Source organism: Saccostrea echinata, unplaced genomic scaffold (assembly GCF_033153115.1).
Source record: "Saccostrea echinata isolate AGI-Se365-2 ecotype Australia unplaced genomic scaffold, CSIRO_AGI_Sech_v1 ptg000039l, whole genome shotgun sequence".
NCBI classification, from domain to species: Eukaryota; Metazoa; Mollusca; class Bivalvia; order Ostreida; family Ostreidae; genus Saccostrea; species Saccostrea echinata.
Genome location: NW_026889788.1, coordinates 278,733 through 339,680, shown reverse-complemented (window position 1 = coordinate 339,680; position 60,948 = coordinate 278,733). Strand labels below are relative to the sequence as shown.

At 33.7% G+C, this 60,948-nt stretch overlaps 1 protein-coding gene and 1 pseudogene across 1 annotated transcript; both read left to right on the top strand.

The window, feature by feature from the left end:
* Positions 1 to 449: 449 nt before the first annotated feature.
* Positions 450 to 35,615, top strand: LOC133200372 (small subunit processome component 20 homolog). Its single transcript, XM_061336184.1, has 62 exons — positions 450 to 513; positions 1,642 to 1,722; positions 2,194 to 2,260; positions 2,354 to 2,415; positions 2,583 to 2,653; positions 2,793 to 2,987; positions 3,136 to 3,220; positions 3,379 to 3,438; positions 3,633 to 3,710; positions 3,875 to 4,033; positions 4,249 to 4,404; positions 5,060 to 5,194; positions 5,388 to 5,465; positions 6,581 to 6,762; positions 6,927 to 7,043; positions 7,376 to 7,473; positions 7,664 to 7,772; positions 9,726 to 9,876; positions 10,052 to 10,120; positions 10,306 to 10,455; positions 10,782 to 10,938; positions 11,301 to 11,532; positions 11,801 to 12,016; positions 12,277 to 12,387; positions 12,592 to 12,682; positions 12,770 to 12,855; positions 12,992 to 13,117; positions 13,496 to 13,662; positions 13,837 to 13,915; positions 14,230 to 14,425; positions 14,592 to 14,669; positions 14,923 to 15,002; positions 15,292 to 15,509; positions 15,782 to 15,926; positions 16,154 to 16,318; positions 16,438 to 16,507; positions 16,655 to 16,708; positions 16,826 to 16,984; positions 17,241 to 17,396; positions 17,668 to 17,805; positions 18,691 to 18,962; positions 19,086 to 19,198; positions 19,360 to 19,592; positions 19,888 to 20,027; positions 20,356 to 20,512; positions 20,719 to 20,817; positions 25,535 to 25,702; positions 29,390 to 29,556; positions 29,703 to 29,967; positions 30,101 to 30,271; positions 30,413 to 30,544; positions 30,647 to 30,757; positions 30,919 to 31,068; positions 31,336 to 31,455; positions 31,664 to 31,726; positions 32,431 to 32,565; positions 32,814 to 32,946; positions 33,154 to 33,314; positions 33,405 to 33,668; positions 34,503 to 34,629; positions 34,960 to 35,105; positions 35,414 to 35,615. Exons 1-62 carry the CDS (start codon positions 481 to 483, stop codon positions 35,558 to 35,560), a joined length of 8,334 nt encoding a protein of 2,777 aa, XP_061192168.1. The 5' UTR covers positions 450 to 480; the 3' UTR covers positions 35,561 to 35,615.
* Positions 35,616 to 42,679: 7,064 nt separating this feature from the next.
* On the top strand, positions 42,680 to 57,310 carry LOC133200395 (small subunit processome component 20 homolog; annotated as a pseudogene).
* Positions 57,311 to 60,948: the final 3,638 nt, after the last annotated feature.

Genomic DNA, 60,948 nt, shown 5'->3' with positions numbered 1-60,948 from the left:
TCATAACGAATTCCCGAGTGTGAAATAACCAAGATTCATTTCAATATGTAATATATCGTAAAATCCTTCATTCTGTGTCCTTTACAATGCCAACGTGTTTAAAATATAGTTATCCATACCCTATACAATCTTTCACAACGAAAACTCTTCTTTTTTTGCTTTCCAGATGGCGCTGTGAGAATTTCTAAATCTCGTACCCGATGTTATTTATTTATTTAATTTCAAAAACAAAATAATGTATCTTATTTAAAAAAGTTAAAGCAATTTTCAATAATAATATCTGACAGTTAATTGAAAAGGTACAACAAGAAAAAAAAATTGAATAAAAAACAAATTTGTGTATTTGAAATCGGGATTGGAGGCAACAGACAAACAGAGGGCGCTGTTCAAAGAAAATGGCAGCTTCCAGAGGAGAATCAACGTGATTTTACACAGACAGTATATTGCTCATAGTAAATCATTATACGCAAAGAAATACAGATGGGGAAATCGAAAGCAGAGAATACGTTCAGGGTACTTGCTACTTTTTCTAGGAAAATGCTGTAAATTTTCAATTTTGAGTATGAAAGAAGCCAATTTTTTTTTACACAGTCTGAAAATAATTTCCAATGTGGATAAGGCCATAAAAAATAATAGTCTTGTTTCCTGCTACCTGCCTGAAAAAAATAGGGTAGGTAGGTAGGAAAATTATTTTATTTTTTTATTTTATTTTATTTTTTCCAACGGCATTTTTTTGGATATGACCTAATACAAAACCAAATTAAACATGTCATACATCAATATTATCTTTTAAAATTAAATTTCATGTCTTTTGATGCACAACTCAAGTGCTATTTTATGAAAGTCCATATTTAAAACAGAGAATTTCATGAAATACCACTTGAATATATACTTTTTCAGTTTTAGAACCTGAAATTCCCGGGTTTTTTTTTCAAAACTTAAAAAAAACTTTAGGGTCGGGTGCAAAAAAATAGGGTCGGTCGGGTAGCAGGAAACAAGACTATTATTTTTTTTGGCCTAAGTCTTATCAGTTTGGAGGTGACGGTTAACTCAGCATATCTTGCTTACAGGGGAATTAGAGGATTTCATACCACGACAACATCCTCAAATATTTCTAGTATACTTTATCTAAGCTAATTCCTGTTATTCCCATAAGTAATTTGTGTCTTGGTTATGTTACGTATGTTAGTCCTTTAAACATGTATTGAATCCTTTTCATTTCCCCCTTTTCTGCATTTTCATATCATCATGCACATCATCAATGTTACAGGTTCAATAAGAATAAGACTCTGTGAGGGATTACTTGTTTATTTAATACATCTTATACTAAAGTAAGTCGAAGCTCAGGAAAATTTCTTATGTTTGTTCTCATGCAGTCCTCAAATTTTCCTGCAAATGATTTATATATTTAAGTTTTTCATAGCAAAATTTGATTAATACAAAATCCATCTGGTATAGTGTTTCTTTTATTATACTGCCTTAAGTAAATTGTGTTATTTTACTGTTATATAATTATGTTTATTAAGCTTTGGCACCATATTTTTGCTCTATATTTGAATTGTCCTTTATGTAATATGAAGATTTACTACAGTATAGAACAATTTGATTATCATTGTTTTTTTTTTTTTTTTCTCGCCTTAGTTTCAGACATTCACTGAACGAATAGCCAGTGTAAACATTGATGTCATTCACAAGATCAGACATCATGACGACACTCCAGATGTAAGTTTTTTATGACATGTAACCATAGGTTTTGTATTTTTTTTTTTAAAATTCAACTAGGCTATTTTTTTTTATTAAAAGTTTGTTTGATTTCAGTCAATAATATTTAAGTATACAGTTGAACTTCATTTTCTCAAACACAGATATCTTGAATATCAGTTTTATATCGAATTAAATTGGCAGTCCCAAAAACTTTTTTCTTTATGCTTTTCACCTTCATTATCTCAAATCCTTGAATAAATGAGAGTTTAATCATGATCATAATCATTGGGTTTGAGATAACAGGATTTGACTGTACTTAATGATTTATTGTATCGTAGTAAAATTTACATGCAAAAGGATTGAATTTAATGATTATGAAACAATTGGAACATACCTCATTTAGTTAAATCTCCATTCTAAATAATATACATCTATATATATACTAATCAGAGTGATGTTTATTAATATTTAAGACTTATTTATTACTAGGAAACTTCCACTTATTTTTGTGAAGCATTACAAAAATGGTCAGAGTTGAACTGCACAGAGCATTTTGGTATGATTCTTAGTCACATTTTCCATTCTGTTATGTCCTACTATTATGGATCAAAATTTGTTATTTATTTATGTACATTTCTGCATGTTGCAGCAAACTTCAGGAAGGAAATAAGTGACCAAGTGCAGACATTTACACAGCTGGTTCACCACAAGGTATAACCTCTATTTAACAGTTACAATTACATGTATACATATTTGTAAGAGCATTTGAAGTTTGAATATCAGAATAGGTTTTTCCTTACTTTAAATCTTTTCATTCATTACAATACATATAGTGAATATGAATCATATTTTTTTTCTCTTTTTCTTGTAATTTATAGGAAGAAATCATCACAGCATTAAAGAAACACTTGGATATTCCTGAAAGCTTGGCACTTGGACCTCTTCTGAAGTAAATAATAAAATATATCTAATTACATGTATAAAAAAAATTGTGAAACATTGGACAGCACATAAGAAACTGTTCTTAATTTTCTAAAAAAAAAAAAAAATCAATTTAAATAGATTTCAATGTTTTTTTTTTTTTGCAGTTTACTGGTGCAGCTGGCCCGAGATCTTCAGACAGACTTCTACTGTTATTTCCATGATTTTTTTGACTTGTTGGTTGGTCTCCTCAGCAAAAATGGCCAGAACCCAGAAATTCTGGAAAGCATTTTCTCAGCCCTGTCTTACATCTTCAAGTTCCTCTGGCGTTACTTAGTTAGAGACATTAAGGATGTATACCAGTAAGATAAAATAATGCTGGGGTGTGGATAGGGGTCGATGGTGGGGGAGGGGGGGGGGATTGGCTTTTGAGAAATGTTTTTCATGAATTTTAAAAATTAGAATTAACATGGTATATTTGATTCAGTACTTGTTATTTTAACTTTCCAGGTATTTTTCTACTCTGTTAAGAAAGAATAATAGAGAATATATAGTGAACTTCGCAGCAGAGAGTTTTGCTTTTCTTATGAGAAAGGTAATAGCCAAATTTGACCTTTAAATCACTAACAGGATTCTTTGAAAAAAGAAAAGAATAGATACTGTAAATTTAAAAAAATGAAATAAGGAAATGTATTTCACAAATGCTGTCAAGACCTTGTATGTACTTTGATAACATTTTAATTTTATTCACAGGTGAAAAACCATGGAGAGTTATTCGACTTTTTGTTCCTTACTTTAGTTGAGGCACCAGAGGTAAGGTCTATGTGTAAATGTTGATCACAGAATAGTAGGAAATCTGTCTGTTCTAATTATAAAAGCCAAATTATAGCCTAAATTCATAATGTAGTCATTTGAATGTGACTTTGAAGTGTATATGTATTTACCAGTATTAAGTTTTTAGAATTAAAAAAAAAACATAAAAGTTTTATTAAAATATTCTTTAACAGACTGCAGAAGGCGTGGGTCGCCTGTTATTTGAGATGGTCAAGGGTGTTCAGAAACAGTTTCACAGCTGTGCACAAAAGGTGTGTTGATTTGTGTTTGTTACCCTTGATAAAAGTCATCTTAAACCCTATCTATTCTTATAATTTAATAAATTTATTTGTTTCCTTTAGTGTATTTTGTTATTTGATTTAATTCTGTATTTTTTTTAATATTAAATTTTTATCCTTGTACAACGTTTTTACAGACATTCCCAGTTGTACTTAGTAAACTTGGTGAATGTCAGGATGGTCAGTATGAACAGTTACCCTGGGACCTTGTGGAAAGTGCAGTCACTGAAATGTTTGTGTCAATGGCAAAACATACTGACAAGAAAAACTCTTCTGATATATGGAAAATACTAATTGTAAGTCTCCATTTAGATGTAGAAAGAGAGACAACTCTTATGTGATTTACTAGTAAATACTTTGAGTTATCTCTCTTTGATCAGCAGACGACGATGAACAGCATGCTGCTATACTGATTTTGTTTTTGTTAAGTTTGATATGTTGGTTAAGGTTTGCATTGGATTCTATTGTTTGAATTTATGGAAAGTATCATGGACATTCTTATTTTTGTCAGTCCTCAGTTGACAATGTTTATCAGAATTCAACAAAAGCTGCCAAGAAAAACAAGCCAAAAATTTCCACTCATCTGTTGCGACTTTTACGTTTAATGAACATATGGATAAACCACAGGAAGGGAAAGATTGTAGCAGAACCTGACAGTGTGGCGCAGGTATTTATTAATCCATTAAAAATAAAATTTGCTTAGAAATCATTAATTTTCATACATATAACTTAAATTTTTTATTTCTGTATAGGGAAATGATTTGTGTTGTTTTGATGTCAACATTTTTACATATATTTGCATTTTGAAGAGTTTCATGCAAAGTCAAAGTTCATGTACTGTTCATTTATAGCTATACAGAACATTACTGTTGTATTTAGATTCAGACCAAAATGTATGAAAAACTACAATTTTTTTGCTCCAGAAATACATGTACATGTATAAGTTATTTCTGGACATCACATCTTTCAAGTTTGTGTGTGTAAATGATAAGGGTACAAAATCAATTAGTCTGCAATTTGCTTAACAATTGCATTGGCATTCATACAACATGTGAAAGCAATTTAAAAAAAATAATAACTTACAGTGCCTGTGAATCTAACTGAGGGGAGAAGGGAGATAACTTGAATCATATTCTTACAATGAATTTTAATATTGATGTAACTGAGGGGAGATAATTTAAATCATTTTCTTACAGGTCCTTTCAATGCCTGTTGAGGGTTGACCTTACTGAGATTATATAAAGCATTTTCTTACAATAACTTTGTGTAATGACCTTGCTCAAGGGAGATAACTCAAATAATTTTCTTGCAATAACTTTCAGTGTCTGCTGACATTACTGAGGGGAGATTCCTTACCGGAGGATACTGGGGGACAGTTACTGGATGTGGTTGCTAGTCTTCTAATTACCTGTACTGCAGTCCTACCTGTAGAAAGCACAGTCAAATTAGTCTCCAGTGTAAGTCAGATGAGAAAATTTTGTTGGAAGAGTAATATCTGAATATAAAAATTTCCTTTTTTTTCAAGCAGTTGCCTAACAATCATTCAGTTTAGGTCTATAAATTACTGTAAACTTAGGATGTTGTGTAGGTTTTAGTTATGATATGATCCCAGTGTTTTGAACTTCATTTTTGAAATTTTTTTTTTCGCAGGTGTACAAGACAAATTACTCTGAAAACCATGTGTATTCTTTCACTAGGACTGTCCTTGATCTTCCAATATTTGAGAAGGTATTTTGAAATTTCATCATTTGCTTTATTCTATTTACACCTAATGATAATGATGTTAGCATAATACTAATTAAGCCAAGCAGATGCACAAATATCTATCCAAGCAAGAGTATGTTTACATGTATAGCTAATATGATTTATCTTCATGCAACAATTACTTTTTATTTGCGAGAACTTTATTTTTGTGTAACAGGGGTTGAAATATACGGTAGCCCGACGCCCGGGGCTAGTCGTTTTAAGGCTCGGGCTAGCTAATTTAAATGTAACGATAGTCCGTCGGACTAGCAGAATGGAAAAAAAATATTGCTATATAATATTACTTTCGCTTTTCTACGTAGACTGGTTTCTTTTGCAGTCATTACCAAAACCCACAGGTTTAAGGCCAGTAAAGTTGAAAATCAACTCAGTTCTGCAGGATTTTTTTAATTAGGAGTGCTACATGACTTATTTATTCCATAGCCTATGTTTATTCCTAAAAATGATCGTCTTTTTTCTTAATCCGAATTTCCTCCATACCTCTGTTCATACGAAATGAAGATATGCCATTACATTATTTTCATTTACTCAATCAACTAAAGTGTAAGAGTTATATTAGTTATTTTAGATACAAAAATATATTTACACTTGCATTTAAAATATTTAATACAAAAGGAAAAATTAAAAAAAAACTGATAAAGTGGACGTGTCAATCCACTTCAGACTCAATTCATTGACTGACAGTCCAACGGACCCGTGACGCAAAATGTTTTGGTAAAGACTGCTTTTGATTGAGAACTAGTTTAATTTGTTTCTGTCGCCATAGTGTTTGAAACTTTAATTTATGCTTTCAAAAATTGTCGGGCTAGTTAGTTTGAGGTTTGGGCTAGTAATTTTTTACTGATCAGTATGCCCTGGGCTAGTGGGTTTTTCAGGAAAATTTCAACCCCTGTGTAATTATGGGAGTCTGTCTCCTCGCTAAAATTTCATTCTCACATATATTAGTATTATTTAAGGAATATACAAAGCAAAGATCAAAATTTGTGAAATAACAATCTTGTGAAAATAAGACTTCATGAAAATTAAGTGATTTATATTATATATATGTATATTTATTAAAAAAAATTCTATTTGACCAGGATGTTTTGCCCTCCCTGCTGCCATATTGTCATCAAGTGATGTGTGGAAATAACCACTCCTCACAGCAGCAGACAATCCATAGTCTGACAAATGTCATTCATCATAAAGCTCCACCTCCTTCTGATGGCAGTCAGCTTGCTCAACTGCAGGCTTACATGCTAGACTTTGGGGTCACTAAGAAGTAAATATTTAATGTCAGCAAATAAAATTGTAGTTTTCCTTTCTTAGAAAAAAAATTGATGAATAACTATCCTTAAGTTTGTAATTAGTACTTAGTAAATTTTATTGGAAGGTAAATGTTTTGACAGATGGTTGGAAGTAGTAACTGTTCATGTACTGTTGTAGGACAGGACTTCCTTATCACATTATGACTGTGTTGAAGAACACCTCCTGCGACGATGCATTGAATGGTAGATGTTTACCTGAAGTCTGGTCTGCATTACAACTACTGCCCCACGTCAGGTAACTTGGTAAATTTAATTCAGTACTTAAAGAGACATTTGTAATTTTTTTTTTTGCATAAATGTTAAAAGAAAAACTTAACTGTAATTTTTGTTTTTTTCTTTAAATTTACTGAATTTAATATGTAGAATTGGATAGTTAGGATCTAAGAAAATTATTGCAAAATCCTACGATAATCCAACAATAATAATTCAACATTTGAGATCTATTGTTGTATCTCAAAGAATATACAAACACAAAGAATGTAGTAAAGTCTTTTTTAACTATCAATTTTTATACTTCATAATTCAGTCATGCATATATGTTATGCACCATTGTTTTCCATTCTGCAGACCCATACTTGTCAAGGAAGAGGCCATCAAGAATGTAACAGCATTATTCAAAAATTGTTTGAAGAACATCTTATCAGATGATACTCAGATTCCCACAGGTAATTTCAATATTTTGTGTATTTTTGATTAAATTCAAATTTATATATCATGCCAAAGAAAAAAAAAAAGAAGTAATCTCTGAACTGAGATATAAAAGAAATGAAATTAAGGACAAAAAGTAAAAAAATTATATGGAGTTGGTGGTGAAAAAATTATTAACAATGCGATTGTCTTTTTTTTTCCATAAAGATGAAGTTTTAAACATTATGTACCACTGTATCCTAGCCTTGCTTTATATACAAGACGATGGAGAAATGTTTAGCTGCATTTCATTGACAGATGTCCTTTCTCTTTTGAGGTAAAAAAAAAAGACATTTGATTACCTAAATTAGCAATTACATACCACTTAAGTAGAATTTTTAGCAAAACCCAAATTTAGTGATTTTTCATAAAAAATTGGTATTTAATTTTAGTGAGAAGTAATTTTAGCGATTTTGTGATGTCTTGAAAGTAACAGTAACCTCAAATGTGGGTGTGAATTGTTAGCGATATTTAATTTTAGCGATCTCAACTCCCCTGCTAAAAATGCCAAAATTGAATCCACACTAAAATTTCTGCTTATACTGTATAATTATTATAGAGTATTTAAATCAGCTTATTGTTATACACCCTAGTATCTAATATTTTTTTCCGAATAAGACATCTTATTTATATGTAAAGAAAGAATTAAAATCAGCCTGTGATATTGAACTAAATGAAAATGAGAAAATGAAAATTTTAATGTCAATTACAGAATCAGTAACACCCCTTCTTTGTTAAAAATTGCAGAACATTCTTTGCTTTTGATATTTAGCTCACCTGAGCTCAAAGCTCAAGTGAGCTTTTCTGATCACATTTTGTCCGGCGTCCGTCTGTCTGTCCGTCTGTCCGTCCGTCCGTCCGTCTGTCTGTCCGTCTGTCTGTCCGTCTGTCTGTAAACTTTTCACATTTTCGACTTCTTCTCAAGAACCACTGGGCCAATTTCAACCAAACTTGCCACAAAGTATCCTTGGGTAAAGGGGATTCAAGTTTGTTCAAATGAAGGGCCACGCCCTCTTTCAAGGGGAGATAATTAGGAATTACTGAAAAAATAATGGCATCATTTAAAAATCTTCTTCTCAAGAACCATAGGGCCAGGAAAGATGAAACTCATGTGGAAGCATCCTTAGGTAGTGTACATTCAAATTTGTTCAAATCATGACCCCCGGGGGTAGGGCGGGGCCGCAATGGAGGATCAAAGTTTTACATAGAAATATATAGGAAAAATCTTTAAAAATCTTCTTCTCAAGAACAGCAAAGCCATGATGAGTCATATTTATATGGAAGCATCCTCGGGTAGTGTAGATTCAATTTGTTCAAATCATGACCCCCGGGGGTAGGGCAGGGCCACAATGGAGGATCAAAGTTTTACATAGAAATATATAGGAAAAATCTTTAAAAATCTTCTTCTCAAGAACAGCAAAGCCATGATGAGTCATATTTATATGGAAGCATCCTCAGGTAGTGTAGATTCAAGTTTGTTCAAATAATGACCCCCGGGGGTAGGGCGGGGCCGCAATGGAGGATCAAAGTTTTACATAGAAATATATAGGAAAAATCTTTAAAAATCTTCTTCTCAAGAATGGCAAAGCCATGATTGGTCATATTGATATGGAAGCATCCTCAGGTAGTGTAGATTCAAGTTTGTTCAAACCATGACCCCCGGGGGTAGGGCGGGGCCACAATGGAGGATCAAAGTTTTACATAGAAATATAAAGGAAAATATCTTCTGACGAACAGAAAAGCTATGTTTAGTCATATTGATATGGAAGCTTCCTCAGGTAGTGTAGATTCAATTTTGTTCAAATGATGACCCCCAGGGGTAGGGTGGGGCCCAATGGGGGATGGAAAGTTTTACATAAGAACATATAGAAAAAATATTTCTTTTCAAGAAGAGAAAAGCTATGTTTAGTCATATTGATATGGAAGCATCCTCAGGTAGTGTAGATTCAAGTTTGTTCAAATGATGACCCCTGGGATAGGGAGGAGCCACAATGGGGGATCAAATTTTTACAAAGGAATATATGGGAATTTTTTTTTAAAATCTTCTCAAGTACAAAGCCATTTGTTATATTGACATGGAAGCATCATCAGATAGTTTAAAATTCAAGCCCCCCCCCCCCCCCCCCTGGTCTTTTCAATACTGAACTGATTGTGCTTTTGCCTAGCCAATGTGCTCAGGTGAGCGATGTGGCCCATGGGCCTCTTGTTATAATTCTATCTGTGTTTACAGACATTTTCCTGATCATGTGACAGCCCTAGAGTTAGCTGACCTTTACTTCACACAAGCCTCACTAGATGGCAGCACCAGTATCACATCTGAGGATACCTTGTTACAAGTTTACCCCATACTTGAAAAAAATCTTTCCTCTCCTTTCTCAAAGGTTTGATTCACTGAACTGATTATTTAAATGAATGATTAGAGTGGAAAAGAGCTGTTTTTAGGTACCTGCCAATGGGTTATTAATGCAGGTGATTTTTGTCAATATTAACAGTGGTAATGTTAAAGAAAAAAGTCGACTGAGTTTTAGTATATTTGTTATTTTTTGTACTTAACAGGTCAGAATGCTGTCCCTGAGAATTCTGTCACAGTTCTCATTTAGACTGCCATCACAAGAAGAAGACGAGGTAAGGAGAATGGAAGACATAGCACTTTGAGTAACAATACTTGATCAGATACAAAATGATACAGTTGAGCTATTCATAGATTAGCTTTGAAGAGAAGTACAAAAAAAAAATGATTATAAGTTATGGACAACATCATTGATTTATTTTGTAGTGATCTGTTTCTTAACAAGCAAATTTTTTGACAGGCCACAGAACAGCTAGATGTATTCAGGATTTGTCTTGAGGCAGAGTTAGTTCCCCTTAGCGTACAGGACTCCAGACGGAAGCTGATGTTTTTACAGAGGCTGCAGTTTGACATTGTCCAGAAGTCCATCCCTGTGGGGCCTTTTATTTTAGTAAGTCAAAAAATACATGTAAAGTGAAGGCTATGTTTGTTCAGTGATCAGCAAAAAATAATTTTTTCTCCAAGTTTTGATTTCTGTCCATTTTGTTTTGCTCATTTTGATTGTACACAATAAAACTGTTTTTGTGGACTGGCTGTAGAAATGACCTTTTGAATATGTGGTCTCACTCTAAAAGAAAACAAAGATTTATCAAGTTTTTGTTTCTATATAACAACTGTACATAGAAGGATCTAGATATAAATTGATTTAAAAAAAAAGTTAACTGAGTAGCTTATATAAAACTGCAATTTCAATCAATGCATTACTCCATTTTGTAGGTACCGTTGAGGTATTTGATTGGTTCTCTGCACATCGGCTTTAAGTTGCTGTGGGATCCCGTTACAAAACTAATTGCTAGTCATGCTGTAGGCCTAGACAAAACAGTATTCTGGGATTTATACAGGATGGTTCTACAAGATGCTGCTCAAAAGTGTGGTAGGAACTATCAATTTTACTTAAATCTTGTAAAGTGTAATTTGTCATTTTACATTATTTTGTTAAATAAAAGAAATATAGTTACAATCAAACTTCGTTATCTCAAAGTGTATCCAGGGATTCGAGATATCCAGGGTAAAATTCTTAAGAAATAAGCACTTGGGATTCAAAATCACTTTGACATATCCATAGTATTCGAGATATCAGCGTTCCAGATAGCGAAGATCAAATGTATTCTCTTTTTAATAAAAATTCAACAGAGTTATGGCTTGGGTATTCAGTAAAAAACAAACTTAGGTTAAAAAAAAAAAGAACAAATATTTCTGAATTCATCATACTAAATATATATTCTCTCTTTCTAGAGGAATCTTTACACCAGACCAATGCCATGTCTAGCACAGAACAGGAACCAATGGAGGAAAATGATGATAATATGAGACAACTTTTTGTGAAGAGCTGTAGATCACATGAAAGTATAGAAAAACCAGACTATGCCAACTTTAGGTTCTACCTGTGGAAGTCGATGCATCTGTTTCCAGACTTGTGTGAAAAGAAAAATAGGGATCTTGTTTCTTTGTTATTGAACTTTATGAGGTACAGTTCATCATAGAACATAAAATTAAGATCATTCATAACTTTACCCAGCAAAAAATTGAAAGGATAATTTATTGTACATCAATAATGTACAGTACTTTTAATATATTTCCTGAAGTTTAACTTTATTTCATCATTTAGAAAGATTTACTAATTTAATGATACATATTCCAGTGATACAGTTTATTATGACACATATATATGCACATGTACTAGAGTTATTGCTGTACTTCATTGTACTAAGACGTTTGAGTGAATATTTTAACAGTATGGAGTATTACAATGTGGATTTGTCAGCTGCTCCCACTCAGAACTTACAGAGGCAAGAGACTCAAGTGTCATCTGAGGAGGAGGAGGTGGAAGAGGATGAATTAGATGAAGAGGAAGAAGAAGAAGAGGAACATGTGGAAACCAGGGCTCAGAGGAAAAGTAAAGATAGACAGAAAGGAAGAAAAGGGAGAATGTCTGAGTCTAAGTCAGATATGTAAGTACTGATGAACATGAATCAGGTTTAAATATCACCCTGAATTTATATTGTAAGGAACTGTAAACTGTTCTGATGTATTAACAGTTTTTGAAGATCTCATTTAGATACATGTAGTATCTTTTTATGCTTTTTTTTTTTTTATTCTTTTTATGCTCATACTGTTAAGCTGCGGAAGATCTTTACTGGTACAGTGTATTTTTTTTCAGTATTTAAAGTTAAATTGTCTCTTATTTGTTGTATATTTTTTTGCTGCCTAGGGAAGAAGATTTAATTGATGTTGAGAAAGGTGGTGATGAGAGGAAAAGAAAAACCAAAGAGAAACGGGGCAACACAAAGGGTGCTAGGACCAAAAGAAGGGCAGCTACTAGGTATTTCAACCTTTCTGCTTTCGACATGAGTTTTATGTATATATTGATCACATCTCTTTATTTTCATGCACATGTATCATTCTTCACTCATTACTTTACACTCTAAATAAGTACTTCTTTGTTAAGATTTTTTTTTTTTTAGAAAAATTAGATTCTCTTATGTTTTTTGTGTACATTGTATTAAAAAAAGATATCATCTTTCAGTGCCCTTATTGTACACTTGGAACTGTTCAGTAAATTCTCCAGCCCAAAGTCCTTATATAGAGAAACTGAAGTCAGACATCTATATGAACAGGTACTTGCTAAAAATCTGTTTTAACTGTATTTTCTTGTCTTTTAGTGTTGGAAATAATATGCAAAAAACAATTTTACTTGTTTACAGCTTTTATTGCATAAAAATGGCAGAGTTCAGAAGGTGGCCTTTAGTTGCATCATGACCTACAAACATAAATTCCTAGTGCCATACAAGTAAGTTCATGCAGGATCTGTTTGATCACATATTAAGTAGACATACATACAGTATCTAAGGTTTCTGTATTGATTGTGTTTGAGTTACTTTGAGATACAGTAAGTAGAGATTTAATTGTTTCTTCATTTAATACAGGGAGAATTTTGAGAACCTGCTGAATGATGCCAAGTTTAAGACAGAGATCGTTTTGTTCAGTATTGATCATGAGAACAGCGTAGTAAGCCCAGAACATAGAGACCAGGTGCTGCCTATCTTAATGAGGTGTGTGAGCCCTAGAGTCAGATTCTAAAAGCAATTATTCTGTATCAGCCACTCAGTTCTGTGTAAATTTATAGCTATTTTATATAGCTTTCAGATTATTTAAATACTGTAATGTTTTTACATACTTTTTTCCATGGGGACACAATTCCACAGTATCAAAATTTCTGTTAAATTCACTGGTAGAAAATTGTGCAGATTTCTTACAGTGCCAAGCTATATACCTTTCATGTACTTTAAGTATGCTGGGACAAATTTCTCCAGAAAATTTGTGACAAAGTACATAGTGTGAAATAGTACCATGAGGAAAAAAGTACATCTACGGTAGTGTGCTCATCTGAAAGCATTCTTCAAAGACTGTAACATGTATGATATTCACAGGATACTTTATGGAAAGATGCACAGTAAGACAGGAAAAGACTCAGCAGGAAAATCCCACAGTCAGTTCAGAAGGTCCATAGTGTTCCGATTCCTCAATGGCTGCAGTGGAGAGGAAATTATCAAGTTTATGGACATGGTGTTTGAGAGCTTCAAACACTTTGTCTCTGGTGAGTTTGGTGATTGAAATAACATGTATCTAAGAGATAAAGATTTATAAAAGTTCATATTTCATTCCATGTACTCAATTCGTAAAAAATATATACAGTATTTGGCAAAAGAGCTTTTGCTTCAGGCCTTACTCTGTAATTTTTACAGGTGCTAAATAATGATTTTATATGTAGATGATGCTCTGACTATGGTGTGTAAAACAGAAAAAGAAATTGATCTATCCCAAGTGATTCCTCTGAGGAAAATGAATGGGTAAATTACTGCATGCTATAAAACAATTTTGTTATTCAATACAATCATGGAAAGTTCAAGTGTGACACATTTTATGTAGCAAAATGTCTTACATGTACTTCAAATATAGATTTGTAGAGCAAGTCAGTGGTTCTTAAAAAAAGCAAGCTTGAACCCTTCCAATAAGATAAAGGCTGGAGTTGTGATGATACATGTACATTGTAAAATTTTGTGATGATTTCATTTTATAGTTGATGAAGGTCGAACTAACAATAACAATGTATTGTAGCTTAGGGTCAATAATTACATGTATATCCTTTTCTAACCACTCTCAGGGCATTGAATACAGTGGATATGATTGTGAAGAAGTTGGGGCACCTGATTGAGGGTTACCTTCCTTCCCTACACTGTATCCTCTTGGGATTAACTGCTACCTGTGTGGCCTGTCTAGAGAGGAGGGAGGGGATATCCCCAGGGGCCCACAAACCCCTCAAAAACATCAGGCAGTTATGTATCACTCAGATAATGCAGGTAAAATTTTCTAAACATACTTTGTGTTAGCTGTTTTGTTAGATATAGTTGTTCAGAGTTATGTATGTGTGTGTTTGAAATGCAAGGTATACTCAACTTCTTTAATTAATATTTTGTATTTTCTCTAATGAGGGCTTTTAAAGTATTGTTTGATTTTTCATTGCAGTTCTATGATGTGTTTGACACCTATAAGTTTTCACCAAAAGAGATAGATGCCATGTTTCATGTTGCTGTCTGGCCACAGGTAATTGACAAAAGATATAGCTAAACTACCCCATATGTAAATAACACTTTATTCCACAGTATTATGTAGGTGGAGTTTTCATGAAAAATAAATACATGGAAAATTATGTATTCGTGAAAAAAATATTTTGGTTTTGTCCCGTGAAAGATAAATTTACAAAATTTAAATGAATTAGGGATTTTTTTTTTGCATTCTAAATATTTATTAGAGTGCATGTTTGTATGTTCTCTAACATATATGTTTTCATTTCTAGCTACCCAAACTTCAGTACGAAGGAATCTATCACCCAACACCCCTTCTTAAACTCCTACATATGTGTGCAGCAAACAGGAGGTATTGATTGTTACTTATAAAGTATTTTGCTTTTTAGTATACAGTCATAATATTGTGGCTTTTTAAGCATAGTTACATCAAACTTCAAAAGCACCTTTTGGGTTTTCAAAAAAAAAGTATTATACTTTGCCATGTTTACTTCATTGTTAAAAAGTTTTCTCTATATTTTCGCAAGTCAGTCAAAATATTTGTAAATTGCAGTTATGTATCAGTATTTACCCTAACAATTTTAATCCATTTGAATGTGTAACTAATAACAAAAATCTGGGTTTGGATTTTAATGTTTCAGATATTTGACATTGTTGGCAAAGTGTCATGATACTGACCCTGACTTGACCCCAGTAAGTGCAGTTCTCAAGCTTCTGAACGCCAAGGAAGTGAACAAAACTGTGACTGACTTCATCATTGAGATGCTTAACAACCTGTTGTTAGGGGAGGAGGAAGAGGAAATGGAAAACCTTACCATGGCAACACCGGTCAAGGTCAACAAAATGGTGCAAATAAATGGTAATCCTTTTGAATGTTAATGATAAATTGTTTTTCTAAACAGTCTTGTGATATATTACTTATTGATTCAGAAGTGGTGTTTATTAACACATATGTCGTAATAAAAATATCAAAATACATGTATTAATAAATTTTTCCTTCTAGCAGCGAGCATCAGTTTGAGTACTTAGAAAATTAACAAATACTGCAAAGAGTTGGCATTTCAGTTAGAGATATTTGTGATTTATTTATGTTTTATGAGCCATTAGTTTGATAGTTTTTCATTGTTGCAGTATCAGAAATTGGACAGTTTGGAGCAGAACTACTGAAACCGCATGTGTCAGATATCTTAACATACCTACAGAAGGCTATAAAAAGTATCAAAGGTCATGGAAAAAGGTCACAGACTGCAGGAAAAGAGTTGTCTATTTTGTCAAGGTAAAAATTGATAAAGTCTGTAAATTTTGTACAGAAACTTAATTATTAAATTTTGTGAAATGGTAATGTTACTTTATTGGATTCTTTCAACTAATAAAAAGCAATTATTAATAATTTACATATTTAAAGTGTACAATAGAATGATCAAGATACTAGTCAATTTTTTTAGTGTGACATTAAATTGTACATGAGCATGCCAAATGTGACAGCTTTTCATTTGCTTCCAGAATCAGTGAATTTGTGACTGACCAATCAGAATGCCTGGCATTGATAGAGCTGCTCTTCCCATTTCTTGGGGAGGGGCTTAGTAGACTACCTGACACTGAGGTCAACATTCTGACCAGTATCAGGAACCTGGTGGACAAAGTCAAGGACAAGAAAAAGTTCTATAGGTGATTTTTCATTTGTTATCAAACATTTAAATTTGAAATTTAAAATTTCTCCTTGTAGCAAATTGCATGTAATCAAATGCAAAATAAGATTTGAATGCTGGTCTTATTTCATATTCTAGATCATTCTGCCAGCTATTTGGTTACATTCAGAATCGCCAGTCCAGAATTCTGCTTTGCCAACTAATTCAGGTATAATTCAAGACTTAATATCAAAAACATTTCTCTCATTACTTCTACATGTACGTGTTATAAAAAAAAGTAAACAAAATATTTTTTGTATGTGTCTTTCTTAGGTGCATGAATTTTGTTTTAACAGTAGGTTTTTTGTTCATTTAGGTTATTGCAGAGAATAATGAAGAATTACAAGAGATAGCACAGCTTTTATCAGAGGTGGGTAGTCTTGCATTATTTATCACAAAATTTAGTGAGACTGTGCGTCGGTAAATTAACACTTTAAATTTAAATTGATATTGTTAAATTAAATATTTTGATAATACAATTAAACAGTTAAATGCCTGGGACCCCAAACACACAGAGGAGCCAGATTACATGAAAAGACTGAATGCTCACAAGAAAGTTAATGAGGCCATCAAAGGGATGGAGGATGAATTAAATGTGGACTTCCTGCTTCCTGTTCTCCATTCTTGTTGCTATTGCATCAAAAATGTATGCATCTTCCTTTTATTGCGACTATTCAATAGTTAACACTATAACTTACAACATACATTTAGCAATTTTTTTTTAAATATACAGTTGTGAAAAAAAACTCTTTTTGGTAGAAAATTGCAATTTTCCTATTTACATGTTTTATGTTAAGTCTGGAAAATTCCGAAGAAGATGACAGTAATTTCATGTATAGAAAAGATTCCTAAATTTTCAAACTTTTTTTGTAAATTGATTAATGATGTTCCAATCTGAGCAGATAGATGATATGTCATTGAGGGATAATGCCACCCACACTCTGGTTACCATGGTGAAGCAATTCAGTCATGTGACCTATGACCAGGATGTTTTCAGAGATCTGATTTCTAATGGACTTGTTCATGAAGTCAAAGCAGGCTTTAGGAACAAAAAAGAGGTAAAAAGATGAAGCTTGAATTTCAAACTTTAGAAGTTTTTTTAAAAAAATTTTTTGGCAATATTTAATCATAAAGACACTTACAATATACTCATTAAATGGAATACATGTGTTTCATGAATAAAAGTAGTTACATGTATATATGTAAAGTTTGAAAAAAACTGTGAAGTATTATTCACTTAAAATAATGTTAAAATTATAGAGGAAATGTTTGTATAGGTTTGTAAGTTGTAATACATGTATTTTGAAATTTCTTGAAAATTCTTTGTAGCATGTGCGACATGAGTTCATTGCTGTTCTGTCTGTACTGGTGGATACATTCCCATCACATGACATGTTTGCTGACCTTGTGATTCTCAAGGACAAAGACGTAGAGGCTGATTTCTTTGAAAATATACGGCACATCCAGGTAAACTTACAGTAAAACACAGTTACTTGTGTAACAAAGTGCCAGGAGCAGCTGAAATTGCTTTGTGTTTTAATCTGTAATTGTTATATACAGTAGTAATAATTCACTATTTCTAGTACTGGCAGAACGTTTTTTTGTTCATTGTAAAGATGAATTCACAATGTCTGTGTTTGTTAGGTACTTGTTACTGTAGATGGCTTTTGAAAGTATTACTTAGGAAAAATAAATATTTGAAAGACAGTGTATTGTTGAAATAGCACTGCAATTTGCCATCATAATAAAAAATGTTATTATACCCCTGCTCCGAAGGATAGGGGGTATACAGTTTTACCCTTGTGTGTCTGCCTGTCTGTCCATCTGTCTAGCTGTGTGTCTGTCCGTAACAAATTTTGGTCACAGTTTTCTCAGCAATTACTCATTGCAGATGCTTGAAATTTTAGCACACTCTTTGTTTAGGCATGCCATATGATGGGATTCATTTTTGTGCGAATCCCATGTCAACTTCCTGTTTATCCGTGCGTCTGTCCGTACCATACATAACAAATTTTAGTCGCAGTTTTCTCAGCAACTACTCATCGCAGATGCTTGAAAGTGTAGAACAGTCTTTGTTTAGGCATGTCATATGATGGGTTTCATATTTGTATGAATCCGATGTCAACTTCCTGTTTATCCCTGTGTCTGTCCATAAATGAACTTGTGTATTCACATCAGAGCGGGGGTATTATTAGTGAGCATTGGCTCACAGACTTCTTGTTTTATCTGTTTTAAATACACATGTACTTAACTTACAAATATAGTATGTATATGGTTGCAGAGGTTATTAATTGATAATTAAAAAGAATATTTCAGGCCTGGATCTTAAAACTTTCATTTTCTTCATTACAGACACACAGACGATCGAGAGCATTAAAAAAGATGAACAGGACATTACAGTCTCGATCTGTTCGTAAAGAGATCCTGGTCTCTTATTTACTTCCCCTAACCTCTTCCTTCCTGCTTGATGAGACTTTTGCAAAAGCCCAGGGTCTGCAAGAAAGTGCCATAGATGCCATGGGAGTTCTGTGTAAACAACTACCTTGGCATGTTTATATAAATCAGCTGAAATACTTTCTGTCCTTGTTGTCAAAGAAGTTTGAGAAGAAAAAACTCTTGGTCAGGTATAAAGAATATTTTCAGTACATTTTACATTACTGTATTATTTTTGAAAGGAATATTTTTAACTACAGAAAATTCTGTTATAAATAAAATATGTACATAATATATTGATTTGTTTATTGTAGGGTGATTGTTGGTATTCTGGATGCATTCCACTTTGACCTCAGAAATTCTCAACATTCTGTGAACAATTTACCAGATTCTGTTGCAAAGAAAAAAGCTAAAGGGGAAATAACAGGTACAAGATTTTGTAAAAAGAACCAAACCACACCTACATATAGACATTAATGATTCTAAAAATTCTGCAGAAAGAACTGTATGCACATTTATATGTACAGTGTAAGTTAGGAAACCACAATTTATCTCATACATGTACATTGAATAAAACCTCTTTTATAGAGGAGCCAAATCCTTTTGAAAATGAAGAACTAGAAGCAGAAAACACAGAGGAAACTGTAGATGCAATACCCACAGTTCCAGAGGAAACTGATGAAACCATGGAAACAAACTCTGGCTCTCAAACAAAACAGTTTGATTCCATTGTGATATGTTCAGTTGGTCAGGCCACTAGAATTCACTGTACCATAATGAAGTCAGTTATCCCTAGCTTACAGAGATGTCTTACAAAGAAGGTACATTTTATTTTTAAACATTTCATGTATGCTTTGATGATAATTTCTGCATTTTCATGTAAAGTTATGCATAAAAAATATGCCAAGATATCTGAAACATTGCATATAGGCAATAGAATCATTTCCTCAAAAAAATTATTTAATGTGGTGAATTCAATCCAGAATGAGCAAGGAGCAACTGTATTTACAGGTTTAACTTGGCGCCACATGCACTGTACACTGATCTAGACAATAAAAGAATAATAGAAATTTGTATAGTACTAGACAGTTTTTTTTTAATGTGATATTTTTGTAGGAGAAGAGTGAAGATGAACACAAGCTGGCTAGGAATAATTTGGCAGAGGACAGTGAAGTACTGAGAGTGCCTATAGCTCTAGCTATGATAAAATTGTTACAGAATCTTCCTCATAAATCACTGGAGCGGAACCTTCCAGGGTAAGTGTTTAGTCTGGTCAAATTCACAAATTACACATACAGTAAAACTTGTCTAATCCTGACACCTCTGGTTCCTAAAAAAATGCCTAATCAGACAACATTCCAGATTAGACAGTATGAGATATCTGAATTAATTGAAAGGGACTTGAAGTTTACATTGTAATAGACAAGATTTTGGAATACACAACATCCAGATTAGACAAATTTGACTGTATTCATCCCTATTAACTGTACTATCAATATGTCTTTTTAGAGTTTATGAAGAAAAATATGTATAGGAGTATTAAGATTTCTGAAAAAGTATTCAAACTTTGTGTTTTTTTTTTAGAATCCTGTTGAAAGTGTGTAATTTTATGAAGTCTAGAGCTGTGGACATCAGAAACACTGCTAGGGATACACTAGTGAAGATTACCACTTCCCTTGGACTAAGATTTTTTCCATACATTTTGTCAGAACTTAGAGGAACATTGAGGAAAGGGTATCAGGTAATAAAACCTTTTTAGTTTAACATTTTGAATAATTTGAATACATGTACTACATCATTGAATTTTTTTGTAATATTGAATTTCATAATTTTCTACAATTGATATGCCAGATGCATTAAATAGTCTCAAGCTTTTTTTTTTGAGTTGACCCAATGAAGGTATTGATTCTAAAATCATTCTTTGCTGTATTTGTTCATGTTCAACAGGTCCATGTTCTGTGCTACACTGTTCATGTGCTGCTTAAGAATTTGTTGCCTGTACTTAAACCAGGAGAACTCGATGTTTGCAGGAAGAGTCTTCAAGATGTGAGTAAAATTGAAACATGCTTGTAAAGAAAACTTTTTTTTCTCTGAAGCTTATTGTTGTGAATATTAATTTTCCAAATAAAAGACAAGTAAAACACAGATACATTAAAATATATATACTTACTATCTGTTCACAGTGATATATTATTTAATCAGCAAGTAGAGCAAAAAATGAAAGCCAGTGGGAGATGTAGGTCTCAGTTTAGAAATGATAAGGAATTATCATACAGTTATTAAAGAAAACCTTTTAAATTCTTCTAGTACTTGTGCATTACCCTTGACAAAACCTTTTCAAAAATACTTTGGTTTTTGACCTCTTAACTTTGACCTTGAAGTTTGACCTAGTTTCCAAAAATTTTAAATTTATGAATCCATGAATATGGCCGGGGCATATAGAGTTTTGTCATGTCCATCTTCCATCCTTCTGTCCTCCCATCTGTCCTTCCGTCACACTTTGTGTTTCACTCAATTCAAAGCTCAGTTTCAAAAAAAAACTATTCAAGATATTTTTATAAAACTTCATGTGCTGATAGATATAGATGAGAGCTATTCAACTGCATCAACATTTTTTGACCTTGACCCTTTCTTTGACCTTGACCTCACTTTTCTTTATTAGTGTTTAGCTCACTTTTAAAGAAACCATTCAAGTTGTGTAATCAAACTTCATATGCCAATACATATTGAAGTAAGCTATTCAACTGTATCAACAATTTTTGACCTTGAACTTTCCTTTGACTTTGACCACACTTTTCTTTAATAAGTGTTTAGCTCAGTTTTAAAGAAACCATTCAAGTTTGTGTAATCAAACTTCAAATGCCGAAACATATTGATGTAAACTATTCAACTGCATCAACATTTTTTGACCTTGTTCTTGTCTTTTTGACTTTGACCTCACTTTTCTTAAATTAGTATTTAGCTTAGTTTAAAATAAACCATGTAAGATATTTTTTTATCAAACTTTATATGCTTATTCATACTGATGTAAGCTATTCAACTGCATGAACCTTGACTTTTCCTTTGACCTTGATGTCACTTTTCTTAAATTAGTGTTTAGGTCACTTTTAAAGAAACCATTCCTGATATTTTTATCAAACTTCATATGCCAATACATACTGATGTAAGCTATTCAACTGCATCAACATTTTTTGAACTCGACCTTTCCTTTGACCTTTACCTTACTTTTTTCTAAATTAATGTTTAAATCAGTTTTTAAATAAAACATTCAAGATATTTTTATCAAACTTAATATGCTGATATGTATTAGTGAGAGCTATTCAACTGCATCAAAAACTTTTTACCTTGCACTTTCTTGTGACCTTGACCTCACTTTTCTTTAATTGCATTTTGCTTAGTTTTAAGTAGCTTGGAATCCTGCTATCAAAAGTATTGAGAATTTTTTTATTAAGTATATTTTTAGAAGCTACACACAGAGCTCAATTAAAAATAAAAATAAAATGGGGCTTAATGTGCTTCTTTTGGTGCTTAAGAGCATTTAATATGACCTTTTTGCACTGTAATTATGTCTAACACAAATCAATTTTTCAAAGTTTTCCCCCAATTTTTAGCTCACCTCGATGAAGTCGAGATGAGCTTATGCTATACCCCCGGCGTCGGTGTCGGTGTTGGCGTCAGTGTCGGCGTCGGTGTTTGCGTCGGCGTCCCGATTAAAGTTTTAGGAGCAAGTCCATTCCCAAGTAACTATAAGCCCTACCTGGACAAAACTTGCATGGATGATGCATCTAGGGATGGACACTACCACACTTGCTTCGGATGCTGGATCTGACGTAGATTTTCCACATGAGTGACCAGGTTAAAGTTTTTGGAGCAGGTCCATTCCCAAGTAACTATAAGCCCTACCTAGACCAAACTTGCATGGATGATGCATCTAGGGATGGACACTACCACACTTGCTTCGGATGCTGGATCTGACGTAGATTTTCCACATGAGTGACCAGGTTAAAGTTTTTGGAGCAGGTCCATTCCCAAGTAACTATAAGCCCTACCTGGACCAAAATTGCATGGATGATGCATCTAGGGATGGACACTACCACACCTGCTTCGGATGCTGGGTCTGACCTAGATTTTTCAGATGAGTGACCAGGTTAAAGTTTTTGGAGCAGGTCCATTCCCAAGTAACTATAAGCCCTACCTAGACCAAACTTGCATGAATGATGCATCTAGGGATGGACACTACCACACTTGCTTCGGATGCTGGATCTGACGTAGATTTTCCACATGAGTGACCAGGTTAAAGTTTTTGGAGCAGGTCTATTCCCAAGTAACTATAAGCCCTACCTGGACAAAACTTGCATGGATGATGCATCTAGGGATGGACACTACCACACCTGCTTCGGATGCTGGATCTGACCTAGATTTTTCAGATGAGTGACCAGGTTAAAGTTTTTGGAGCAGGTCCATTCCCAAGTAACTATAAGCCCTACCTAGACCAAACTTGCATGAATGATGCATCTAGGGATGGACACTACCACACTTGCTTCGGATGCTGGATCTGACGTAGATTTTCCACATGAGTGACCAGGTTAAAGTTTTTGGAGCAGGTCCATTCCCAAGTAACTATAAGCCCTACCTGGACAAAACTTGCATGGATGATGCATCCAGGGATGGACACTACCACACTTGCTTCTGATGCTGGATCTGACCTAGATTTTCCAGATGACCAGGTTAAAGTTTTTGGAGCAGGTCCATTCCCAAGTAACTTTAAGCCCTACCTAGACCAAACTTGCATGGATGATGCATCTAGGGATGGACACCACCACACTTGCTGCGGATGCTGGATCTGACATAGATTTTCCACATGAGTGACCAGGTTAAAGTTTTTGGAGCAGATCCATTCCCAAGTAACTATAAGCCCTACCTAGACCAAACTTGCATGGATGATGCATCTAGGGATGGACACTACCACACTTGATTGGGATGCTGGATCTGACCTAGATTTTCCACATGAGTGACCAGGTTAAAGATTTTGGAGCAGGTCCATTCCCAATTAACTATAAGCCCTACCTAGACCAAACTTTCATGGATGATGCATCTAGGGATATACAGTAACTCATCTGCTTCGGATGCTGGATCTAACCTAGATTTTCCAAATGAGTGATTTTTAGCCACATTTTAATTAAATTAGCATGGATAATGTATCTAGGGAGGGATACTTCCAGACTTGCTTTGGATTCTGAATCTGACCTACATTTTCCAGATGAGTGACCAAGATAATTTTTTGGAGTAGCTATATAACATTATGGCCTGTTATGATAAACTTTGTATAGATGGTGCATCTAAGGATGAAAACTTCCATACTTGCTTTGGATTTTTAAACTGACCAAAATTTTCTTGAGTAGAAACAGGTTAAAAGTTTTTGAACAGGTCTATTTCCAAGTAACTATAAGTCCTACTTAAATCAAACTTGCATGGATATTGATCTTTGGATGTACACTAACTGGAAAAAAAATATGATGTGAAATTTGCATTACTTATAGATAACACTCGTCAAGGTTAGTTTCGTAATCTTTGATTACCTATGTTTTTTATTCAGATAAGTAAAGGGATTAAATACAGTTTTATTTCGTCTTGAATAGACACATTTAAATTTGTGACACCAAAAAAGTTTCAAATTACTTCGCATGGTCAAATATTTGACCTTTCTGCACTAAAAAAAATGTCATTTTTTCTGGCATTAAAAATTTAACAAGCAATAAAATCATTTCAAAGTAATGTCATCTTACTGAATTTAAGCAGATTGGTTAAAATTATCTTATATATTCAGAAAAAGAAAATTAAAAGTGGGGGTCTATGATGTTAATTTTTAGATATTACTAATAAAGTGTTAATTCTAAGCTTAAATTGGGGCTATTTTTTTTCTGGACTTTCACAATACATTTGCTATATTTGTCTAATATGATATTAGAATTCATGACAGTTAATGTAATATATAATATAGGACCGGCATAAAACAGTTCACTGTACAGAGTAACTCTATGTGCAGGCTGCATGGAAAAATAGGAATCCAAACTTACAATAATTCAAATACTTCAAAAGAGAAAAATTCATCATTTTCTTCAAAAAAAAAAAAACCCTTCTGCCACAAAATATAGTTCCTCACTTAATACTTTTGGTATGGAATTTAATCATGGGGTTTTGAATGAATATAGTTTAATTTGCATTGTAGAATCCAAATTTAAAGGAAGAACTAAAAATTTATGCAATTTTTTTTTTAAATAGAGCTCAAGACAAAAATCTCCTCAAAAGCTCAGGAACGAACCTCTTTAAAAAAAAGCATTAAAGATATTTTTATGTAAGCTTATGCTCTTATACATAATTTGGTGAGAATTTATCATCTATATCCAATTTTGTAGATTTCAGTTTCAGTTTTAAAGAAACTATTGAAGATATTCTCATCAAACTTCAGACACTAATACAAATTTTCATGTCACATTACTGATATACACTCAGCGGGGCATTCATGTCCTATGGACATATTTCTAGTAACTTCCTCCAAAAACTTTCCTAAGACCTTGTTTGGCTTAGTTTTCAAAACACATGGCTGTAATGTTTGCACCAAAACATATTACTTCAAAATATAAAACTTCTTTGTAGCATGATAGACAAGATAGGACAGACAAGACAGTTACAACATGCTAATTGGTTCATTGCACCCTAATTAGTTTGTTTTTATGTCCGTTTCTTTTTTTTTCTCCATCAGGTTTTCCATGAAGATTTATTTGGACAAGTGGCAGAAGAGAAGGAGGTTGCTGGTGTTACTAGTAAACTGTTTGAGGCCAGGTCTATGAAGAGTTACGACTCGTACAAAATACTGGCTCAAGTCATCAGTAAAGAATCACTCATGGCATTCATCACTCCACTGAAAGAGGTTAGACATTGTCATGATTTTACATTTGCAGGAATGATGAATGCTGTTTTGTTTATGCAGGAAAATATTTAGATAAAATGCTCTCTTTTCTCATGTGGGAATGAATGGTTGCAAAATTTCTGGCTAGCCAGAAAACTTTTTACACATCAATCTATGTACTAGCATTGTATATATTTGTTGCAAGTTGTATAACACTGAATTTATCAACACACTGATTTTACAGTTTTTTACAATATTACCGAGATATATCTATTATACAGAAAAAGTCTGAACTAATTTTCTAATACATACTTAGTACCCAGGACATAATATAGCTAGTGCACATTATGACGTCATTAATCCTTACAACTCGTTGTTATAAAACACATCAACAAAACAGCGTCGGCGCAAGGGCATATCCTATTTGTTTTTACATAAATAATGTATAATGCTAAGAAGAATACTCTAAAGATTAATAAAACTGCTGCACATATCCTATGCACTTTCACATTAGATAAGAATCTGAGGAAACTTACACCAAACTCTAAATTTTTACCCTGTTTTAACTCAAGTTTTTACAAAAAGTAACTAAATAGTAGAACTGTTGATATTTGGAATATTCTGCTTCTAATTTTACATTGTTTCTATAAAATTAAATAGGGTATGCCTTTGCCCTAAAGCTATATTGTTGATGTTCTTTAAAACTTAACATCGTGTAGTAGAGAACAATGACGTCATAATATGACGTCATAATATGAACTGTCTGTTACATGTCGTGGGTACCTAGTCTGTAGGAGAAAATAAGTTTGAATGTTTTCTGTATGATAGGTACAGCCATTATGCATTTTAATTAGTTCATTTGCATAGAAACATCTATACTTAGCTTTAACTCACTTGGGAATGGTATTGCTACATCAACACTAATCATTATCAACATCATTCTTTTTATTATCATCCCCCTTGCAAACAAAGTTTAAGGGGGGATATATTGGAATATATATGTATATCTGTCTGTCCGTCTCTCTAGCTGTCTGTCTGTCTGTAGACATGATTTTGTCAGCATCTGTTCTTGGAGACTATTGCATGGATTTGTCTGAAAATTTGTATGCTCATTATTCACCATGTGAAGATGTGCTCCTGATATTTTCATCATGATTGGATAATTTCTCTGCATTTTACAATTTTTTTTTCACTTTTATTGACTAAGTCGTTTTGGGTTCATGTACATTTGAGACATAAAATCTAGAACTGCCAATTGGTACATCTCTTCAAAAATGTGCATTGCAGCTTAAAACCTCTCAATAAAACTAAAAAAACATCATCAAGTATTAAAAAAAGTTTTTGGGTAGATAGTCCCTACAAATCTAAGAGTCATGTAGTAACTCTATTAAAAATTTTGAATCAAGATTACACAGTTCTTTTTTCCCCTTAATATAAAGCTTTGTAACAAATTTTAGAAAAAAATCTTTGTTTTTAACAGAATGACATAAATATGCATTTTCTATTGTACTACAGACTCACAGTGCGTTACACAGCAGATAGTATAAATCCATTTGTCCCTTGGGAGTAATGAGTGAACATGCAACCAGTTATAAAGATTAATTAATGAGTTTAATGTTTTGTTTGTTGTTTAACGTCCCTCTCGAGAATTTTTCACTCATATGGAAACGCCACCACTTGTCGGTGGAGAACTGCAAATTTTGACCAATGCTCGGCACTCAGGGCCATTGAGCAGTGAGGGATCTTTTTCATGTTAGCACCAACTGTGACAGGAAAGAGGGTCAAACTCCAAGGTCAAGGTCATAGGTTCAAAATTATTGATACATGGGGGAAGACCTTGTCGTAAGAAATACACCTGCAAAATATAAAAGCCCTAGCACAACTTGTTCAAAAGTTATGGTGAAGGTTAAAGTTTTTCAAAAGTAGGCCAAACTCCAAGGTCAAAGTTAAAAGATCAAAATTGTTGGTAACAGAAGGAAGGACTTGCCACATGGAATATACCTGTGAAATTTGAAAGCCCTAGCTGTTCAAAAGTTATGGATAAGGTTAAAGTTTTAATAAAGTGGGTCAAACTGTAAGGTCAAGGTCAAAAGGTCAAAATTGTTGGTATTCAAAGGAAGGTCTTGTCACGATGAATACACATGTGATATATGAAAGCCTTAGCACAAATTGTTCAAAAGTTATGGCCAAGGTTATATTGGGTAATTTTTAGCTCTTCTGAGCCAAAGGCTCAAAGAGCTAATGCTATGGCCATTTGTGTGGTGTGCGTAAACTTTTTAGAATATGGGCCATAACTCAAGAACCCCTCGGCCAATTATTGTCAAATTTGTCACAGGGTATCCTTGGCCCAAGGGCTCCCGTTTATACTAAAACTAGGGTTGTTACCCCTAAACAAGGGGAGAAAATTAGATAAATAAAATCAAAAGTACAGGTTGCTAAAAAGTCTTCTTCTCAAAAACCACTGGGCAGATTATCACCAAACTTACACAGAAGGTTGAGGATATGTTGTAGATTAAAATTTGCCTATTAAAATATTGCAATATTAAATATTTCAGGTACTTATTGGCTTAGAATCATCAAACTTTGTCAGTTGATGCATCTTGGGTCTGCAGAGTTAGTCAACTGAAAAGGAGGTCACTGTGACCTATTTTTGAAATTTTTATGGCTTTATTTAAATATATTAGTTACTTATTGGCTTAGAGTCATCAAACTTTGTCAGTTGATGCATCTTGCGTCCTCAAAGTATGTCATCTGAAAAGTAGGTCACTGCGACCTACTTTTGAAATTTTATTGATATATTTTAAAAAATATTTTAAGTATTAATTGGCTTAGAATCATCAAACTTAGTTGATGCATCTTGGGTCCTCCGAGAATGACAAGTGATTAGAAGGTCACCGTGATCTACTCTCAGGTACTAATTGGCTTAGAATCATCTTGGGTTCTCAGAGTGTTTCATCTAAAATGTAGGTCATGATGACCTACGTTTGGAATTTCAAGGCTTTATCTTAAGATACAGGATACTTAGAGGCTTCAAATAGAAGTGATAGGTCGTACAGTTTATCAGAAGAGTGATTCAAGACCCTTGGGCCTCTTGTTTTTATGCCCCCGGATCGAAAGATCCCGGGGGTATGTTGTTTTTGTCCTGTCTGTCTGTTTATCTGTTTGTCTGTCTGTCTGTTGTCAACTTTAACCTGGCCCATTACTATTGCGCTGTCATGGGTAAGGCTTTAATATTTGCCGTGAGTGTTCATTATGACAAGACCTTTCCATTGGTACAGAAAAATTTGATCATGTGACCTCGACTGTGACCTTTGACCTACATTTGTAAAACTTTAACATTGGCCATAACTACTGCACTGTAGTCTACGTCCCACTCCAGAATTTTGTTACCATCGGGGGCATAGTGTTTCACAAGCACATCTTGTTTTTTTTTGTTTCCCAGAATTCCTCTTGATATTAAGATTTAGAAATTCTATGATGAAAGTGGCAATAGGTTCAAAATTATTTTATACTAACTCACAATTATGAATTTCAAGAGGATACATGTATCATTTAAACTTTAACTTTGTAATGAATGAATCTTCTTTGGGGAAGAAGGAGAGTCTCTTTTGCAGTGCCCTTGTAATTTAAGTATCATGTACATTGCACAGTGTTAACATATGCTGCACTTGATTAAGGAATTTGGGAAAAATTCTTTGTTTCTTCTAGGTTCTTGATTCTACACACAGCCACACTATAGCAAGAAAGGTACAGGAAGTCCTAAAGAAAGTGGTGACAGGATTACTGGACAACCCAGGTCTGGATACAGAGTCTCTGATGATATTTACCCATGGATTAATCACTCAGTCATTTCCACAACTATCTGACAAGCAGAGGTAGTAGTTGAATTAATTTATTCAAAGGCAGCTTCTACATACATGTACTCTTTTTAAACACTGAATGTGAGAAATGTTGATCAGATTTTACCAAAAAGAATATCGTTTTGAATAGGGGATTATTAATTTTGGGGAAATGTTTTCAGCAAGCAAAAGGAAACTGAAGAAAAGGAGACCCAGTCCTTTAGACCTCCAAGTTGTCTCCTGTTACCAGAGGAACCCAAGCGGGGAGGTGACAAACCAAAACTGAGTAAGAAGACGAACATCCATGTATTGGTGGAGTTTGGTCTCCAGCTTCTATGTCTGTGTCTGAAGAGGGGCCGCTTGGTGGCAACAGAGGAAAACCACTGTAAATTAGTGGACCCTTTTATCACCATCTTAGTGGACTGTCTGCATTCTAAGCATATCAGGGTAAGTCTATATAGAACAATGTGAGGTGACCTAAATTCATAGACAATTATTGAAAGGAATTGACTGATTGACCCTCATGATAAAAATACTGTCAGTGTAACCCAATTGTTTAAAAACATCAATATATATTCAGATTAACACCTTAAGTCTGAGATGCTTGTGTTGGTTACTGAAATTCAAATTACCATCTGTGGACGGTAACATCAAGAAATTGGCCAATGGAATGTTTGTTATTCTGAAAAACTATGCCTCAGCAGGTGCTTCTAAGGGAGAGAACTTAGAGCTAATTTCTATGGCATTTAAGGTAAAACTGTGCATCTTATCACAACTCTTACCAGTACTCTTGATTTTTTAAATATTTTCAATAAAGTATTTAAAATGAAAAGATAAACAAATGTATCCACCCCCCTATTTTTTTTTCTAAATCGTACGTGCATTTATGTAGGCTGTGACGGTATTAGTAAGAGATGTGAAGATTTATAAACTGAATCAAACACAACTCCAAGTTCTGTTGACTTTCTGTGAGGAAGACTTGTATGATTACAACAGACAGAGCACTGCATTCTCTCTTCTAAAGGTAAGATACCTGTTGATATTTATATCACGTTGATTTTTGCTTTCCAATTACTTTGAAATATTTAGTGTAAAACTGAAAATAATTATCTTGAAATTTTTGTAGGCCATATTGTCTAGGAAGTTGAACGTCCCAGAGGTGTTGGAGCTGATAAAGAAAGTGGAGGGTATGTCCATCACAGCGGATTCTCCCCATGTCAGGAGGGAGTGTAGACAGGTAAAAAGGGGGATAATTTTATATTTTAACTCTTTAGAAAACAAGCTTTTTTCGAAATGTTTGTAGCTAATATCTTCTTGTTGCCCTATATCTTTTCCCTACATTGTTGATACTTTACAAAAATACACGTAATTATAACTTTAGTTCTTGCTGTGATACAGATAGCCCTGCAATACATCCTGGAATATCCGCTGGGGAAGCTCCTTGATAAACACCTGGAGTTTTATGTCACACAGTTGTCCTATGAGATGGAGATGGGACGTGAATCTGCTTTGGAAATGTTGGCCACTGTATTTTCTTCATTTCCTCAGGTATATATAACAGTAAATTTTTTTTTAATCCAGACACCATTGGTTCCCAAGAAATTTAATGGATAAGACAACATTCTGGATTAGACAACATTTTAAAAAATTGAATTTGGCAAGATTTCGGAATAATGTCATCCTGATTAAACAAGTGTCATCCAGATTAAACAAGTGTCACTGTACATTTATTTAGAAAGAGCATGAAGTACATACGTTTTAAGAGTGTTTGCTGTGAAAAAGATACCTTTGTAATATAGATGCATTATATTCCAGAACATCTTGAATGATCATGCAGGAATGTTCTTCATACCCATGTCTGCAGCTCTTGTTAATGATGAATCCACAAAGTGTAGAAAACTCACAGCACTTGCCATCAAATCGCTTTTGCAAAAGGTATCTAAACATGCTTTTTTTTTAAATAAATAGAAAAAGAGATCTTTCTATAAGGGATTTTAAGGCAAATTGATTTGTCAAATTTAGAGGTTACAATGTAAAGATGTGTTAAAGTTTGTTATTATAGAAATCCACACATTTTTGCTATTTCATATCATTGCATTTTGTTGTCATTTACATTTGTGTTTTGTTTATATTTACATTTAAGATAGATCACAATTCAAGAAAGGAACTCTTTAACATCACCCAAAGATGGTTTACCGATGACAAGGTATACACATTCAATTTGTATGATAATAAATGCAAAGAGCAAGGGCCACTTAGGGCCTTTTTTGGCCCTTAGAATTTCTGAAAAATCGAAACTGCTCAGTTGTGGTTGACAATACAGTATTTATTACTTGGACCCTTGGTGACCGTGTATCTATTGAACATGACGTAATTTTCTATCTAGTCAATGCATTATGATGTCTTAAAATGCATAATTTTTTCTCACATCCTATAAATTCCTTTAAAAATGGCCAAAAGATGAAGTATTTTTTCAATATTTGATGTAGAGCACAACCTCTGTTCCAAAATATGCAATTACATAATGAAAGATCTGTTTTAATTTTTGGATCAAGGGCTGTGCTCCTATTTTAATTTTTAGCTGAAAGCAGTCAAATACACCTGTTTTCTTCAAAATTCAAGAACATTTTGCATTTTCAAAAAGCCTGTTTTCCAATACCTGTCTTTCTTAAAAAGAAATTTTGTTATAGGAAATGAAAACACTAAGTCTCTACTTTATTTTGATATATGAAATGGGACAGAGGGTGATAGTCAATTAAATGATATAAGGACAGGACCATTTTATGCATAAATAGAACCTAGCTCTTTACTCTGATGCCTCATGTTTTTAGGAATTTTCTGCTTTTTTATTCCAATCTGAGCAGGTAATATTGCATGGTCACTTATTTACGATTTTATCAATACTTATAGATAAACCATCGGATTCTTGCCGTTCAGCTGACTGGTCTATTTATAGAAGTAGAGTCCACAAAGTTTACACACCACTTGTCTGTGATATTACCTTTAATTCAACAGCAGATAGACCCAGGGAGATATGAAGAAAATGTATGTATTTTTTCTCCTTCAAAATGCATATCTAAACATGAACATTGTATGTACCCAGAAATATAAATTGAAAGGAAGACATTTTGTTCTGGAGAATGCTGCTTAACTTTAAAAATCATTAAAAAACCCCACAAATATTTCAATTTTTGTTGAGATAATCAAGTAATACTTATAAAATAGATACAGGTATAATGATTTGTTTCAGTATTTAGCATTTCTAGGGATGGAATGCATTGTTCTATTTTTAGCCCCTAAGTTCTGATGGAGAAACAGAGAAAGATAGACTACTTTTCAACTGTTTAAATACACTCCTTAAGTTACTGAGGGAATGTGACATAATCAGAGATGTTAAATGGATGGAAGAAATGAATATCATATGGGGTAAATGTTAATCTAATTTTTCAATTACTTACTTTTCCTTTCCATATGAAATTGATTTCAGAATATTGTAAGCAAGGCTATTTTGAATAAGATAAAAAAAATATTTCACTATTACTACAAGTAGTTCAAATATTCTGTCAGATAAAGACAGAAAGTACTTGTAAGTTTTTATAATGTTAAGTGATGACTTTTTAACTGTTGTTTCAGAATATGTTGTGAGTCATTTGGGATATGAACATATGTGGGTGCAGTTAGCATCCTGTCAACTGATTGGTCTGTTGTTTGCTGCATGGACTCCAGAGGAAATTTTACAGCCCTCTTCTAGTTCTGCTCAGTGTGATTTCATTAAAATGGACTCCATTAAAAAGGTACAGTGTATTACTGTAAATTGAATACCTGTTTTCTTTATTTGTGAGTGAAGACTATGAGAAACGTGTACTAATCTATCTCTGTTTTAGCTGGAGAGTTTGGCATTGGACCTTATAGCACAGTTACAGTCACAGTTTCTAACAGAGGAATTAGCCAATCAAATCATCAAAAACATGGTGTTCATTGCCAAGGTAGCCAAGCTTCTCACTGACAGAGAGAGTTCCAATGACTCTGTAGAAAAAGAAAATAGTGGTACAAAGGACAAAAAGTGTCTTTCATTGCAATGGTTAATCAAGAAAATGATAAGGGAAGCAAACCATGAGGCAGTGAACCAGCCAAAAACTACAATAAAGGTATATTTTTATGCTATATTTGAATGACTTAAGTTTTGGTAATATCACTAATATGCACTATTGAGTTTTTCTAAAAAAAAATTGGCAAAATATTTAACCTTAATAACAAGCCTGAGAACTAGCAACAGCATATAAAGAATAGAAATATAGAATATATGAATAGCATACAGCATAAGAGAAAACATAGCATGGTGAAATTCAGTTTTGCTTTTCAAGAACTTTAAACAAAGCAGAGTTTCTCTCCTTGATTAAATAAACACCAGTTACCAGGCCTCTAAGTGGCCACTAAAATTTAGGCACCACCTGGCGCCTTACCTAAAAATTTCAGTCTCCAATGCAAATTTTTAGTGGCCCAAGCAATTTTTTTAAGGTGCCAACTTAAAAAAGGTAATAGTAATCAATATAAGGACCCATGACTTGACTAAGAAAACACATTTTCATTGATGAAAATAATTTTCTCTTCTTTTAAGTTTTTTTTTGCTTTTTTTCAGAAAAATTGTTAAAAATGTTAAAATTTCTTGAATTTGACGATTGCCAAACCAATTTAAAATGGTTGCCAATTTGTCGACTTATGGAAAAATTTTAGGCGCCATGGCGACTACTAATATAGTCACCAATTAGAGCCCTGGTTACAGTGATTTTCTGTATAAAGAGTTTAAGTTGTATTGTGAATTGTTATAATAATGTTGTGGAGATCTAGTGTGTTATGTGTTGCATTAGAGATCCGGTATATTTTGTTGTAGAGATCTAGTGTATTTTGTTGTGGAGATCTGGTATATTTTGTTGTAGAGACAAGTGTATTTTGTTGTAGAGATCTGGTATATTTTGTTGTAGAGATCTAGTGTGTTTAAGTGGGTGGCAGCTGTCAGTATGGACCTCGGTCCTCAACTTCTCCCCAGTGTTGTTCCAGTCATGATGCCAGCTCTACAAAGGGAGACAAATGAGAATAATCCAAATACTGGTCAGTGTTATTGATTTAATTAAAAGAGTACTATCTATTAATTTACTTTATATTTTTTTGTAACATATGAGTATTTCTTTTCAGATGAGGAAATATTTTGATAAAGACATTTCAATATCATGTTGAATCTAATAATCAAAGTGAATTCTGGGAAATTTACATGTATTTTCAAAAGGAATTGGGGATATTTATATAATTTTCTCTATTGTTGTAAAATAGCATTTTTGTTTTACATGATAAAATAACAACATCAGTCTATTTATTGTATCATTTGAATGATGATTTATTTTTTACAAACCACCTGTATATTTAGTATACCATTGCTTGTAGATTCATCACTCAAAAGACTTGCACAGGAAGTTTTAGATATACTCAAGAAGATCCTTGGTGTGGAAACATACACCCAGCTTTTTGCAAAAACTCACAAAGAGCAGTTTGACAGGAAGGAAACAAGGAAAAGAAAAGATGCTGTTGAGGTCTGAATTAGATATTATACCTTGTTTTCTAGAAACATTTAAAAAACACTGCACTGTTTGTACTGTATAAGTGAGACAAAGCACAAAATCAAGATTTTTGAAAAGAAAATAATTCAATTCATGATTTTGCATTTATTCATCAAACCTAGGCAGATTTCAGTCACCTACTTCTAACTTAGATGGAATCGGCCAATATTTTCTGAATGGTATCATATTATCATTTGCAAAGTTAAAGAGATTTGAAAAAAGGGATGAGGTTTAGCAATATCTCTCTCTCTCTCGTACTTAAATTTCTATGTATTTTTCAGGCTGTTTCTAATCCACAATATGCAGCTAAAAAGAAGATGAAGAAAAACTTAGCGAAAAGAGAAGCAAAGAAGAGGAAGATAGAAGAATATCGTGTGTCTAAGAAAATAAAGAAACGGAAAATAAAAGACTTTGCCATTACATCTTGATAATGACTGTGATATCAAAATTTGTATGAAAATATGTTATATAGTTCATGAATGATAAAAGGTAAAAGTAAAACCCAATATTTTTATCTGAAACTGATCATGTTTGAAATTTTTTGCTCATACATGTATAAAGAGGCTCATGTAAATGCTAGACTTTTGTATTTTCAGTGTCAAGAGTGCAAGGTGAATTAAAGTATTCAAGCTTGTTAGGTCACCTGGATGACCTTTGCTATCTGTTTTGTCCCTTGTCATGCAAGGTCTACTGTGTGTTGTGTGACATGCATCATGTGTTAACATTTGAACATTTTTCAGCTTTTCTGGAACAGCTGAACCCATTTCAACCAATTTGGGCATATGGCATCTCTGGGTGAAGGGAATTGAGGGATGAGGCTAAAACCATCAAAATTAAAGCAATCATTAAAAATCTTTTTTACACCTGGACACCAAGTAGTTAAACTGTTGGTATGATTGTAATAAGCATTGAGCCTTCTACTAGAATTATGAAATTCATGGACCCTGAGTTGGGGGTTCTGCTGTAAGGGCAGGGCTCCGTTGATTAAATAGTGAAGATGCAATCATTCTTTAAAAAGCTTCTCCTCTCCTCCTGTATTTTAAACTACATGCATTATTATGGTGAGCAAGGGTGACTCATGCTAAATTGTGTACCTCGTGGCTCCTGGGTCAGGGGTTCTGGTGTCAAAGCGGGGCTCTGTTTATTAATTATATGGTAAAAAGGTGTTAATTCTTTAAAAATCTCAGATCCTAGGTATTAAGCATACAGACTTACTACAAAATTATGATGAGCAAGGGTGCCTCTTCCAAAATTGTGAAATGCATTGCCCTTGAATCAGCAGTTCTTTTGTTAAGATTGGGCTCTTTCAATAACATAGCAAAATGTGTTTTGTGTTTGAAAATTTTCCTCTCTACTCCTGAGTATAAATAATAATAATAAACAAACAAATTGCATGATTACGATGAGCAAGGGTACCTCCTTTCAATTGAAATTCATGGCCCCTGGGTAAGAAGTCTTGTGTTAGCAGTGCTTTATTGATAATACAGTAAATGCATTTATTCTTTGAAAATATCTGCTTCTTGGCATTTAGCAGAAAAACTTAATGCATGAATATGATGAGCAAGGGTGCCTTTCCAAAAATTTTTTTTATGGCCCCTAGGTCAGGAGGTATAATGGGGCTCTGTTGACCACATGGTAAAAATGCATAGATTCTTTAAAAAAACTTTTACTTTGCCCCATGGTATTTAGCAAACAATGCATGGATATTAGTGAGCTAGATTCCTCCTCTAAAATTTAAAAAATTCATGGCCCTCGAGTTGGGGGTTTTGTTTTTAGGACGGACTCTATAGGTCCTATAGTAAAATTGCATTATTTCTTTAAAACCTTCTTCTCTGGTCCTGGGTATTAAGCAAACAAACTTAGTGAAAGATTATAATGAGCAAGGGTGCATCTTCCAAAATTATGAAATTCATGGCCCCTTTTTAAACTGAGGCAGACTACTGATAGATGAGTTGATGTTACAGGGATTTCAACAACCTAGTTTTAAGTGGACATTTCGTAAATTCTATGGTGGTTATAATAACCTTGTTAGCAAATACTACCTATCATTGGGTCATATTTTAGCTGACTTATTTCAAACTAATTGTATGACCTTTGTTTTTATACTGAATTTGACAATGGTTCCATCTACCTGATCATTACTTAGGGCTCACGAAGGGTGTGACTGGTCAACAGGGAATGCTTACTTATCTTAGGCACCTGACCCCACCTGAGATTTCCAGGGCCCATGTTAATGCCCTCATCTTCACAGCTTCGTATTGTTTATGGATGTTTTAGATCTATCACTGTTTTTTTTTTATCTTCACCTTTTCACTGAAATTCATGGCCCCTGGATTAGGAATTCTGGTGTTATCCAGTACTCTGTTATTCATAGAGTAAATATGCATACATTCCTAAAAAAATTCATAGACCTTGGCTTTGGGTTTCTAATTTTAGGATGGAGCTTTATTAGTCATATAGTGAAAATGCATAAATTCTTCAAAAATCTTCTCTGCCTTAGATATTAAGTAGACAAACTAATTTCATGCTAATTTCATGCTTATGATGAACAAGGATGCCTCCTCTAATTATGTGAAATCCATGGCCTCTGGGTTAGATGTTCTGCTAGTGGGCGCAGCTTTACTTATATTATCAATTATCAATTATATAGTGAAAATGCATTAGTATATTAGCACTGACAAGTACAGGCAGGTAAATAGATACGATTATTATGATCAGTTACTGAGTGAAATATATGTAGATAACGAACAGTATTCAACCTCAAAGGTCTGTTAAACAATACAAAATGGGAGCAGAGCAAACACGGACCTCCAAACATCGGAGGTGGGATCAGGTGCCATGGAGGAGTGAGCATCCCCTGCCGACCGGTCACACTCGCCGTGTGCTCCTTGTCATGATCGGGATATAACGGAAAAATCCGTCGACAATTCAGTGTGTAAATAATGGCCTAACAATTAGTATGAAAAACGTCAGTCAGCATTTGACTCAATGATAAATTGTATTTGCTGACAAGGTCATTGTATCGACCATAGAACTTAGGAAATAATGACTTTAAACGAGACAGCTGATATTCTTGTTTCATCAACTTGTTTGTCAATAATTTACCCCGTTTTAGATATTCTACATACGTAGAGCATGTTCTTGTGTATCGAATCAACTGAAAGATATATACCCCGTATGCAAGTGATGAAGGTATATTGCTGCATAAGTAAGGGAAGTTGACGATTGAAAAGTTAAAGTCATCACGTTTATCATAAAGCTTGGTTGTTAGAATACCATTAACGTCTTTTTCAAGTAAAATATCCAGATATGAAACAGATGTGTCAGACTCTGTGGTATCTTTTATCTCAAGCTCACCAGGCTATATCGTATCGACTTTAGAATGGAAATAGCCATTGTTAATTGACAATACGTCGATCGTCGATATATCTAAATGTCGAGTTGAAGGCCACAGCAAGTGTTTTCTTCTTTTCACGTACAAAATTTTGGACAAATTCTGCTTCATATGAATACAAAAAAGTCTGCTAATAACGGAGCGCAATTGGTACGGTCCATGGGAATTCCAATAGATTATTGAAAGACCTGGTCTCCAAAAACCACATAGATATTGTCAATTAGAAACTCAAGCATCTTTATAATGTAAACTTCAGAGTACTTGTGTGTACAATCAGAATGTTTTTTAACAAAATAATTTTGCAAATGACCAATGACAAGGTAAGTATATTTACGAGTTCCATTTTTATTAGCTCACCTGAGCCAAAGGCTCAAGTGAGCTTTTCTGATCAAAATTTGTCCGTTGTCTGTCGTCGTTGTCGTTGTTGTTGTAAACTTTTCACATTTTCATCTTCTTCTCAAGAACCACTAAGCCAATTTCAACCAAACTTGCCACAAAGTATCCTTGGGTGAAAGGGATTCAAGTTTGTTCAAATGAAGGGCCACGCCCTCTTTCAAGGGGAGATAATTAAGAATTAGTGAAAAAATAAATGCATCATTTAAAAATCTTCTTCTCAAGAACCATAGGGTCAGGAAAGATGAAACTCATGTGGAAGCATCTTCAGGTAGTGTACATTCAAGTTTGTTCAAATCATGACCCCCGGGGGTAGGGCGTGGCCACAATGGAGGATCAAAGTTTAACATAGAAATATATAGGAAAAATCTTTAAAAATCTTCTTCTCAGGAACAACAAAGTCATGATGAGTCATATTGATATGGAAGCATCCTCAGGCAGTGTAGATTCAAGTTTGTTCAAATCATGACCCCCGGGGGTAGGGCGGGGCCACAATGGAGAATCAAAGTTTTATATAGAAATATATAGGAAAAATATTTAAAAATCTTCTTCTCAAGAACAGCAAAGCCACGATGAGTCATATTTATATGGAAGCATCCTCAGGTAGTGTAGATTCTATTTTGTTCAAATCATGACCCCCGTGGGTAGTATGGGTCCACAATGGAGGATCAAAGTTTTACATAGAAATATATAGGAAAAATATTTAAAATTCTTCTCAGGTACAACAAAGTCATGATGAGTCATATTGATATGGAAGCATCCTTAGGTAGTGTAGATTGAAGTTTGTTCAAACCATGACCCCCGGGGGTAGGGCGTGGCCACAATGGAGAATCAAAGGTTTACATAGAAATATATAAGAAAAATCTTTAAAAATCTCCTTCTCAAGATCAGCAAAGTCATGATGAGTCATATTTATATGGAAGCATCTTCGGGTGGTGTAGATTCAAATTTGTTCAAACCATGACCTCCGGGAGTAGGGCGGGGCAACAATGGAGGATCAAAGTTTTACATAGAAATATATAGGAAAAATCTTTAAAAATCTTCTCAGGAACAATAAAGTCATGATGAGTCATATTGATATAGAAGCATCCTTAGGTAGTGTACATTCAAGTTTGTTCAAATCATGACCCCCGGGGGTAGGGCGGGGCCACAATGGAGGATCAAAGTTTTACATAGAAATATATAGGAAAAATCTTTAAAAATCTTCTTCTCAAGAACAGCAAAGCCACGATGAGTCATATTTATATGGAAGCATCCTCAGGTAGTGTAGATTCTATTTTGTTCAAATCATAACCCCTGGGGGTAGGGCGTGGCCACAATGGAGGATCAAAGTTTTACATAGAAATATATAGGAAAAATCTTTAAAAATCTTCTTCTCAGGAACAACAAAGACATGATGAGTCATATTTATATGGAAGCATCCTCGGGTGGTGTAGATTCAAATTTGTTCAAACCATGACCTCCGGGGGTAGGGCGTGGCCACAATGGAGGATCAAAGTTTTACATAGAAATATTTAGGAAAAATCTTTAAAAATCTTCTTCTCAGGAACAACAAAGTCATGATGAGTCATATTGATGTGGAAGCATCCTCAGGTAATGTAGATTCAAGTTTGTTCAAATCATGACCCCCGAGGGTAGGGCGTGGCCACAATGGAGGATCAAAGTTTTACATAGAAATATATAGGAAAAATCTTTAAAAATCTTCTTCTCAAGAACAGCAAAGTCATGATGAGTCATATTTATATGGAAGCATCCTCAGTTAGTGTAGATTGAAGTTTGTTCAAACCATGACCCCCGGGAGTAGGGCGTGGCCACAATGGAGGATCAAAGGTTTACATAGAAATATATAGGAAAAATCTTCTTCTCAGGAACAGCAAAGCCCAGATTGTTCATATTTATATGGAAGCATCCTCAGGTAGGGTAGATTCAAATTTACTCAGATCATGACCCCCGGGGGTAGGGCGGGGCCACAATAGAGGGTCAAAGTTTTACATAGAAATGTATAGGAAAAATTTTAAAAATCTTCTTCTCAGGAACAGCAAAGCCCTGATTGATCATATTTATGTGGAAGCATCCTCAGGTAGTGTAGATTCTATTTTGTTCAAATGATATGACCCCCGGGGGTAGGGCGGGGCCACAATGGAGGATCAAAGTTATACATAGAAATATATAGGAAAATATCTTCTTCTGAAGAACTGCAAACCATGATTAGTCATTTTGATATGGAAGCATCCTCAGGTAGTGTAGATAAACTTTTGTTCAAATGATGACCCCCAGGGGTTGGGTGGAGCCCATTGGGGGATCGAAAGTTTTACATAAGAACATATAGAAAAAAATATTTCTTCTCAAGAACAGGAAAGCTATGTTTAGTCATATTGATATGGAAGCATCCTCAGGTAGTGTAGATTCAAGTTCAAATGATGACCCCTGGGATAGGGAGGAACCACAATGAGGGATCAAAATTGTACAAAGGAATTTATGGGAATTTTTTTTTTAAATCTTCTCAAGTACAACAAAGCCATTTGTTATATTGACATGGAAGCATCATCAGGTAGTTTAAAATTCAAGACCCCCCCCCCCCCCCGGGTAATCTTTTCAATACTGAACTGATTTGTGCTTTTGTCTAGCCAATCTGCTCAGGTGAGCGATGTGGCCCATGGGCCTCTTGTTGAAAAAGCAGCTGTTAATGATATCAAAAAGCCTGGACTTTAATTTATCGTGGGGAATGGTTGTGTATAAAGTTGAAAAGTCGTAATTTTTTGAAGCTGTTGATTTTGGTAAAATCTTGTGATTTCAAATTTTCTAAAAGTTCCTTGGAATTTTTAAGTATCCACATCTGATTTACACCACTTCTCGAATATATTGTTGCACAGTACTCTTGAAGTTTCTCCTTCACCACTGTTAATATCTTAGTGAGGAGTAAACAAAGAGGCTTGGTTGAACATTTACTGGAACCCGCTATGTATCTTTGTAAGGATTTTTATGAAGTTTCGGAATCCAATATAAATATGGTAATTCAAATTCATTTTGGTTGTTTGAAATATTAAAAATATTCAAAACTGACATATGATTTTGAAGAATTTCTTCCTTAGAAAGGGAACTATGAGTATAAGTTGGATTGCCACTTGTAGAATTAAATCCAAGTTCCTCTAATATACATTTAATATATTGAGCCTTACAAACAAAGACAATGTTGTTACCTGCTTTGTCAGAAGGGACCAGTACGTACTGATCATGTAATCTATCTAATTCTTTTTTCACTTCTGGATTATTGAATACAGAAGGATAGATGGTTCTCATATTGCCCCTCAATCTTTTAATGCGCGATTTTAACATACATCTGATACATTTAATCCATTCTGACAAAGTGTCAAGGTCTTCTTTTTCATGTCTGGCCCATCGCCTGGCGTAGTCCTCTACAGAATCCACAATATTTATGAAATTCCGACGCCAGTTGAAGGATCGGGGTTCCCTAAATTTAGGACCTTTTAACATTAGTGATCTAAGGTCCTCATTATTAACTATATTTACGTCACCAGTAATAACGTGTCCAGCAGGACTATAGTTATAGGGCGAAGAAGAACATGAACACGATGGAGGATTATGTTTCAGATATTCGATATCCAGGCCCTGTAAAGTTTTCTTGTAATTAAAAAAGTTTGGAAGCAATAGTACTAGAATTACTATTTTGCTGATCCCTGATCATCGCATTTCTCATTATTTTTGGCAATATATCTTCACCCATAAGTGTTTGTGAAACCATGCCACCACATCCTAGGGACCAAAATTTTTCCTATATTTTTTATCAGAACTTAAAGGAACATTGAGGAAAGGATATCAGGTAACTTAACCTTCTTTTCGTAAAACTTCATCATTAAATTGTATCCTAGTTTCAAAAAATGAATATGGATAGATCACAAAATGGCAGATGAATTAATTTAAAACTTGCAGAGATCCCTTTAATGGTAATAATTCTTGCAAGATGGCAATGATTTTGAGATTAATTGCTACACATATTAAATTTTCTAAGGGTTCATTTTTTGTCTACACTGTTCATGTGCTCCTTAAGAACTTGTTACCTGTACTGGATGTCTGTAGGAAGAATCTCCAGGATGCAAGTAAAATTAAGACATTCATGTAAACAAGACATTATGCCGCCATTATTGATTTTCCTAGGGAAATATGAGAGTAAAACACATTTTAAATGAAAAAAAGTATATTGCAGGGTTATAAAATGCATTCCACAAGATTGATAATTATGAATTGATCTTGAAATCACTTAATTCTCAGTTATTTTTTCTCTATAAAGTTTTCCATGATTTATTTGGACAAGTGGTAGAAGAGAAGGAGGTGGCGGGCATTACAAGTAAACCGTTCGAGGCCAGGTCCATGAAGAGTTACGACTCGTACAAAAGACTGGCTCAAGTCATCAGTAGAGAATCTCTTACGGCATTCATCACTCCACTGAAAGAGGTGAGGCATTCTCATATTCTAGATTTGCAGAAATTTTAAATGCACTTTAAATGCATTTTAAATTCACTGCATTTTTCTGAAAGCAATTTGATTTTGATGAAGAGTTGCAAGGTTCCTAAACTAAGAAAAATTTCTGTGATTTCTTTCAATTCCTGTTGAAGACTACGACAACTTTGGTCCAGTTTTAGTAAAATTTTATATTTAAGCAGACAACATCAAGACTGATGATTCTTTTTTTTTTTTTTTTTTTTTTTTTAATACTTTTTTATTTCAATGATTGTTGTTTCCACAATTCTCAATTGTCTAAATGCTTTGTATAGAGTGTATGACTCTAATAATTTTATAATATGCCTGGATTTATTATGCCATTTTTGAACAATATTTTTATGCTTCTGGTAACAGTAATTCAAAACTGTGAACATATGAATGAATGATTTCCAGATTCGTACTAGTACATGTAATTATGTGTATGTATGAAATGCCAGAATATTAGTCTTTGTGTGATACCATCATGATACATATTGTGCAATAAAAAAAGTTTGATAAATAATCAAATCAATAAAGTCACGTCTTACATATTTAAATAGTAAGAAAAGTTATAATTACTTTAAAAATAATTGTGAATGAAAATATGGCATTGGTCTGATAATAAAAAAATTGTAAATCTAATCTCAATATTTTTACTCTCTAAATTTTTAGCAATTTTGTGCATGCACTGCATTTGCAAAAATTTTTTTTGTGAAAAATAAAACAACAAGAAATAAAAGTCAATTACATTTTGTAAATCTAAATGAATTTTAATTTACACTTGAATGTAAAATTCCCACTTTCATAATGTTTAAATCAATCATATTTAAAAAGAAATTTCGATTGGATCTGAAGTAAAATAAATTATTGCAGCTGTTTTTGAAGTCAATACTATGATTTAGACACCTGAGGAGTACAATATTTATTGAGCCAAGGGCGAGGTCAACATTGTACTTTAAAGGTGGCTAAATCATTATATTGACCTCAAACACAGCAATAATTGTTTTATTATATGATTAAATGACAGGAAACTCTAACTTTATTTTTTGCTTTAATTGTAAGTTTCAACAAAAAAATTCAATAAGAACACATTATAACAAAACAAAAACAAAAACAAAAAAAAAAAAAAAAAAAAAAGAAAAAGAAAAAAAAGGGACGATTAAAATGTTAAATTCTCAGCTTCTTGTGTCAAGTCTATCACTAAACCTTTTTAACCCTCTCCCTTGCAGTGTACATTGTAATGAATTGTTATATTGGACAAATTGTTCACAGTTAAAAGTTGTGTTTTCCAGAAATTCTGTCTGTGGATAATGTCCCTTGGATTTTGTGAATTCATTAGCAAATGTTTTTTTAAGTCTATGTCTATCAGAAAGTAAACTGCTTCGTTTATAGAGCCCACTGCTGATTGTTCTTCTGCATACTTACTCAATGCAGAATCCAGGTCACCCATTTCCCTTGATTCAAAATCTTTAGAGAGTCCCTTCTCTTGTTTTTTGTTTGTTTGTTTATTGTTTAACGTCCCTCTCGAGAATTTTTCACTCATATGGAGAGGCCACCACTTGCCGGTGGAGAGCTACAAATTTTGACCTATACTCAGCACTCAGGGCCATTGAGCAGTAAGGGATCTTTTTCGTGCCAGCACCTACTGCGACACGGGAACTCGGTTTATACGGTCTCATCCGAAGGACCGGTCTCCACGTCCCACAGTGAGATTCGAACCCTCGACGTAAGGATCAACTCCTTACTCCGCAACTCTTAAGTGAACACTCTAACCACTGCGCCACGCGGGCGACCCAATCTCCTGTAGATAGCTGCAAAAGATCTTGATTGTTATTTTTGTAGCCTTCTTAGGTTTTTTTTTGCATTTTTATCTTTCAAAAGCTTATCATTGGATGACAAAAAAAGTATAATTGATCGTGCCACTCTGGAAGTTCCCTTCAGGCTCAGTGAATATTGTACTATTCAAGCGTCTAAATCATCGTATTGACCTCCAAAACAGCAATAATTGCATACTATTATCTTCTGTTTTAATGTTTATTTTGTTTCTGAATTTTGTATAAGATTGAATGAATTAAAGAAATAATTACCAACACTGGTATTTTCTTCCAACCCTGTCGGACTTTGAGGTTCATAAATCATTTCAGTTTATATAGCTGCATGAACACATGATCTTTTATTCCATATACTTAATTCGTTTCACTCTATGGTTATCAGCAACATACAGTATGTCATTGCTGTCTGTACTGAGACCACGTAGGTTGTGTAAATCACAGTTGTCTATATACAGAAGGAAATGTCCATTCTGGTCAATGATGTGTATAATGTTTTTACCAATGTCAGCAATCAGGATGTGACACATGCTGTCTGTAGTAATACCATTTGGAGTAAAGTTTTTGTATTTCATTCCTTTGTAGTTGTACCTGAATTGTCCTTCATTGTTCATCACTAATACTGAATTTTCCTCACTCAGTACAATGTCAAAGTTCTTGTTTTCATCAATACAAGGCACAAATATTGAAAAAAAATCCAGGTCCAGGTCACTTAATTGTATTTCTTGTGTGACTGTAGAGCCAGAATAACGAAGAACTTTTCTATGTTTGGCCCATTTAAATGTATATGTGTATTTCATATGTACATATACTAAGAGGTCATCAGTATAGGTGCTGCAGATAGCATCTGGCACCCATGAGTCTTGTACTTGAAGCCGACATTTTATCTCATTTCCCTCCAGTATGTTAATTACTCTCTCCTTCTCTTCAGTATGCACTAGATGTCCCTCTCTGGTGACTGTCAAAGCACATGGTTTAATATTCACTCTCTTAGTGGTGATCTTCCTCAGCATCTCTCCCTCTTTGTTCATATGTTTAATGATTCCATTGAAGCCACTGATATAGAAGTGATCTGTGTGAGGAATACAAGCTAGCTGACAAATTGCTTCATCAGTATTTATTTCTCCTACTGTAAGTGGCAAATCAAGAAACTTCTTAACTTTTTCTGAACTGGAATTTGATTGGGGAGCTTTTAGGACCTGTACTTCAATGCTAGTTTTCACTGTTTCTGGAATGCCTCCAATTATCTGACACAGTGCCTGCTCTGTAAGTTCTTTGGGACTGAATTCTGGCACTGTTAGTTCAAATCTGGAATGAATAGTTCTGAACTTTTCATTTTTTGAAGTGTAATTGACAAGTTTAGATGGATCATTTGAAGCAAGGATAGAACTGTTTTCATCCATTGCTGATTGAAGTAATAAATAACGTTTTTGGAAATCTGCTTCCAGGTTCTTAATTGCATTAATATCATCTCTTTCCATTTTTCTTGCATCATTCTGATATTTTTTAATAACATTGTCTACTATTTTGTGCCATATTTTACCAAGTTCATCTATAGCTTGTTGTCTTTCAGCATGTTTCTGTTCAATGCTTGATAACATTTCTTTTAGTTCAGGGAGTATTGATTCATAAACAGGAGCAATACTAGTTTCAAGTTCATTTAAGTCTTTTCTGATAAGCTCCTGTTTAGATTTATAAATTTCAAAAATATGTGGTACGTTGTGATTTTCATGGGATCCAGAGGCTAGACACTTCTGACATATTGGGGATTCACATTGTTCACAAAACATTTCACATTGTTTTTCACCATGGACGCTGCATTGTGGTGGAATGATTTCAGATTTTTTGAATTCAAAAGTAACAACATCATGTCTAATGGAGGGATTGGCTATCATATGGTGACCTACACAGTCCTTACAGAGATCAACATGACATGTATTACACACAGTTTCTGCAGCATGTTTTCTGTCTTTTCCAGGGCAAAGTTGACAGCGTTTTATGTCTTGTGCTCTGTCATAAGGATCTGATGATGTTGCCATGCTGCTTTTATGAAGATGTTTTTGTACCTCTGCCAACAATGAAAATGTACAACTATATCATTTTTGCATTACTAAATAAAATTGGCATACAAAAATATATAATTTTTCAAATCACCAAGAAAGCACGGGAAAGAAAATTACATGGGAATAATTTACTTACATTAAATGACACATAAATTGAGTAATTTGTCTTACCTGTTAAAGTTTATCTTTCAAAAACATGGCGGCCTGTTTGTGTGTTAAGATAATCAATGATCCAGTTGTGCACTGACTGTGCACTTCCTATGCATCGATTTAAATGTCTACCTGTTATAAGGATTTCGACACTGGGTTTGCATAATTGCCAGTCCTGGTTTACTTCTAAAGAAGCAGAAGTGTAATAGAATTTCCTTATCACAGTGATTTTGATACGGTTGTGTATGCATGTACATGTTTAACTCAGCAAATTAATAAAATTTATAAAACATGTAAAATATATACATTTGGAGAAGTTTCCCAGATTTTTTTAAATGTAAAATTGTACCCTTTAAAACTTGTGATAGATGACCTATTTATGTTGTGAATATTAAACAGGTATTTGAAAACCTCTTTTAAAAGGAAATTCATTATCTTTTGCTGGTCTTACTTTCTGAAAAATAAAATGTTGTAAATTTTTTATTTATAAGCCTATAAAATTGTTGAGCATTAAAAAAAGTATATTTAAATTTCCATACCATAGCATAAAATCTTAATTTACATAATTTTTTTTTCGTTAGTATACAATTAAAGTATTATCATTGAGGGAGTTAGCAAGATTCCAGTTCCCCAAGGCTAGAACTATTTCCCGAGGCGAAGCCGAGGGAAATAGTCCTTGTCGATGGGAACTAGAATCTTGCTAACTCCTGCAATGATATACTTTTAACTGTTTTATTGTACCGATCCAAAAATTAAAATTTAGAGGATTCAGATAGCGTGATTTCAAAGCAGGGATTAGCTCAATGAACTACCACACAGGGATTAGTCCATTCAGACACGTATCATACCAATGTAAAAGTAAAATCTATAGAATTACGGATAACTTGGAATTATCTTTCGAAGCAGGGAATAGCTCATATGACTAACGCACGGGGATTAGTCAATTCATAACGATTTCTAGGGAATTAGTCACATCTAACGATCTAATGTTACATAGGGAAAAAATCAGTAGAGGTTTAATGATAGATATTAACCTGTTAAATTAACATGTATTTAATTCTGAAGTATATTTTTTTAAAAAATGAGGAACATGAGAAAATAGATAAAAAGCAAGGTGTAAGTCTCCTTTTGACCCTAAAAGTGAAGAGTTCAATAGTACTGTCTCCAATGAGCTTGTCAACATAACTGTTTTTATTGACATCACAAAAGGTAAATTAAATGTGATTAGTAAATAAATATCCTGTATTGATCTAGACATTGATTGTTTGATATTGTTCAAACTGCAGAAAACAAGTTAAGGACACATACATGTTTGAAAGATTTAAAAATGTCAAAATCTCTCATGGAGATCCTTTTTTATGATTCTGAGAAAAATTCCCCCTGATAATCATGTTTTAAAGTCAGTTACAGGTTTAACAAGTAATATCATTTTATGACCATCATATTAAAAGGAATTCATCATAATTATGAAATTCAAGAGGAATGCATATATAATCAAACATTTTCAAAAAATAATTCTTCCCTTTTTTAGAGAGTTGGGGGTCTCTTTCTTTGCAATGCCCTTGGTATTTGAGTTTCATGTACATTGTACAATGTTAACATATGTTGCACTTGATTAAGGAATCTGGGAAAAATTCTTTGTTTCTTGCAGGTTCTTGATTCTACACACAGCCACTATAGCAAGAAAGTTACAGGAAGTCCTAGGGAAGATCATGCCAGGATTTTTAGACAACCGAGGTCTGGATACAGAGTCTTTGATGATATTTACCTATGGATTAATCACTCAGTCATTTCCACAGCTATCCGACAAACAAAGGCAGATTGAATTTCTGTAAAAGTAAAATCTATAGAATTACGGATAACTTGGAATTATCTTTCGAAGCAGGATTAGCTCATATGACTAACGCACAGGGATTAGTCAATTCATAACATTTCTAGGGAATTAGATTGAATTTCTGTATATAGGGAAATTTTCACCCTCATTATTCCCCCGCTCCGAAGGATTGGGGGTATACTGTTTTACCCTCGTGTGTCTGTCTGTCTGTTTGACTAGCTGTCTGTCCGTAACAAATTTTTCGCCACAGTTTTCTCAGCAACTACTCATTGCAGATGCTTGAAATTTTAGCACATTCTTTGTTTAGGCATGCCATATGGTGGATTCATTTTTGTACGAATCCAATGTCAACTTTCTGTTTATCCATGCGTATGTCCGTACCATACATAACAAATTTTCATAGCAGTTTTGTCAGCAACTACTGATTGCAGATGCTTGAAATTTTAGCACACTGTTTGTTTAGGCATGTCATGAGGTGGGAAGGTGCGAATCTGATGTCAACTTCCTGTTCATCCATGTGTCTGTCCATAACTGAACTTGTGTACATTCACATCAGAATGTATATTCACATCAAAGCGGGGGTATTTCTAGTGAGTATTGACTCACAGACTTCTTGTTTTATTTTTGCCCATTTTGCTTCCATCACAAATAGTCAAATTTAAAACAGGGCAAATTTAAAGAATACAAACATGTTATTATTTCTAAAACACAATTGTGTATGGACAAATTTAAAACAGGGCAATACCGTTCTCAAGTGTGAAAGGGCAAAAATGACAGTGTGAAAATAACAGTAATTTATTCAAAGGAAGTTTTTATATACATTTTTTATACATTGAATTTGAGCAATGTTGATCAGATTTTACAAAAATTAAACATTGTTTTGCATGGTGGGGTTGTAAATTTTGGAGAAATGTTTTCAGTAAGCAGAAGAAAACTGAAGAAAATGGAGACCCAGTCCTTTAGACCTCCAAGTTGTCTCCTGTTACCAGAGGAACCCAAACGTGGAGGTGACAAACGCAAACTGAGTAAGAAGACGAACATCCATATTTTGGTGGAGTTTGGTCTCCAACTTCTGTGTCTGTGTTTGAAGAGGCGACAGAGGAGAACCACTGTAAATTAGTGGACCCTTTTATCTCTATCTTTGTGGACTGCCTGCATTCTAAGCATATCAGGGTAAGTCTACCGGTATATAGAACAATGTGAAGTGACCTAAATTACTGAAAGGAATTGACTGATTGACCCTCATGATAAAAAATACTGTCAATGTAACCCAATTGTTTAAAAACATCAATATATTTTCAGATTAACACCTTAAGTCTGAGATGCTTGTGTTGGTTACTGAAATTCAAATTACCATCTGTGGACGGTAACATCAGGAAACTGGCCAAAGGAATGTTTGTTATTCTGAAAAACTATGCCTCAGCAGGTGCTTCTAAGGGAGAGAACTTGGAGCTAATTTCTATGGCAATTAAGATGAAATTGTGCATTTTATCACAACTCTTACCGGTACCCTTGAATTTTTAAATATTTTCAAAAAAGAATTTTAAAATGGAAGGGTAAACAAATGTATCCACCCCCTATTTTTTTTTCTAAATCGTACATGCATTTATGTAGGCTGTGACGGTATTAGTAAGAGATGTGAAGATTTACAAACTGAATCAAACACAACTCCAAGTTCTGTTGACTTTCTGTGAGGAAGACTTGTATGATTACAGCAGACAGAGCACTGCCTTCTCTCTTTTGAAGGTAAAATACCTGATGGTTTTTTTAATATCACATTCAATATAGCTTAAAACAAACAATTCTTTTTAAATATTTAATAAAAAGATAATAAATAATGTTGAAAATTTTGTAGGCCATATTGCCTAGGAAGTTGAATGTACCAGAAGTGTTGGAGTTGATGAAGAAGGTGGAGGGTATGTCTATCACAGCTGATTCTCCCTATGTCAGGAGGGAATGTAGACAGGTAATAAGAGGGAAAAATAATGTTTTTTTTTTGAAAATAGGATATTTTTGAAGTCACCTGATGCTAATATCTTCTTGTTCCATATTTTCCCCTTTATTTTTGTATTCTTCATAAAAATACATATACATGTAATCATATCTTTGATTTTTGCTTTGATACAGATAGCCCTGCAGTACATCCTGGAACATCCACTGGGAAAGCTCCTTGATAAAACCTGGACTTTTATGTCACCCAGTTGTCTTACGAGATGGAGATGGGACATGAATCTGCTTTGGAAATGTTGGTCACTATATTTTCTTCGTTTCCTCAGGTATATCTAACAGTAGAACTTGTCTAATCTGGACACCACAGAAATTGGCTAGAGATGATGACAACATTCTGGATTAGACAACATTTTAAACAATTAAAATTTAACTGAAAGGGACTTCAAGATTAGATCGTATATATTAGGGAAGATTTCCAAATACACAACATCCAGATTAAACAAGTTTCACTGTACATTTACTTAGAAGGAACAATTTAATTAAAAGTATATATTTATGTTTGCTGTAAAAAAAGACACCTCTATAATATAGATTTATATTTCAGAACATCTTGAATGATCATGCAGGAATGTTCTTCATACCCATGTCAGCAGCTCTTGTTAATGATGAATCCACAAAGTGTAGAAAACTCACAGCTCTGGCCATCAAATTTCTTTTGCAAAAGGTATATCTACTTAAACATGCATGCGTTTTGAAATAAAAGACCTAGAAATGTTTCTTTCAGGCATTTTAAGGCGAATTGATTTTATCATATTTGGAAGAGTTATCAAAAGTTAATGTACAATGTTTAGATGTATTAAAATATTATTGAAATCAACATATTCTTGCTCTTTTAAATCATTGCATTTTGTTGTCATTTACATTTGTGTTTTTTTTTTTATTTTAACATTTAAGATAGATCACAATTCAAGAAAGGAAGTCTTTAACATCACACAGAGATGGTTTACAGATAACAAGGTATATTTATGATACTATATTCAGTTTTATTTCAATCCCTTCATGTTTAAGGAATTTTCTACTTTTCACTTCTACAGTAGCTGCTTATAAAACATGGTCACTTATTTATGTTTTATCAATATTTATAGATAAATCATCGGATTCTTGCCGCTCAGCTGACTGGTCTATTCATAGAAGTAGAATCCAGAAAGTTTACACACCACTTTTCTGTGATATTACCTTTAATTCAACAGCATGTAGACCAAGGAAGATACGAGGAAAATGTGTGTGTTATTTTATTGTTCTTTATATAATAAGCATATATAGAGGATATTCAATGTTTTGTAGGTGAATATGGAATTTATTTCACGAGTGGGACAGGATTTTTTAATATTTCACGAATGGGAAGCACGAGTGAAAATATATAGAAAATCCTGCCTCATCAGTGAAATAAATTCCATATTCATCTACAAAACATTGAATTTTCTGTTTATTACATTTTCTTTGATTTTCCCTTTGCCTCTGTCTTTTCTTAACACAGTGTCATAGGCTTGACGTCATAGTTGAGCGGTTGAGACGTCATAGCTTAGAAGTTGTGTGTCAGATTGAAAACATTACATAGCATGAATTTTAGCAACATATTTAGGAAGAAATTTGCAGTTTTAGCTCTATCAAGATGCTTAGTTACTATCTCTATCTTATGACAGGCCAGAACTTATTTTTTTACTTACTTTGATATCCTTTAACACTGTGAGAGAATATCATTTTTGGTATTCTTTCACACTGTGAGAGAATATCACTTTTATTCAATAAATAAATCACAGTATTTCACTGTTGAAAATGTAATAAATAATTATATATCATTTTTAACATATATTTTTAACATTGTGTGTAATAAAAGATAAAAGGAGGAGATATTGTTCTGGAGAATACTCTTAACTTAAAAAAAAATCAATAAAAACACAAATGTTTGATTTTTTTGTGTTAATCAAGTAAGATGATCTCAGTGCACATATTTGTTCCAGATTTACCATTTTGATTTTTTTTTTAGCCCCAAAGTTCTTATGAAGAAACAGAGAAAGACAGACTGCTTTTTAATTGTTTATATACACTCCTCAAGTTACTGAGAGAATGTGACATAATCAGGGATGTTAAATGGATGGAAGAAATGAATATCATATGGGGTGAATGTTAACCTAATTTTTCAATTATTTACGTTTTTTCTTTTCCATATGAAATTGTTTTCAGAATATTGTAAACAAGGCTATTATGAATAAGATTAAAAGATATTTCACTATTTGTACAATGAGTACCACTTTTGTGTCAGATAAAGACAGAAAGTTCTTGTAAGTTTCTGTAATGTTAAGTGACAAGTTTTTACTGTTGTTTAAGAATATGTTGTGAGTCATTTTGGATATGGACATATGTGGGTGCGGTTGGCATCCTGTCAGCTGATTGGACAGTTGTTTGCTGCATGAACTCCAGAGGAAATTTTACAGCCTTCCTCTAGTTATGCTAAGTGTGATTTCATTAAAACTGACTCCATTAAAAAGGTACAGTGTATTATGGTAAACTTATTTTCAGTTTTCTTTATTTCTAAGTAACGTTTATTAGAAGCATATACTAATCTATCTCTGTTTTAGATGGAGAATTTGGCATTGGACCTGATCTCACAGTTACAGTCACAGTTTCTAACAGAGGAACTAGCCAATCAAATCATCAAAAACATGGTATTCATTGCCAAGGTAGCCAAGCTTCTCTCTGACAGAGAGAGTTCTAGTGACTCTATAGAAAAAGAAAATAGTGGAACAAAGGAGAAAAAGTGTCTTGCATTGCAGTGGTTAATCAAGAAAATGATAAGGGAAGCAAATCATGAGGCAGTGAACCAACCAAAAAGTACAATAAAGGTAGATTTTTATGCTTCATTTGAATTGTTTTGCTAATGCATATTATTGTGTTTTTCTAAAAATCTAGTTTAAAGTGTTTTTAGCTCTTCTGAGCCAAAGGCTCAAATGCTAATGCTCTGGCCATTTGTGCGGTGTTCGGTGTGCCTAAACATTGTAGAATATGGGCCATATCTCAAGAACCCTTTGGCAATTTTGGTCAATTTTGTCACAGAGTATCCTTAGCCCAAGGGCTCTCGTTTATAGTAACAATAGGGATGTGACCCTGAAACAAGGGGAGATAATAAGGACAATATAAACAAAAATAGTGGTTGCTTTTTCATAAAAACCTTCTTCTCAAGAACCACTGGTCAGATTATCACCAAACTTACACACAAGGATGAAGATAAGTCGTAGATTAAAAATTGTTCAAGGCATCATGCTGGAACAAAGAGTGTGATCTCAAGGTCCCTTCAAATTTGACCAAAATTTTGGTTTTGTGAAAACATAAAATATTTTGCTTACTATAAGGACTAGGGTCATCAAATCTTGTCAGTTGATCCATCTTAGGATCTCATATCATGTTGACTCAAAAGTAGGTCACGATGACCTACATTTTAAATTTTGCATGTATTTTATTTTCAATTTGATTCTGATGAATATCTTAGACATTTTGAAGCGTATGATCATCAAAACTTGTCAGTTTATGCATTTTGGGGCTTTGAAGTGTGTCAACCAAGAAGTCGGTCAGCGAAACCTACTTTATGAATTTTATGACTAATCATTTTACATTTAAGGTCATTATTTTGGATACTGAGAGGTTTTGAATCATCAGAATTTGCAAGTTGATGCATCTTGGGGCATTAAAACAGATTTTCATAAGTAGGTCATGGTGATCTACTTTTGCAGTTTGCAGGAATTCATTTTCAAATTGTTTTAGAAGCATATTTCGGACACTTTGAAGCCTTCGATCATCAAATCTTGTCAGTTAATGCATTCTAGGACCTCAAAGTATTTCAACCAAAAAGTAGGTCAACGTGACCTATTTTTGGAATTTTAATGGATATATTTAAATATTTCAGATAGTAATTGGCATAGAATCATCAGACTTTGTCAAATGATGTATCTTGGGCTCTTGGAGTGTGTCCTTTGTGTGTTTCAACTAAAAAATAGGTCACAGTGACCTACTTTTGCAGTTTTATTGCTATTTTTAAGTATTTCACATACTAATTTGCTTAGAATCATCAAACTATGTTCTTGGGTCCTCTTAGTGTGTCAACTGAAAATTTGGTCACAGGGACCTACTTTTCAAATTTTATGGATATATTTAAATATTTCAGCATTGATTAGCTTAGAATCATCAAACCTTGTGAATTAATGTATCTTGGGTCCTTTTAGTGTGTCAACTGAAAAATAGGTCACAGTTTTGGAATTTTTTGGCTATATTGAAATATTTCAGATACTAATTGGCTTAGAATCATCAAACTTTGCGAGTTGATGTATCTTTGGGTCCTCAGAGTGTGTCAATTGAAAAGTAGGACATTGTGACCTACTTTTGGGATTTTATGGATATATTTAAATATTTCAGATACTAATTGGCTTAGAATTATAAAACTTTGTCAGTGATGCATCTTGGATCCTGGAGTATTTCAACTAAAAAGAAGGTCACAGTGACCTCCTTTAGGTATTTCAAGGCAGTATCTATATATTTCAAATAATAACCTTCAAACTTTGTCAGTTGATGCATTTTGGGCTCTCTGAGCATGTTCACTAAATAGTTTAATTGACCCACTTTTAGAATTTCATGGCAATATCTAGATATTTAAGATAATAAGGCTAAGTATCATCAAACTTATTTAGTTGATGCATCTTGGATTCTCAAAATTTGTTAACCAAAATGTAGGTCAAGATGAAGTACTTTTGGAATTTCAAATGTAGGTTATTAAGAGTCTTTAAATAGAAGTGAAAGGTTGTACAGTTTATCAGAAGAGCGATTCAAGGGCCTTGGCCCTCTTGTATGGAAATGTATAAAAAAGTTTACTTTGAAGCGTAAATTTGTAACATATTTTGTTGTAGAGATCCAGTGTGTTTAAGTGGGTGGCAGCTGTCAGTATGGACCTCGGTCCTAAACTTCTCCCCAGTGTTGTTCCAGACATGATGCCAGCTCTACAAAGGGAAACAAATGAGAATAATCCAAATACTGGTCAGTGTGTCAAATAATTAACTTTATCACAGTATGATATTTTGTCTGCAACAAATAAGTATTACATTTCAGATGAAGAAATATTTTGATAAAGGTATTTCAATAATCATTTCAAATCTAATAATCCAAGGGAACTTTGAGGAAATTTATTTTTTAGAAGGAAAAGGATGGGGAATATTTTCCATTACTTTCTCTGATGTTGTAAAATAGCATTTTTGTTTTATATGATATATCTACTACCTACAACTTATTTATTAATTGATAATAAATGATAATTATGTCACAAACTACCTGTATATTTAGTATAGCATTGATTAAATTGTAGATTCATCACTTAAAAGACTTGCACAGGAAGTGTAAGATATACTCAAGAAGATCCTTGGCGTGGAAACATACACCCAGCTTTTTGCAAAAACTCACAAAGAGCAGTTTGATAGAAAGGAGACAAGAAAAAGAAAAGATGCTGTTGAGGTCTGAATTAGATATTTATACCTTGTTTCCTAGAAACATTAAAAAAACACTGCACTGATTGTACTGTATAAATGAGACAAAGCACAAAATCAAGATTTTTAAAAAGAAAATAATTCAATTCATGATTTTGCATTTATTCATCAAACCTTGGCAAATTTCAGTTTATACCTACTTCTAACTTAGATAGAATCGACCAATATTTTCTGAATGGTATCATGTCATTTGCAATTTAAAGTTTAAGAGATTTGAAAAAATGGATGAGGATTAGCAATATCTCTCTCTCGTACTTAAATTTCTGTGTATTTTTCAGGCGGTCTCTAATCCACAATATGCAGCTAAAAAGAAGATGAAAAAAAACTTAGCAAAAAGAGAAGCAAAGAAGAGGAAGATAGAGGAATATCGTGTGTCCAAGAAAATAAAGAAACGGAAAATAAAAGACTTTGCTATTACATCTTGATAATGACTGTGATATCAAAATTTGTCCAAAAATATGTTATATAGTTCATGAATGATAAAAGGTAAAAGTAAAATTAATATTTTTATCTGAAACTGACCATGTTTGTTATTTTTTGCTCATACATGTGTAAAGAGGCTCATGTAAATGCTAAAATTTTGTATTTTCAGTGTCAAGAGTGCAATTAAGGTAAATTAAAGTATTCAAGCTTGTTAGGTCACTCGGATGACCAATTGCTATTTGTTTTGTCCCTTGTCATGCGAGGTCCATAGTGCGTTGTGTAACATGTGTCATGGGTTAACATTTGAACATTTTTCAGCTTTTCTGGAACAGCTGAACCCATTCTAACCAATTTTGGCATATGGCATCTCTGGGTGAAGGGAATTGAGGGATGAGGCTAATACCATCAAAATTAAAGCAATCATTAAACATCATTTTTACACATGGACACCAAGTAGTTAAACTGTTGGTATGATTGTAATAAGCATTGAGCCTTCAACCAGAATTATGAAATTCATGGACCCTGAGTCGGGGGTTCTGCTGTAAGGGCGGGGCTCTATTGACTAAATAGTAAAGATGCAATCATTCTTTAAAAAGCTTCTCCTCTCCCCCTGTAAATTAAACTACATGCATAATTATGGTGAGCAAGGGTGACTCATGCTAAATTGTGTAACTCGTGGCTCCTGGGTCAGGGGTTCTGGTATGAAAGCGGGACTCTGTTTTTTTAATTATATGGTAAAAATGTGTTAATTCTTTAAAAATCTCAGCTCCTGGGTATTAAGCAAACAGATTGACTACAAAATTATGATATGCAAGGATGCATCTTCCAAAATTATAAATTCATTGCCCTTGAATCAGTAGTTCTTTTGTTAAGATTGGGCTTTTTCGATAACATATTAAAATGCGTTTTGTGTTTGAAAATCTTCCTCTCTACTCCTGAGTATAAATAATAATAAACTAGATGCTGTCATGAGACAGTAATACCCGCACTAAGGTGTTTGCCTCTAAATGCACACTCCTTCATATTGGGCTTACCAATGAAAAAGTTCAAATAATTCTATAATTTACACAGTACATGTATTCGTCAAATCGAGCATAAAATGCTCAGGTGACCATGTGACCCATGAACCTCTTATACGCATTTCATATACTTAATTCATTACCAGTCTGAAATAACAGAATTTAATTAATGATGTAAATTAGGTTTTGATAAGGGGGGGGGGGGGTTATAAATTTTTGGCCCATAATTGGAACTTTTTAAATTGGAACAAATAATATTATTTAAGTACAAAGCATTTTTGATGAATTTATCAAAATTTATCAAAATTAAAAATCATTTATGAAAATTTATCAAAATGTGCAAACTTTTTTTTAGTATTTGATTAGGCAAAAACCTCCTTGAAAAGCCATACCCAATCAATTTTGTCACCCCCCCCCCGCCCCCCAACACAATTTGCCTGTTTTTGGAAATAGGCCTGGATGGCAAAGTTATGTTAAAACATCGTTTGTTATGGTAATTTAAAATTTGTTCTTGTACTGTACATGTATGTGAACACCTTTTTGAAAATTTCTACATCACATTGGGCTTGCGTCACCCTACCAGTACTAGTACTAGTTTTACCATTATCATTTTTAGATTGCACATGCCATGTGACATGGTGCAGTGTTACATGTATATCAGTGGAAATTAATTCATTTTGTGTTTTAATTGGATTATATTTCATGAAGTTGACAGGACCTATGACAGTCGGTAAGTACAAGTTTAAGTATAGATTGGGGTAAAATAAACCGAAATGCAAATGGTTAGGTTAAAGTTTAAAAAGGATCAAAGATCATCGGCAGTCTCCTATGCAGAGTTGTCGTTCGTTTCTCTCTTAGACACTGAATGTATGAGCCGATGGTAGAGAGTGGATCATCGGATGCCACAATAGATGAATTTCACATTCTGAAGAGTTATCTCCCGTTGTCGACATTACATTCAGTTACAGGCACAGATCCGGGAATTTTTTTCCGGGGGGGGGGGGGGGGGAGGGGGGTCCACACCTCAGTCAAAAAAAATTCCAGCCCAGAATTTCCTGAGGTGCAAAAAAACAAACAAACATACAAACAAACAAACAAACAGAATAAAAACAAACAAACAAACAAACAAACAAACAAAATAAAAACAATGATGGTGGGGTCCATGTTTTTAAAGGGGGAGGGCATCCAAAGTCATTTTTTATTTGCTTCTGTAAATCAGTATATAGTCCTATTTAAATAACTCTGCAAATTCCAGGGGGAGGGAGGTTCCAATCTCCCTAGCCGCTCCCTGTCCCTGAAATGACAAATGATCATGTGACTCCTAAATAGTAGAAAACTTTTCCATTTGAATATACATAATTTTGTTTCTTGTGTTATTATGTTATGTACATCTAATGGTTTAAGGTTATGAACCCCTGGAGGTCATCCCCATTCTCTTAATGAACTGGAAATGTTCACAATATGACTACATCAAATTAAATAAAAGTGCATCAATGATAAGATTACTTGACATTTCATTCATGAATTTGGGTCAACCCATGTACCCTCCTAGAATTAGGAATGAAAATCATTCAAAGAGATGGACCATTAAACTATTTGTATATATTCACATTTTTTTTTATGAAACCAAAGTATTGGACTAGTTTGCATACATGAACAAACAGGGGTCTGGGAAGGGGCAAGGGGAAGGAGTTATCTCTTTACGTCTTAATTGTTGAAATTTCTCCTAAAATGAATGTTAACCTCAAATCCGACTTGTACGTCTACATCATTTTTAAGTGGTGGTGTCTCCGTATGAGTGAAAAATTCCCAAGAGGGACATTTAACAACAAACAAACATTAATGACTTAAAAAACACAATATACATGTACATGTTTATTAGTCAACGGATATACTTCTGATCATATCTCTAGTTCTCCCTCGACTCAGAAATGATGATATAAATATTTTAAGAATGATTAAGAGTTGAAAAGGTTGTGCATTTTAAAATTCACTAAGCTCTGTGGTTGAATTAGCTATACCAATTTAGCTTATTTTGCTACTCAAAGCACCTTGATTAACTATTTTTAATCATATTGTTTTCTGAAATGTGAAGTTTTTTCAACATGGATACAAGTCATACCTTTTCAGCTTCTGAAAACAATGCATGAAAAAAACCCCTGCTTTTCAAATACTGTAACTCTTTCCAAGTACTTGTGATCATCAGTTTTTAGCTCACTTGAGTTTTTCTGGTTTTCTGATCACATTTTGTTTGTCATCCATCTGTCTGCCTGTAAACTTTTCACATTTTTGTTTTCTTCACTAGAACCGCTGGGCCAATTTCAACCAACCCTGCCACAAAGCATTTTCGGGTAAAGGGGATTCAAGTTTGTTCAAGTGAAGGGTCACACCCTCTTTCAAGGGGGGATAATCAAGAATTAGTGAAAATTTGGTGGTATCATTTTAAAAAAGTCTTATCAAGAACCACTGACTGGGCCCAAAAAGTTGAAACTTTCTTTACATAGACTTAGTGAAGCTTCAAATTTGTTAAAATTATGACCCACTGGGGTAGGGTGGGGCCACATATGGGGATCCAATGATTTACATAGAAAAATGCAGGGGATTTTTTCCATCAGGGCGTTCATATTATACATGTATATTACCTGTCACAAGACCTTTCTAAATATATCATGACTT

Excerpts from the sequence above, each read along its gene's own strand:
- LOC133200372 (XM_061336184.1), top strand. The coding sequence starts at position 481 with ATGGGGAAATCGAAAGCAGAGAATACGTTCAGG. Across the intron at positions 1,723-2,193 it reads ATCATGACGACACTCCAGAT|GAAACTTCCACTTATTTTTG; the intron begins GTAAGTTTTTTA and ends ATTTATTACTAG. Across the intron at positions 2,654-2,792 it reads GCACTTGGACCTCTTCTGAA|TTTACTGGTGCAGCTGGCCC; the intron begins GTAAATAATAAA and ends TTTTTTTTGCAG.